The sequence below is a fragment of the Phocoena phocoena genome, chromosome 4 (assembly GCF_963924675.1).
Source record: "Phocoena phocoena chromosome 4, mPhoPho1.1, whole genome shotgun sequence".
Lineage (NCBI taxonomy): Eukaryota > Metazoa > Chordata > Mammalia > Artiodactyla > Phocoenidae > Phocoena > Phocoena phocoena.
In genome coordinates, this window is record NC_089222.1 from 106,421,484 (window position 1) to 106,493,572 (window position 72,089).

Below are 72,089 nucleotides of genomic sequence, written 5' to 3' on the forward strand. Positions count from 1 at the left end.
AATTCACCTGCTTAAAGCATACATTAGCTGGGGGCAGTGATTCTTTAGTTTGCAAAAGGCAGGGCAAAATGTACATACCTATATACACACCTAAAAGTACATATATGCATGCCTTTGAACCTTTCAAATAGACGCAAATGTAATGCAATATAAATCTAGAATAGTTTTTGCAGTTAAAATCCAGACATTTTGCACTTAAAATATGAAACTGCTGGGAATGTTTTATCTGACATTATATAGCAAAAAACCAGCATGTATACATGCTTAGTCATCATTACAGATGTATGTTTAGATCATATTATCAGACATTCATTTTAAAGGTCATTCTTTGCAACTTTAGATACAATTAACATTGGAAACCAATTTTTCTCCCTAAAAATATTTTGAATCAATACTTAATATTGAAATAGCAATTCCTTAGTTATTTAGCTATTCATTGGTTGTAAATGCACTGGTATTTGCTATTAACTCATTTGTATAAATGAGTTTTGAGACTGTATTTTCTAACTATATTGATAGAATTTTAACAGATGCTGGCCTTTTTAAAAAATAGAAAATGGTTAATGTTATTTAGAATCCTAAACTGCAATTAAACAAATGACAAATGTGATTTGCTGTGCAGTATCTACATGTTCATACATTTGGGAATAAACGTCGAAAGCTGACTTTAGCCACACAGGCTTTCCATCTCATGTTTTTGTGAGCTCTTCTGTGGTAAATCTTCAGGAATTCAGTAGAGTTCCACTAAAATGGAAAGATCTGTCACTTAGCTATTGGTATACTCAATTTTACCCTGTAGAGGTGGTTGAGAAACTCATTCATGTAATTTACCTTTCCATATCTAATGGTGGAAGTATTTATTTGTTAAAGGAAACACTTTCAGTGTTTGGGGACAGAGGTGTTTGTGTGTGTGTGTGTGTGTGTGTGTGTGTGTGTGTGCGTGCACACGTGTGTGTGCGTGTAGTGCGTTTTCAGGCTCTTAGGAGGATGGCTTGTGGTGGAGGAGGAAGCGTATGTGCTGTTCCAATTGCAGGGTACCTCAAATCAGACTTCAGGATCCTCAGGCTTCAATACAATTGACTCTTGAAGGAACTAAGTTACAGGAATGGTCTTAAATACCTTTATGAGACTCAGCTTCTACAGAAAGGAAATTGGAAAAGATCTCTTTTTTTGTAGCTGCAAAACCCTATTCATGCAGAGTAATGGCATCAAAGGAGAAAGTCATCACAGGTCTCTTTTCAGATCTGCACATACACTATTTTTACATGGGAGTGTCTGAAATAGGGGTACATGTTTAAATTGGGCCCACTGGGATCAGGCTAGAAGTGTCGCTACTGGGCTAGTAAGGAATGCACATGTGGCCAAGGGGCAAGGGCAGGCTTCTCCTAAAGGCATTCATTACAAAGAATAAAATACACATCACTGTGCAGGTCAAATAACATAAAGCTCACAGGCTACTAGATTCCCCACTCTGGTCTACAAGGTCACTTATGTTTTTAAAAAAATTTTTTAATTTATTTTATTGAAGTATAGTTGATTTTCAATATTGTGTTAATTTCCTGAGCCCATTTCCACTATCCCTGCCATGACCAGGTGCTCCTCTCAGAGCACAGAGTACAGTCTGTGCAACACAGTCATGTGACAGATGGTCATTTTATGTTTTCTAAGTTCCGTATTTTTGTACCACATTCTAGTTCTCTGAGACTCAGCAATCTCCTTCATCCATGACTTTTACATCCAGTAATAGAATATGACATTGGGCTGCATCCCTTTCAGTAACAGAGAAATTGCTATACTCCTCTGCTCTCTTTCTACTGGCAAACTTTTGTTTGACTACAGCTGTTAAAGAAATCCTTTTGCCAAAAGTAGGAAATCAGGGAAATCAAGTTTAGAAAAAAAAAATCAGTATTTTCATTAAACTCAGTGTGTAAGAATCCTTGTTTCCTAATCTTAAGGGTCTAAAAGGAAATTTTATTTTTAGCAAAGGATAGTGTAACATTACAAATGTATAGGGACTGTTTGTGAAAACTGCCACTAGAGCATTTTATAAATGTAGCCAAGTCAGAATGACTCTACTTTTTCCTTTGGGTCCCAAAGCCTTCTGTGGCATCCATTTTTGACTGAAATTTAAAAAATAAGCTCTAAGACCTATCTGTTTAAAAATGGTTATCCCCTGGAAGTTCTAGGAAAGAAACTGTCAGATAAATGTCATGTAAAACCACCAATTCTTAGACTTACTCCATTCACAAACATCAGTCTTGTATCGGCTGCTAATTCTTAAAAAGACAATTTTTGCTAAAATGTAAGTAGCAGCGTTATCTAATTTTTCCTTCCAAGAAAGTAATAAAAATCAGTCTTTTGAAAAATTACCAGATATGCATACAACTTTTAACTTTAGCAGAAACCAAAAATAGAGTTAAAGGAAAAAAAAAGCATAACAGCAATAAACCTTTATTGGGATTTTTTTTTAACAAAATAATTTTAAAAACAAAACCCCCCACATGTAAACAAGAAAGTAAACAAGAAAGTTAGTTAGCATTATTATGTACATCCAAGAATCAAAACAAGTTCTGGGTTAACACTCCATAATGCAGTAAAATGTTTTGACCCATCAATGTTCAGGGTAACTGCATTTAATGTTATCAATAACGGAATCTTACCTTTGAACACTATAAAATGGTTTATGAATTATAAACTGTAAAGTTTAGGTTTTTGTTTTTCCCACCAATCCATATGCCACATGTCTACTAGTCCTAAAATGTATTGATGTTGTCCATATTAGTCCAAAATATCCATTATCCGAAATTAACCAGGTTACAGCTCTCTGATGTCCTCCAGAAGAGTTTTTATGGTGGGATGTGCTAGAACCCATATATGACAACATCATTTTTCAAAGCTAACCTAATTCTAAATTCTAACTAATCTGCCACTTCTTCACTTATTCTCACTTTCTATCCATACATTAAATACCATAGCAACTTTACCTTAAAAAATGCAGCTAATACATTAATACACATTCAGGCAGTAATTTCTGACAAAGTTGTAGTTTATTTACCAAGAAAAAATGCTAATTTTTAAAATTTAGGTTGAGTACTGTCATAGTAGTGTTATTTAACTGAGAATGATGGCTTCAATTTAGAGGGTTCAGTGTACACATTAATACAGTTCAAAACTAAGGAGATTAAATTATAACTCATATGGAGAAAATCTCAGTTCTTGGAAGAAAGATCAAAATATACTGTTTTATTACTAAAAAATGTTATTAATTCAGTGTCTCTTTTTGCTAATTATATTTAATTCACTTTTATGAGCTTTACAAAAAAGAGCCTGGATAATTTTTGTAAAAGGCTTCAATTTGAGTTTAAAATGTAATTCTTTTCTGTCAGTTAAAATGATTTAAAGATGTGCACAATATGTTTGTGCTATTTAAGGCAGGTGCCAAGCACATTTTGAAAGGTAAGAAACTTACCAACTAGAATGTTCTCCCAAAGGAAAAAAAAAAAGAAAAGAAAAGCTCGTAACAGTTTTTGTTTAAGACAGATGTTTAAATAGCACTCTTCTTTTAGGTAATTTAAAAATAATTTGGCAGCCGAACCGCCTATGGTCATAACATATCGCTTACAAAGGACAAGTTAACAGATACAGAATTAATGATATACTTTTAATATTTTTACAGGTCTCTTTAAGCTGGTGCCTAGTGGCTTTAACAAGATTTGTATTCAGTGAAAAAGATTTAGAACATAAACTACGCTAAGTAATGAATAAAATTTCTCTATGCCATGCAGAAGTCAACATTTACACATCATCACTCCTAAACAGTTTTAATTAAAATCCAAACTGTTCCCATTTTTGCATCATTGTCATTCTTTGGCAAAAGATTCAAAACAGCCATGGGTTAGGAAACAACTGTTTACTCATGGTCTTCATTTTTGCAAAATAAATGTGTTTTGTAAAAGGAATCTGCACTGTGCCTGGTTTATACTAAATAATTATAATAGGCAAAATATAATGGCTTTTTTGATTAATCTACTCCTAAAGCTTTGAGTTGCCGTTCAATCTCTTCATCAGAGATTGTAGCCTTTGAAGTAGAGGCAGATGGTAAGCTTCGGGCTGCTGATGGAGCTTTGGCCATCTATATTAAAGAGAGAAAAAGAGAAAAAATGTGTATTATCAAACTTTTGGGATAGGACATAAAGGATGTGCTGCAAACAGGTGTAATTTACTTTTCAAACAAATATTAAAAACATACAACCTAACATAAAGGAAAACCTAAAACAATTAAGTGACACAAATGGTAGAGAAAATATTTCCAACTGAGAGAATAAGACATTCATACCTTTCCAGAGATTTCAATTCCAATTTCATCAAGAACTTGATTCACAATATCTTGGCTTTCTTCTTCATCATCAGAGCCATCAAAGATGTCATCAAGTGTGTCATTGACTTGAGAGGAGGGGAGGAAACAAAGCAGTTACTTTCAAACAGATTTCAGGTTAGGTTTATATTTTTAGAAAAAGGCCCAACTATGTAATTTACACAGTACAAATAAAATTTATGAATAGATGGAGAAAAGTAAAGATCTCAGGTAGTTTACACTTAAGTAGAACAGAAAAACAAAATAAACAGTTTGTGATAAATGGAAAGGTAAATGATTATAAAGCTTCAAAGGGAAGAGAGTATATCCACCTGGGGGGAAGTAAAATGTGAGATGGTCCTTGAAGAACACATAGGACTTAACCAAACAGAGATAGCGTAGTGTGAGCAAAGACAATAGGGAATATATATAAGAAAGAGTAAGTTCCTCTGTTTATTTAAGATGTATAAATGGAAAATGGTTGAGAAGGAAAGAATTAAAGCAACTGGCCTGTGATCATTACTAACATGATCACCGGGGAATGCCCCCAGAGAAAGGAAGACAAGTAACCTAGTCTGATCTCTCTGTAAGCACGCTGCGAATTGGGCTCCTGGTAAACAGACTAATATCTGCTAGCAAGAGAGTCCTTGTTTATGGAATGCTCCTAGCAGGCTGTTTTTGCTTTGGTATTGCTATAGCTACTATCTATGGGTTTATATCCATGACTCCCTAGAAAATAACGTAAAAGGTAGGTGACCATCTGAGGTATAAATTTAATATATTTCCTAAAATGCTCTTTTCAACATGAGATGATAAGCAAACCTATCGGACACATCATCTCTTATGCTAGGTCAAAGAGCTTATGTCTGATATGGAAAGAAAAGATTTGGAGAGTCATTTGGGATGTCCACCACTCTCCTTGTTTTGCATGTGCATCTTAATAGCTTGTATCCTTGACATTGCTACTAAAGCTTGATGTTGGTTAAGATCTCTGATTTGTATGAGCACGGTCTGATAATTTAATTTTTTGTGTTAGTTTAAGAGTATGAAGTCAATTGGAAAAGGCTAAGCAGCTAAAGGCCAAACAAGTGGAATCTCATCTCCGAAGAAGCAAAGTGAATGTTAAGACTTTAATTACAATCTCAATTCTTCCACTTCGTACCTGTGCAACTTTGGGGGAAGTCACTTTACCTCTCTGGGCCTCAGTATTCGCATTGACAAAATAAAGGGGCTTGACCTGAAAATTGTTTCTGATTTATAATGTAGGATTTTATTTTGTAGTCAGAAAGAAGCCACTGTGGGAATATGATCAGCACGCTCAGAGGTAAGCTTCTAGAAAAATAATTTAGCAGTGATACTCAGATTATAGTGAAGTAACAAGGGAGGTGGGGAGTCCAGGTCAGAGTTTATAAGGGCCTGAATGCAAAACGACTTGCAGAAAAAATGAAAGAAAAGGATGGAGGAGAAACACCAGAATGGTGGAACCAGGATGTAATAAAAATTTCCCAAAGATCTTTTTTCCAAAATCTAAATGTGAACAAGCGTTGGAGCAACACTGTACAATATAAATTCTAATTGGACAAAGACATGTCCATTTAAACCTTGAATTTATCTTTGGGTGAAAATACTAATGTTAAAATACCTTACTGAAAAAACAAGTAACCACCAATAACTACTATTCTTTCAGACTCACTTTCAAATTACTAAAACACAAACAAGAACTGTGACAGATACAAGTTTTAAGTACGAGCTTACTGATTCTCTTCATTATAGCTTAATGGAATAGTTAATCCCTCTGTTAAGATCTGCTCACACCTGTGCCACCACTGGAATCCACATAAACATATTAGATACCGTGATCATTATATAAATGACAATTCCCTCAGTCATTAAAAATTCACTAATGATGTCTTCGAAAAATTATATTTTTAAAAGTAAAGGTTCAAAGTAAAAACTAAAGTAAACAATTTTTGGAACTATCAAAGATACATGTACAGTATCATTAAACCTTAGAAGGAAAATAGATACTCTGAAATAGAATACTAGAACAAAGGTAAATTTAGTAATCCTAGTAATTTAATTAGATACTATTTTATGCAATAAATGCCATTAACTTAAAATGCTAGCAGACAAGCAGAACTGGCATATCCCGACATAGTTGTAAAACAATTAGAAAATATCTTTGCGAAATAATGATGCCAGCTTTGACATATCATACAAATAATGATTCAATGTTGACCAGGGTGTTGTGAAGGGTCACTCATTTATTATCGGTGAAATAAAGATGGGTATAGTCCTTCTGGAAAAAGTCTGGCAGTATGAATCAAAAGCTTTATAAAAGTTAATACTCTAAGAACATTGAAGAAATTCAGACAAAGAAACATATTTATCAAAGGATTATCGAATACATTGAACATTTTAAAACAATCTTATTGACCAATGTAAGAATGGTTCAATAAATTAGGGTATATTGATGTTACATAATATTAAAGCCATTAAAAAAAATAGACGAGAGAAAATTCAAGGTAATGAGTACATGTTTATGTTATACTACTGTTTTTTAAAGGCAAGGCAAGATTCAAAATTGTCCAGGTTATATTATCTCATTTTATAAGATATGGAAAAATATAGGAAAGACATATACAATGTTAATCCTAACTATATCTGGGTGGTGTGATAATTTTTTTTTATAGCTTTGTTCATTTTATTCCTCATATTTCCACCACAGCCTGTAGTTTATACTCAAAAAGAAGAAAATTAAATATTAAATTTAGACTCTGGAAAGGGAAAAAGAAAAAAGAAAGAACTCCGTTATCTCTACCTCCAATATAAATAGATTTTCTATAGCATGAAATATATACATTAAATTTATATATAGATAGATATACATTAGATATTCTATAGTACGAAAAAATAAAAATATATCTTCTATATGTATTTATAGATCTTCTATAGTATGAAAGAATCAACACAACTCTTAAACTATCTAACTTATACCAGGAAGAGTTATTTTATTCACAAGTTGGTTTTGGTCCTCTAATCAACAAAGTAAGACTGCTGAGGCCAATATGGCATAGAAATATGGCATCACATATTTTATATTTTTCCTTCAGTTAAATGTTAATAGAATTTTGAGCCTTATATAAAAATACAATGAAATTACAATATAGTCATCTATCTAGAAGGGAGCTGTATCATTTCTTTTCTCATCATTTGTGCCTTCGTGGATGAGAATATGAGGTTGCTAGTAAATAAACTTGCTAATTCAAAGAGAAAAACCTGTAAATTTCATTACAAGTTATTAAACTTACTCATTTCTTCAGTCATTTCCATTTTCATGTTTTCCTTCTGGAAATTCTGCATTGTTTGTAATGTCTTTTGTGGATCCATCTTCTTGTTAACTGCCTGCATTGTCTAAATATATGAAAAGATTCACGTTAGCTATATAATTATGAAAATTTTACTATGGAGTAAGTCCAAAGGGAGCACATCAATAAAAGGCAGGTTTCTTAAAGATATTCTACCATAATCAAATATAATAGTGTTAGTATTCTAGAAAAAAAATGAAATGCTCATTTGGAAACCATCTGCTTAACATCTATATAATAAAGACAACTGCGAAAAACCTCATCTGAACAGTAGGCAAAAAATTATATCATAAAAAACACTGGGGCTTCCCTGGTGGCGCAGTGGTTGAGAGTCCGCTTGCCGATGCAGGGGACACGGGTTCGTGCCCCGGTCCGGGAAGATCCCACATGCCGCGGAGTGGCTAGGCCCGTGAGCCATGGCCGCTGAGCCTGCGCGTCCGGAGGCTGTGCTCCGCAACGGGAGAGGCCCGCGTACCACAAAAAAAAAAAAAAAAAAAAACACTGACAACATAAAATCCACTGCTACTCAAATGGGAAAACTACATTTGCCTATAATGTGGCAAGCAGGTAATGTCTAAATTAAAAAGAATTGTTTAATTTTTCCAAAAATTTTCAAAAGTTTTAATGTCTAAATTAAAGGATATACTAGCATACATATTTAACCTATTAATTCATTTTAAACCATGATTTCAAGAAATGTTCAAAACACTGAGTTTTGCAAAAATCCGTGAAAAGAATTCTCTTACATTTTATATTCACAACTACTTTTGTTAAAAGAAATTAATGCCACCTAGTAAGGCCAAAATATTTTATATATTATTATTATATATGTGTCTGTGTATATATTATATGTGTGTATTATATGAAATATGTCAGTTTCAAAGATACAAAGCAAACACGGTCTTTTATGCATGCTGCAGCCAAAGTAATCTTTGCAAGTATGACACTGTACCCCCGCAACCCCCACCAGCCCACACATACCTAACTCTCCAGTGGCTTTGCATTGCTTTTAGTATTAAAAGCCAAATTCCATAATTGACCTGTGATACCAAGCACCATCTGAACTCTGCTTAACAAGCCAGTCTCATTCTACACCACTGTCCTCTAGACACACTGATCTTACATTTCCTTAAATGTGCCATGTTTCCTCCTGCCACAGGACCTTTGCATATACTGTCCCTCACCTGGAATGCTCTTCTTTATTTGTTTTCACTATCAATACTTCAGATTTCAGTTTATATACAACTTCCTTAGGGAAGTAGTCCCTGACACCCTAGGTTCGAACAGATACCCCTGTTAAATCCTACTCACTATAGATAAAATTTTATTTATTGGTGTAAATTATATTACTTTACTCGCAAATTACATTACTGTTACAAAAATAGACTAAAAACAACAAGGATGCTGACAGTGATAATAGAGCAGCTAATGCCTATATATATTAGCTTTCTGTGTGCCAGGCACTGTTCTAAGCACTTTACATACAATATTTAAAGTTAATTGACATTTAAACCTAACAAGTCTTTATGTGCTAGGTATTACCATTTCCCCTCCATTACAAATGGAGAATGAAGGTATAGGAAGGTGAGATAGCTTGCTAAGGTCACATAGCTACCAAGTGAGATCTGAACCCAAGTAATCTGACTCCAAAGCTTATGTTTTTAATCACTGCACTAAACTATATCTCAAATGGGCTGCCTTTTAAATAGACTTTAACCTATTACAGGTTAAGCCCTTGCCTGGTTTTGCTTTCCATTTCATCTCCATCACTTATTATAATTCCTACTTAGGGGACCTAAACAAATATTTCCTGAATTAATAAATTTCTGAGAAATTTTAGTGAAAACTAATTCATACATTGCTATATGGCAGGACCACATTAGGTACCTTTTCCTCCCCTGTCACCTGCAGAAAATTGCAAAATGAGTAGTCTTCCTCCTCAACATTATTGAAACGTTATCCAGTCCAGGTGTGTGATCTTCAGATATGACCTTTCCCTCAAATTAGACAGATATTTAGTTCTGTCAATTTGGTAAAACCAAAAAAGGAAAACAAAGTTTTTGCCTTTAACTGTGTTTTTCACTGTAAGATGACTAAGATTCCTAGAGAGTAAAAACTAACAGAATGAAGGTATATTGAAATATTCTGTTTTTTTAAGGAACAAATGTGCCACTGTACATAAGATGGGCACATTCTATTTTCATGTGTTCTGCAGTCTAAAAGGCAATTATACTTGATCCTCATTATTTCTGGATTCCTTAGTTTTGAATTTGCCTACTCACTAAAATATATTTGTAACAAGTCAACACTTGCAGTACTTTTGTGCTCACTTGTGGACATGCGCAGAGCTGCAAAACATCTGAGTCACCCAACACACATTTCCAGCTTTGTTCAAGCAAGGTGACACTCTGCCATCTTGACTCAGCACTAATACTGTTAATTAGTGTTTTCTTTGCGGTTTATTTTGTGCCTTTGGTTGGTTGAGGGTTAAAATGTACTGAAGTGTGGTCTAGCGTTTCTAAGTGCAAGAAGCCTGTGACGTGCCTTGGATCAAATGTGGAAAAATTGGAAAAAATACAAATGTGGAAAAAATACATTTGTTAGATAAGCTTTTTTCAGGCATGAGTTACAGTGCTACTGACCATGAGTTCAATGTTAATGATCAACTATGATAAGTAAGGTGTCTTTCAACAGAAACATATAAAACAGGGTTAGGTATAGACTGGTTGACAAAAATTGTGATCAAAGGCTCACAGGAACGAACCTAAGCCTGCATTTCCCCTAGGAGCAATGGTTTGATATTCCCTAATTCAGTATTCCTGACTTTATAGAACATAACTACTGCAAATAATGAGAATCAACTGTTATGTACTATTTTCCTAATATAAACCTGTACTTTCTCTCCTCTGTAGCTTTCCTTCCTTTTGCTCTTCACATTCATATTCTTTCTTCCCTTTATTTAAAGCCTATTGCTATTTAAGACATAGGTCTTCTGCAAAGTCTTTCAGATCAAGTATAATTGCCTTTTAAACTGCAGAACACATGGAAATAGAATGTGTCCATCTTATGTACAGTAAGTACTATTCAGGGATCTGTGCAGTTTACTGAAACCTAGCATAGACTGATGTATAGTGAGTTTCCTTGTCAGACACATCTTAACCTCCTCACATCCCCGACTGAACCATATAAGATCTGTGAGGGCAGAGCCTTTGTCTGGAATTTCTGATTTCTCACAATTCTTAATATACATCAAAGAGCTCATTACTTATTAAATGTCTGAAAGGCTCACAGTCCTTTAAGGTCTATAGTAAAAACACTAATTTTTTAAATGTAAAGACTGTAAGTTAAACTTAAGTTCCTGATAAAAATTAACTGATAAATTCTTCTCACGATACTCATGTGTCCTTCTGACACATTCATGAAAATGAATCAAGAGAAAATTATTATTCAAATTATTATACCAAAACTTACGACATAATAAATAGGGCCAAAAATCTTAAAATGATGTTTTAAGTCAATTTTAAAAATTTAGAAGCTACATATAATCTTGGAACAGTGGAACTGCCCTGGAACAAAAATTTTTATATTAAAACATATCAATAAAAAAATCTAGAAATATTTATCTGGATTATGTAGTATTATAACTCATTTTATTAAAAATTAGAAAGATTCTGTACCACATATATATCAGAGGGTGCTTTAAATTTAATTTGAATCTAATCTGAATACTGACATTTAAATATCTCAGATAAAATCATAAAGCTATGGATATAAAGGTTCCCACTTACTTTTGCTGTAGTAGACATTGCTCCTGCCATCTTCATCTGGGAGTTCATCACTTTTGTTTGTGTGGACATAGACGTGACTTTTGAACTTACAGCAAAAGTTCTTGTTTTCTGTTTCCTTAGATGTACAAGCTGTTTGGCTAAAACTCTGCAAGCTTCTTTATTACCAATCTTGGCCATTTTCTTAATTTCTAATTCCTAAGAGAGGAAATAAAAAGAGGGGAACAAAATCATTAAGGGGAAGTCCTCAATGATTTAAGAAGAATAGACTGAACATATACAATATATGTATATTGTACATACATTTCAGGGTGAAAATACAATTTCACCCTGATTATGAAAAAAGAAAGAGGCTAGTATAAAGTCACAGAAATAGTAATATGAGAGGGAAATTTATTCTACATGTTTACATGGAAAAGAGAGAACTAGTACCTTCATCCAGAATACAAAACAGTACTCACATAAAGCCCAGAAGAGAATTTAAAAACTCAACCCAAAAGCAGGTAGGAAAAAAAGGAAAAAAAAAAAAAAAATCAAACAAAGAGTTGGTAGGAGATAGCAAAATAGAAGACCACAGTGGTATATTTAAAGCTAGTAATATAGACAATTATGTTAGGTGAAAAGATCCATCTCCATCTCAAATAAAAGGCAGACTGTTATATTAGATAAGAACATAAAGGCAATTATATGCTATCTCAAGAAACCAACTTTAATTACCAAAACAAAGCTAAATAGAGCTAAGTAAAAGGATAGAATAATATATTCTATATAAATACTTATTAAAATCTGGAAATTTGGAGTGGTTACATTAACCAGATCAAAAAAACTTAAGAAAAAGGAGTATTACCAGAATAAAAAGGGGCATTTCAATAATAATAAAGGAATTAACACATAAAGGTGTCAAAACAATCCTAAATGTGTACGCACCTAAAACAGTACTTCCAAATTTATGAAGCAAAAACTGATAGAACTGAAAGGCATAACAGACAAATACATAACTAGGATGAGGGGTATCAACAGCTCCTTTCTTAAGTATATTGCTGTACTTGTTAGGACAAGTGGACAGAAAATCTGTAATGATACAGAAGATTTACAAAAACACTATCACCAACTTGACCTAAGCAACATTTACTAAAAGCTCCATCGCCAACAGCAGAATACTCACTCTTTGCAAGTGTACACTAAAAATAAAAATCACCAAAATATACCATATTCTGTAACAGAAAACAAGGCTCAACAAATATAAAAGGATTGAAATCATATGAGGTATGATCTCTAACTACAGTAAAATTAAACTAGAGAGCAGTAAGAAAAATATGAAAGGAAAAACAGAAGCAGATATCAAACAATGTGGTTTGAAATACGTCATGGGTTAAAGAAAAAAATCAGAGGGGAAATGAGATAATATTTTAAATTAATAAAATGAAAATGCTCCATATCAAAACATGTGAGCTGCAGTTAAAAATAATTCTTAGAAATGTACAGCATTAGAGCTTACATTAAAAAAATGAATATCTCGTTGGCTTCAAAATAGAGAAAGTAGAAAGAAGAGCAAATAAAACATAAAGTAAACAAAAGGAAGGAAATAATATAAACAAGAAATGTATGAACTAGGAAAGAAAAAAATACAGAAAATTAATGAGATCAAAGGCTGTTTTTTTACAGGAAATTGATTAAATTGATAAACCATTAGCCAGTCAGAAGAGGGAAAAAAACCGAGACAGACAGAGAGAACACACAAACGATACATATTGGGAATGTAAAGGGAGACATCACTTTATATCCTAAAGATGTTAAAGAATAATAAAAAATATTATAAACATGATGTCATTACCTTTTAAAATTTAGTAGAAATGGACAAATTACTTGACAGATGCACACTACCAAATCTCATTCAGAAAGGTAGATAGCGTGATCCATTCTATATCTATTTTCTAAAAACTGAAAATTTTAGAATTTAAAAATCTATCCACAAAGATAGATTTTTGTGTAGCTTAAAATCTATCCACAAAGAAAACTTCACTCCCAATGGCTTTACTGATGAAACCTATCAAACATTTAAGAAAGAAATACACAAACCCTTCCAGTAAATGAAACAGTAAGGCACACTTGCCAGTTCACGCTTTAAGGTCAGCAGTACTCTGACGTCAAAACCACATAAAGACACTATACAAAAAGATAACTACAAATTAACAGCTTTTATGAGCAGAGATGCTAATATTCTTATGAAAATTTCAGCAAATTGATATAAAAGTATTTTTAAAAAATTCATCTTTACCAATGAAGTTTATCCCAGTAGCAAAAGCTTGATTCAGCTTTGGAATTCAACTTTGGAATTCATCAATGATGTAATTCACTATACTAACAGACTAAAGAAGAACTATATAATCATCATCTCAATAGATGCAAAAAAAAAAAAAAAAAAAAAGCAGCACCTGACAAAATTAATTCCTGATAAAAACTCTCAACAAACTAGATACAAAAGGAACTTCCTCAACCTGAGAAAGGGCCTCTACAAAAAGCCTACAGTTAATATCATACTTAATGATGAAAGACTGAATGTCTTCCCCTAAAATCAGTAAAAAGAGGTTATAAACCACTTTTAACATTGGAAGTCCTGGCCAGTGTAATAAGGTATAAAAAAAAAAAAGCATTAAGGTTGAAAAGGAAGATGAAAAATTTTATTTACACAGATGACATGACTGTCTGTGTAGAAAGAGATAATAAAATAGAACAGAATCCACAAACAGGTTACTAGAATAAGTGAGTTTAGGAAGGTTACAGGATAAAAGATCAATATACAAAAAAATGAATGTATTTCTAAATACCAGCAACACAAAATCAGAAATCTGATGAAAGAAGCACAGGATCAGTATAATTACAAGTATAAATACTGCTGAGAAAAATTTTAATCTAAATAAATAGAGAGATATAGCATGCTCATGGGTTGACAGATTAACGTTAAGATGCCAAATTGGTTCAATGTAATCCCAATCAAAATCTGATCCTTTTTTGTAGAAATTGACAAGTTTACTTTAAAGTTCATAGGGAAATACAAAGCACCTAAAATAGCCAAAACAATTTTAAAAAGAAGCACAAAACTTAAGGGTTAATGCTATACAACTTTAAGACTTAATTATTAAGTGTTAGTAAAAACAGTGTGGTATTGGCTTAAAAATAGTTATATAGTAAAGCAATTATACTCTAATAAAGATGTTAAAAAAAAAAAGAATAGTCATATAGGTCAATGGAATAGCATAGAGTCAAGAATGAGGCCCACGTGTATTTGGACAAATGATTTTCCGCAAAGATGACAAGATATTTGAATAAGGAAAGATGTCACCAACAAATGATGATGGAGCAACTGAATATCCAAATGCAAAATGGGAACCTCTACCCTTACCTGACAACATAGTAAAATTTAATTCAGTAAGATTCATAGTCCTAAATGTAAGAACTGAAATTATAATACTTCTAGAAGAAAATCTCAGAGAAAATATTAGTGACTTAGGGTTAGGCAAAGATTTCTTAGATAGGACACTAAAAGTACTAAATCACAGAAGAAAAAAAAATAAATTTCACTTGATCAAAATAAAAACCTTCTGTTCCTCAAAAGACACTCTTAGGGAAATAAAGGACCAAGCCAAGAACTGGAAAAAATAACTGCAAAACATATATTCAATAAAGCACTTGCACTCAGAATATATAAAGAACTCTCACAACTAAATAATTAGAAAACTTGATGAAAAAAATAGGTAAAATATTTCAATAGACACTTTGGCAAAGAAAATATTTAAATGGTGAACAGGCACATGAAAAGATGCTGAACATCATTAGTGATTAGGGAAATGCAATTTAAAATGACAATCTACTAAACACCACTAGAATGGCTAAAATATGAAGACTATAAACTCTAACTATTGGCTGGGATGTGAAACAATTTTATTCTCATATATAACTGGTGGGAACAGAAAATATTATAGTTATATATATACTCTCATATATAACTGGTGGGAACAACAACTTTGAAAAATTGTTTAGCATTCTTATACAGTCAAACATACATTTAACCTGTGATCTACCAAGCAATCCTACCCCTAGGAAACATATGTTCAAACAAAGACTTCAACTGAATGTTTATAACAACCTTTATCAAAATAGCTGAAACCTGGAAATAACCCAAATGTCCACTGGCTGGTGAATGGGATAGACAAACTGTGAAATGTCCACACAATGAAATAATATTCATCAATAAAAAGAAGTTAGTATTCATACATGTAACAACACTGATTAATCTCAAAATAATTATGAATGAAAGAAGCCATATAAAAATGAATTCACTTTATGATTCCATCTATATAAAATTCTAGGAAATGTAAACTAATCTACAATGACAGATCAGTGTTGCCTAACTATGGAGGGAAACAGGTAGGGATGGGTAGAAGGGACTACAAAGGGAAAAAGGAAACTTTTGGTGATGATGGATATGTTCATTATCTTGACTGTAGTAATGGTTTCATGAGTTAATACATATGTTAAAATGTATCAAATTGTATGCTTTAAAAATGTACAGTCAACTGCATGTCAAGTATACCTCAAACATGGTTTTAAAAAATATTTTAAGCAACATACATTTAAAAGCATAACATAAAAATACAGAAAGATAGCCAATCTATTAAAAAAGTACATTTATTATCACAGACCCAATAACAGTTAAAATATCAAGTAAGACACCTATGAGTTAACATAATTATTTTCTTGTAACACTCTCTTGTTTTCTAGGACTATTTTATCTTTGCTGTTAACTGACAAGAAGGTGGCTGCTTTAAGCAATATTTCTTCCTAGGCATTCATGTCTTTCACAAACTGAAGAATATAATCAGCAGAATACACAATACACAGAATCCTGATAAAAGTCAGCAGAATGACACAGTAAACAAAGGGAAGCAGAAATTGCAGGAAGACCTTAAACGTCATTTCTTAGTAAAGTAAATCACTTACCACCTGTCGTGTCTTTTTCCTAGTTAGCTAATTATTCCAACACTGATTTCTAAATTTGTTTGAAAAGTTAAACTGAAATTTAATGTTTTACTTACCAGCTGTTTTTCTTGTTTCTCTAAAGCTGCTCGATCTCTGATTATAGCCCTCTGTGTACCTCGTAACTCTCGATTCTGTTCCTTTATTACATCTAAGAGAACCACAAAAGAAACCTAAATGTATGAGCTGTAAAATCTTCTTCAATACCATTTAAAATACTGGACTCAGAAACCTCAATTTAAAAAAAAAAAAACCTTAAATTACAAGATGTTAAATTTTTTTTTTCAATTCAATATATTAAAAATTAATCAAATGTTAAAACAAATTATAAATATTGATTATATAAAAAAGTACAGAAGTGCAAATATGCTATAGTTTAGCCAAAAGTATATAAAAATCACAGTAAAATACTCCCTTAGAGAACTGATTATTATACAGTGTTTTATACGGCATATATATATATATGTCATATGCATACACACGTGCACGCACACACACACACACACACACACACACCCTTCTCATCTCTCCTTACTCCAGTATTACATGAAATTCCAAGAAAGAAGACAAGCAATGTGTTTATTAAATCTTTTCTTCTACACTAAGTCATCATAACAGAGTGAACCAGCCGACCTTCCAATGAAGCAGACCTGGATTTGAATCGCACCTCTGCCACTTGATAATTATATGATGATATCTTGCAAAGTTAGTTAACACTCTAAACCTCAGGTTTCTTACAAAATTAGGATTGTTGTTAAGGAGTAAATAACATACACAATGCCCTGATATATTGTAAGTGTCCAGTCATTGTTAATGTCTTTCTCATTTATCTCAATTCATCTGAGTCCACCGGTCTCACCTTTTTTTAAAAAAGATTTTTTTTGATGTGGACCATTTTTAAAGTCTTTATTGAATTTGTTACAATATTGCTTCTGTTTTATGTTTTGGTTTTTTGGCTGTGAGGCATATGGGGTCTTAGCTCCCCGACCAGGTGTCGAACCCACACTCCCTGCATTGGAAGGCGAAGTCTTAACCACTGGACTGCCAGGGAAGTCCTAGTCTTACCTTTTGAAGAATTAAAATATTAGTCTGAGACTGACAGACTATCATGGGTTAACTGTTACTAAACAGTGATTTCTTCAAAGGATCACAGATATGGATAGTAATGCTTGCCAAAACTGTTCCCTCATTGTCAGGAATCTTGCTAAGTGCTTACATACAGTATACAGTATAATGTTCACAATAATGCCATGGAGTTGGTTTTTCTATTATTTTATATATATGAGAAAACTAAGTATTAGTAAGTTTAAATAATGTGCCCAAGGAATCCAAGTGTTGTCTCCTGAATCAGTGATCTTAATCATTTCACTAGAGTACCTTTTTAGTAAAGAGGTAGATTTAAAACCACCACCACCACAACAGAAAGAATAGTCTCTTCATCAAATGGCACTGGGAAAACTAGACATCCACATGACACACACACACAAAACGAAATTGGACCCCTACCTCACACCATATATAAAAATTAACTCATAAAAGATTAATGACCCAAATATAAGAGATAAAATCATAAAACTCAGAAGAAAACACAGGAGTAAATCTACATGATTTGGGATTCGGCAACTGATTCTTAGATATGACACTAAAATTACAAGCAACAAAAGAAAAAATAGATAAACGGGACTTCGTGAAAATTAAAAACTGTGATTAAAGGACATTACCAAGTGAAAAGACAGTGTAGAAAATGGGAGGAAATATGGGCTTCCCTGGTGGTGCAGTGGTTGACAGTCTGCCTGCCAACGCAGGGGACACGGGTTCGTGCCCTGGTCCGGGAAGATCTCACATGCCGCGGAGCGGCTGGGCCCGTGAGCCATGGCCGCTGAGGCTGTGCGTCTGGAGCCTGTGCTCCGCAACGGGAGAGGCCACAGCAGTTAGAGGCCCACGTACCGCAAAAAAAAGAAAATGGGAGGAAATATACGTAAATTATATATGAGTCTAGTATCCAGAATATATAAAAAACTCTGACAGCTCAAAAACAAAAGACAAACAACTCAATAAATGAGTGAAGGCCTTGAATAGACATTTCTCCAAAGATACACAAATGACCAATAAACACTTGGAAAAGATGCAAAATATCATTAGTCATTAGGAAAACCAGATACCACTTCACATCTGCCAAAATTGCTATAATCAGAAAAAGGAAAATAAGTGTTGATTTGCCAGTAGGAATGTAGATTATTTCAGCCACTGTGGATAACAGTTGGGTGGTTCCTCAAAAAGTTAAACATAAAATTACCAAATCACCTCACAATTCCCCTCCTAGGTATTCACCCAAAAGAACTGAAACAAGTACCTAAACAAATACTCTCTACACAAATGCAGCACTATTTACAATAGTCAAAAGGTGGAAACAACTCAAATATCCATGAACTAATGAACTGATAAACAAACTGTGGTGTATACATATAATATAATGGAATATTGTTCAGTTATTTAAAAAAATGAAGTACTGATACATACTGCAACATGGATAAACCTCAAAAGCATGCTAAGTGAAAGAAGCCAGTTACAAATGGTCTTTTATGATTACACTCATATGAAATATCCAGAATAGGTCCACAAAGACAGAAAGCAGATTGATAGTTGCCAGGAGTTGGAGAGAGGGGGGACGGATGAGTCGCTACTTAATGGATATAAGGTTTTATTTTAAAGTGATGAAAATGTTTTGGAACTAGAGAGCGTAGTTATACACCATTGTGAATGCACTAAATGTTACAGACCTGTTCACTCTAAAATGATTAATGTCATGTGACTTTCATCTCAATTAAAACAGCAGCAAAGCCAGCAACCGTTATCCTTTTTAGTGATGGAGCATCACAACTTATATACTACACATTTCTGTTTTAATGAAACTTTACTCAGAATACAAATAACTAATTACACTGAGTAATAGGCACTATACTAAGTGCTTCACAACAACCCCCAAAGGTAGGTACTATTATCTCACTTGTTTCAGAGGGGGGAATTGATATTTGGTGAGGTAATCTGCCCAAGGGAGAAAAAGTGGTAGGATTCACATATAGCCATTCTGATTCCAAGGCCTCTGATTTCAAATATGCTATTACACTGTGAAGCTTTTAGGAAAACAAAAAGTAAAGTTATCAGAGACACAATCCTTATAAATATAGATCCATATCAATAAAAATACTGTTAAAACAGAATGAAAAACATTTCATGTTATTATATAGAATATAACTAATCAACTACAATGACTTTCTGAATAAAAGTTAAAATAAGATGCCAGAGCTCCTATATCCTACATACAAGACATCTATTTCTCCTCCTTTTCTTACTCTGTTTCTCAATGAAGTTATATTGGTGGACATCTCATGCTCAGGATTTACTAAGAACACATTCTATATGTTCCTTAAATATAAGAATATGAAACCATAAAATATCTATATGGGAGGTGAAAAGAGAGGGAGCTCTCTCCCTCCACCAACTTTCTTCTGGATGGGAAACATGTTTCATTTAAAAAAGAGGGAAGGAGATATTCTATAGACAAATGTATTTGGGAAATGTTCAAGTTGGAAAAAAAAATAAACCGATTTCTTTGCTTCAAGGCTTCTAAGAACATTTAACATAAGAATATACATTGTCAATCTTTAAGGGGAGAATATGTGATAGATTGTTTCCCAAATTTATTAAGCCAAGGATCCCTTTTGAGAAATCTCTATTAAAATTTCTCAGATACAAATGTTTCATGGAGCATTGGTTGGGATCCTATTCTAAAATAACATGACTTATTAGTTTGCTAGGGCTATCATAACAAACACCACAGACTGAGTGCTTACACAACAGAAATTTATTTTCTCCTAGTTCTGGAGGCTGTAAATCCAAGATTAAGGTGCTGGTAGGGTTGGTTTTTCCTGAGCCCTCTCTCCTTGGCATGCAGATGTCCACCTTCTTGCTGTGTCCTCACATGGCCTTTTATCTGTGTGTGCCCATCCCTGGTATCTCTTCCTCTTCTTACAGGGACACCAGTCCTATTGGATTAGGGCTCCACCCTCATGATCTCATTTAACCTTAATAATCTCCCTAAAGACCCTATCTCCAAATACAGTCACATTAGGAGTTGGGGCTTCAACATACCAATTTTAAGGGGACATAATTAGGTCCACAACACATGATATTTTTCCTCTGACATCTACAGATTCATACTAAACAAAATAACAAAGAAAGCTCTCATTTCCCCTTTCAAAACAGTCGTCAGCCTTTTCATCCTCAACATTTAAACCCTCTAAATTTTTATCTTTTGGTCTTAGTTCCCTATTTTGCCCAAGGCAATGGATTGGTATGAAAACATTCACCACTTATCCTACTATTTCAATAGAAAATATGCCCTAAATTTAAAACTATGAAATTACAAATGAACTTTTAGAGTACAGCCCCTTTATACTAAAAACTCCCTGAACTCAACTAGGATAAGATGAAATATTAAAATAATGATGACCGTCTCCTAAAGTTACAAAAGTACTGGGCTGAAAGAGAAGTCACTGTATTGATAAGTTGAATTGTGACCAGGTAATTGACACAGTGCAAAGCACTGTGAAACACTACTGAAAGCCTTGACTGCTAAGATCTAGAATGTTATCCACATACATTTTTTTCATTACTTGGGTGGCATAATGAAAAATACATTATTTGGTCTTTGGCTTGGGTTCCTGGCACAAAGGTCATAAAACCCTTGGAATTTCCTGAGTGATAGAAACATCTTTTGACTCAGAGAGGGGTACACCTAGATAGCTTCAGGATGGGGCTGGTTACCAGAAAGTCCAAATATTTGATTAGAAGGTGGGAAATTTCAGCCCCATCCCTCAGGAGAGGGGAGTGGGACCAGAGGTTGGGTTATAATAACTCTTGAACAAAGAGATCAGAAGAGCTTCTGGGCTCGTGAACATATTGATGTTCTGGGAAGGTAACAGGTCGCCCCCCTGCATAATAACTTGCTTCCGTTTGGCTGTTCCTGAGTTGCATCCTTACAATAAAATAGTAAGACTAAGTAAAGCACTTTCCTGAGTTATGAGTTGTTCTAGTGAATTACCAAACCTGAAGAGGGAATTGTGGTGACACTAGAATTTATAGCTGGTCGGTCAGAAGTACTGGTGGTAATCTAGGACTGTGACTGGCCTCTTAAGTGAGGACAGTCTTGTGGACAGAGCCCTTAACCTGTGGTGTGGGGTCTGTGCTAACTCTAGACAGTTAGTGTTAGTATTGAACTGAACTGCTGGAGACACCCAGTTGGTGTCAGAGAATCAGAGTAAAGAACAGATATATCCATCTTTCTTGAAAAACAAGTAGGACATGAAATTTTAACAAAACGTAATTTAAATAGTTTGACTTCACTCTTCTTAATTTTATGTAACTATGTGTACCATAACTGTCACTGTATATAAGAGAAGGAAAATAAAGAAAATTAACTACTGCATATTCCACAGCCTATCGTTAATAGACCTATTAATATTTAAACAGTTCTAGGCTATAAACCAAGAGCATCTAATGTTATACTAAAACAGTCATAACACTTTAAAACATATTAAGGTAAGTAGGAAAAGACAGTAAAATATTTTTTCATATGAGATGATAGGTATATCTTATAAAACAAATTACTCTTTAATGTTCTTTAAAAACAATCCCTACACTAAACCCCCAGTTGGTCTTCTAGATAATTCAGAAGGAATAACATGAGAAAGATTCTGAGACAATTTTAATGTTTTTAAGGCCAAGTTTATTCCCAATCATATTTATTTCTTAGTAGGTCTGATTGATTCCTAAGATTACAAGCTCTTTAAGAGCAAGGAACACATTTTATTTTATTTACCTATCTGTATTCCCATTTTACTTTGTGTCAACAACTATACCAATATATTAGTTAACGGTAATCTAAGGCAGCACAAACATATATCAAAATGTAAAAGGATTTGCCTTATAGTCATAATTTAACACATTTCTTTAAAAATGTATAATAAAATCTATTGGTTATCAAGAAAGATGGCTGATAATTTAACAAATTATCATAGTAAGATCTGAACTACGATAGATACCTTTCTACAATGGAAAAATGTAACACTGAAATAATCAGATGTTTCTCTTACAATTTTTTGCTGTCCCGTTTTTCATTCTGAGTTATGACCATAACAGAAATATGTGCAAGTACTGCTGACCTAGGAGAGATGGAGCGCTTGGCTCTGCCTATCCTGTGCTTCCCTGTCCATCCCGTTTCCCCCTCTAGTCAAGATCACTCCCTGAACTCTCATACGCCAGCACTTCTTCTACCTCGTGGGGCACTGTGAAGTGTTTCGTAGCAGGTGGCTATAGGAAACTTGCACAATGTGAAAATACATGGGAGTGCCTGTGGCGTGCTCTCTCTGTTACCATTTGGTGAGGTCCAAAGGGTCTGGGAACTCCCCCATCCACCACCCTCTCCTCACCCACCACCCTCTCCTCACCCACACCCAGCACAACACTGAGAAAAAGCCACTCAGGCCTGCTCCACTCTGGGAGCTAAAGCCTGTCTCAAGCCTTTCAGGCTCTTTTTAACTGAACAAAAGAAGGCATGTATACATTAGAGTGATAAGATCACTGATGTAAATTTTGGACTTAAGAAGATACAGACAGAAAAGCTCATTCTGTACTCTTTGGTTCTGAGCCAATAAGGCCTATCTGCTTACAGAAAAAAGAAAGAAAAAAGCCAAAAAATAAAAAATAAAATCTAAAAGAGCCTCTCATGTGGTCTAGCTCACTAGAATTCTCTACTGGGATTTGAGGCCAAGCCCCAACTTGGACTATGGCTGTCCTTCTAGACCCTGCTCATCTACATGCTATTTGCACATCTGAGGCTTAAAGCAAAAAGTGGTTACCAACTGCAAATACAGACATTCATTAATTTGCGAGTAATATCCTCTAAAGTGCCTATCGTTTGAGAAAAGAGAGGGGGCCTGTCTCAAGCTTTCCGGAAAGTTCAGGATTACTGCCCCATGAGCGCTAAGGCACAACTCACCGACTGTACCACTCAGCTGGATTCAAGCTGGTCTCTTAGACAGCATCCGCGTACCATGTACTGGGTTTGCCACTTTACTATAAGGTCATGATGGACTTTTTAATCTAATATATTTTTTCTGCTTTTAAATATATTTCTTCAGAGAAAAATCATTTTGATTTATGCAACTTTATTGCCTACCAATTATCCTGAATCTAATGATCACATGGGTTGAGAAAGGAGCACAAAATGCTCCCACATCCTGCTTTACCATCTCCATTAACTGGGTTTTGGAAATCAAGATCCAAGAGGAAAGTGAGCTTCCTCTTCAGATTTCATGTGCAAGCTCTGCAAGCTAGTATCAATGGAAATAGTGGGTACTCTGGCACTGGTATAGTGGGACAATGGATATTAGATAAACCCTGATCGTGGCTATGAACAGAAGAGCTGGGAGTGTGAGTTCAGCTAAAGCAGTCATGGTGGAGCTCACCAGTGAACAATAAAGGGGGATGGGGGTCCTGGCCATTTGGGGCTATACCATTTTCTTAGGTTGATGAGGAGAAAAAAACTGCAAAAATGCTCCAAACTCAAAGGTTAAGGGGTAAGAAACAAATACTAAAGGCCAGTAACCCAAAAATACCAGCTCTAAAAGCCAAATTTACTCAGAGGCAGAAGGACAATGACAATGAGAGAGTGGGTGAGGAGAAATCAGAATTTGATATGCAAAGCAAACTTGTTTCTCAGGCTTTGGACATGATATATGAGAAATCAGGGAGAAAAGGTATCAGCTTAATTAACCAGTTTTAAACACATGAAAAAGAAAAAATAAAAACAAAAATAAATAAACTATAGGAAACAGAAAGGACGGTAGAGAATCATGCCAACAGCTTTACTCTATACATAGATCCACTTAAGAACAAGGTTGAAGTTGAAAACCTCAGCAGGACTCACTTGGGAGGAAGAGGTAGAACACTAAGAAGAGAATAGGAGTCTAGCCCTAAGGTAGGATAAAAGGAAGCAATAAGGAATGTTTTTCCCCCACCAGTAAAGTCTCAAAAGTCACTCAAGCCCTGAGGAATTCATTGAAATGAATTTGTTCATTATTATTAAAATATCAGTGTTTTCAAGAGCTGAAGGAAGGTTTTGAGATGTCAGCTGTTGGCACATCTTTGGGTCTTATGTGGTTCTCAAAGACACAGCCTTTGGCATCATCATCAATAACAGCTTCAGAAAACTGTCAAAGGGCAGTTTTCAGCTTAGATAAGTAAGGGAATGAGGGAATGACCCTTTGAAAGAACAGTCTCACAGATATATGGATGGACTTGAAGGTAGAAAATGGTAGCATGAAAAGAAATACCAGTCTTTGGTATCATGCTTGGGATGGAGAAATACAGAGGAAAGATATTTTCCTACAGAAATATCTGTTCCTAGGCTTCTGAAAGGGCCTCCTGCCTTGCTGTTCTCTATGCCTAGGAGGTTCACGTACCAGATTATCACATGACTATTTCTTCTCAACATTCTGTTTTTCCCTCAAATGCCACATAAGTCGGGAAATCTTTTTTCATCACTCAGGTAACCACTCTCCCACACACACAAACAACAACAACAAAAACAGCAATAATGGATTTGGGGGGGGCAATAGAGGAAATTTTGAATTTCATTCCATATTAAATAATGTTATTGTATACTATTAAATTTTTTGAGAGTCATCATGGCATGTGGTTATACAGGTGAACATCCTATTCTTGGGAAATATTTGGTGGACTATTCAGAGATAGTTTCATTATGTCTATAACTTACCCTAAATAGTTCAACAAGAACCCACATGTGTGTATATAAGTACATATAAAGATATACAAACATAGAGGAGGGAGAGAGAGAGCAAATGTGGCATAATGTTAATAACTGGTGCATTTAGGCAATGCGAAAATGGGTGTTCATTGAATACTGTCACTTCAACTTTTCTGTAGATTTGAAATTGTTCAAAATAAAAAGAGAATAGTCTACATTCCTAAAAATTAAACAAATAAATAAATAAAAGTATGAAAAATTTTTGCTCAGAAAAATGCTCAGAAGAGAGAATGGTGCTCCTGAATTCCTTATTCAATTATTTTTCTTTGGTGTGCCAAGAATTTAGGGACCAAACAGAAAGTAATTTGAGTTTTTAAATATTCAGAATAATAATCACTCTGGGAACACACAACACGCTAGGAAAGATCTGGGTACTTACTGTAGGTAGCACCATAAGAATTTTGTATTTTACTTGGAAGAAAGCAGAATGTTTCTGAAGGGGATCTAATATATAGAGATGGTAAATTTTATTCCTTCTTGAGCTATAAAAAATGTGGCATCACAACTGACTCTTGACAGATTTATCCAACTTAGTCAAAACTTCACAGGTTCTGAACTCTGGAAAACTAGCATACATGGATACCACTCCAATGAGGCAAAACCCAAGAAGCTTTGTTCCTCTACTGTCAGTAACATTACTCAAATTATCTCTAAACTTGTACTAAGGTTCGAGGTGAACGGCGATAATATGGATGTAGACTATAGTAAGCTCTGGATACTGGGAACACAACTTTTGGTTAGTAAATGCTACTATTTTGGAATTTACTCTCTAAATTCTAAACTGCTGCAGCTATTTTCATTTATGCTGAAGACTCTCTGCAACCTTGCAAATGTGGAATGAAGGAAAAACTTAGAAAAAGCATAATCCAACTTTGGAAGTGCGTGAGGATCTACTTTGATTCTGGCGAATGCAAATCGGGAAGCAGATGGGAATTCTATGCAAAAAGTCATCATAATTTAAAATATGTCAGCGTGAGAGAGAGTATGGTATATGCAGATGAATATGAGAAGTGTTCTTGGAGAGTAAAATGACATGGCTAGAAAGGAAGACAAGGACCAGATCAAGCAGGGCCATACATACCTTATTAAAGAGCATTCACTTGATCCTTTCAGTGCTAGAGACTCAATAAATGGATATATACTTAGGAGTAGCATAGTAAGATTTGGATTTCATATATATCAATCACACAGGCAACTCTGTATTGAGTTGGCCAAAAAGTGTCTTTGGTTTTTCAGTAAAAATAAAAGACACATTTTTCATTTTCACCGAGAACTTTACTGAACAACGTATTCACCATTTTGTTCCACTACCTTCTGCCATTTTTCAGGCAACTTCATAATTCCATCTTCCCAAAACTTTTTATTTTTTTGAGAAAAGAACTGTTCCAGGTGCCTTTTACAGTCTTCCAGGGAATTGAAATGTTTTCCATTAAGAGAATTTTGTAAAGACCGAAATACATGGAAATCCGAAGGTGAAATGTCCGGTGACGGCAGATGAATCAGAACTTCCCAGCCAAGCTGTAACAGTTTTTGCCTGGTCATCAAAGTAACATGCAGTCTAGCATTATCTTGATAGAAGATTATGCGTTTTCTGTTGGCTAATTCTGGATGCTTTTTGTCGAGTGCTGCTTTCAGTTAAGTCTAATTGGGAGTAGCACTTGTGGGAATTAATCATTTGGTTTTCTGGAAGGAGCTCATAACAGAGGACTCCCTTCCAATCCCACCATATACACATCACCTTCTTTGGATGAAGACCGACCTTTGGTGTGGTTGGTGGTGGTTCATTTTGCTTGCCCCATGATCTCTTCCATTCCAGTAGCCAATCACATGCAGAAATACAGTCAAGTTTTTTTTCATTAAACTTATGTGGAACCCAAACATCAAAGTGATTCACATAACCAAGCTGGGGCAATGGATTTTCAACGCTTGATTTGGATTTTTTGAGTATGTTGGCTATCTCACAAGTGGTATAACATTGATTGTTCTCAATTAATGTCTCGATTTGATCCCTATTTGATCCCTATCAACTTCCAACGGTCTACCGGACCATGGAGCACCATCCAGCAAGAAATCTCCAGCAGGAAACTTCGCAAACCACTTTTGACACGTTCGATCAGTCACAGCACCTTCTCTACACGCTGCACGAATCATTTTTTGCATTTCAGTTGCGTTTTTACCTTTCTTGAAATTATAAAACATAATATGCCGAAAATGTTTTTCTTCCATCTTCAATATTAAAATGGCTACACAAAAATTCACCAGCTTTGATAAGTCTTTTTTTTAAATGCACGCTGATATGACAGCCATTACACACAATCTAACAAAATTGTTTCGAATGAAGTTAAAGACAACTAAGTGCTACTAGAGCCATCTTACAGAAAAACACAAACAAACATTTTGGCCAACCCAATAGATGAATGATTTAAAGGCTATGAAGTTACAGGAAAGAAACACAGAAAAGTGATGTAGTAAAGTGTAAGATAAATGGGATCCGAATAAGAGCAAGGAAGATCAAATGTGCCAAACATTTAAGAGGCAAAAGGGATAGGACTTGGTAATTAATTGAAGGTAGAGGGCAAAATCAAGAAGTGCCAAACACTAGAATAGGAGAACCCAGTAAAGGAACTGACTTGAAGGAGATGGTGATGAATTCTGTTTGGGATCTGTTTTAATTTGAGGTATCTGGGACATCAAGGCGGAGATGCTTAGCAACTATTGGATATATTGGTCTGAAACTCAGAAAAATATATCTAGAAATACACAATTGGGATCCGTCAGCACTTGGGTTATATCTAAAATAATAAGAGTTTAGATAAGATCATGTAGGGAGAGAATGTACAATTAGAATAGTGGTAGTTCAAGATGGAACCAAGAAAAATACTAACATTTAAAGGGCAGGTTCAAATAAGAAAGGAAGAAAGGAGGACAGAAAAGGAAGAAAGGAAAAAAGGAGGGAGGAAAGAAGGAAGGAAGAAAGAAAGGAAAAATGAAAGAAAAACATAAGAAGAAAAAGAGTAGTCAGAAAAATTTGAGGAAAATTAAGACAGTCTTATGTCATGCGAGCTGAAAGAAAATTTCAAGGAAGAAATTATTGTCAAAATCAAATGCAAAACATAAGCCTAAAAAATGACCACTGGATTTGGTGATCTAGAAGTCATTGATGATCTTAGCAAGATCTCATTCATTACATGAGATGTAAAACAAACTGCTGTACAATGGGGGGCATCAGAGAAGTAAAGAAGTGAAGATAGGAGACATCACCACTCCTTCGAGAGGTTTCGGTGAAGAGCAAAAAGAGACTGGAAAATACTCCCTAAGAAAATGCTGGGTTAAGGGAGAGTCAGGAAAAGGAGGGTTGTTTCCAGTTCTACCACCATTAGAAATTAAAGTTCTAATACTAATTCTGAGAGAAAAGAGTCTGGCTCACAGACAAAAGGTAGGTGTACATGGTACCTACCAAAAGCTGAGAATTCCATGTACTTAGCAAGAACAGCAAAATTAAACTGTGCCACAGGCCCTCCAATAAGAAGAAATAACAATGATAATACCCAAAGAGATGAGGTCCTGGCTCTGCTGTAGGCCCGTACCCAAGTTAATTTAGTAGCTGTGTGATCTTGGGCAAGTTACTTAGTCCTTTGCCTCTCAGTTTCCTCATCTATAAAGTGGGGATAATAATAGTACTTATAGGTTTTGTAAGAATTAAATAAGATACTGATACAAAATGCTAACAGTGCTGGCTTGGAGTAATACCTCAAATTTGTCTTTGGTGAGGATAACAGACAAAAAGTATATAGTGCCTAAAGAACTTCACTTTTTAAGAGGCATATTTAGTTGTGCATTCATGACAAGTCCTCATGGCATCCTGATTCACAGGTTCATAATTAGCTTAATAAATAGGTCACCATTAGTCCACTTAGGAAAAAAACAAAAGAAAAACAAAAAACAAAAAAACACTGTAGATAAACACATTGCCATATATATGCCTTATATATATGTGTGTGTGTGTGTATAACTTATAAATCAGTAAAAGTACTCAACTGTAATTTCAAATTCAAAAGAATCTCTTCTTTAGCACTGAGGTACAATTCTCATTAATTTTTGTAACAAAGTATACACTGCAGAGACTTGTTCATCTTTATGTCAAAAATGAATTAAACATAACTCTGAATAGTAATAAGTGCTCTAATGTTGTCTCCCTTTTTAATTTACATGTGCAGTATTCTTTAATGATATAGTACTCAACTCTTCTAGCCAATCCAAAGAGACAAAAAGATTCAATTATTCTCCAGCTCTATAGGCAGTTACATATTTTCTTTTATATCAGAATTCATTATTGCTGAAACAGATAAAAAGACAGCATACAGTAAAAGATCTTGTGATCAATAATCAACGAGTCTAAGGATCTGGGAGAAATGCATAAGAATACATTTAATTTCATAGTATATAGCCTCATTATTGCTAAGAAGAATGCTGTCACCTTTTAAACAAAACACCTGATTTTTGATAAAACAAAGAATAAAAACATCAGTAAATCTCTAGATCAAAATAATGAAAGTACAGGTCGACAGTTAAGATGTCATTAAGTGATCTGAATTGACATGATAATTTAAGAAAACGTCAAGTATGCAGTTTGGTAGTTATAGTAAATGTACACAGTGGCCAAATTTATATTCAGAAATTTCATACACAGATCTTTAAGACAGTAGTATAGTTCCTGCCAAAAGTCCTTAGAATCTTTTTCTCGCAAATAAGTGTATTTAGCAAAAACATTATTTCTTGGATGAATTAACCTAACTTCAAATAAATATACAGTTAAACACCCTCACTGCACATCCTCATTGTCTTTTTTTTTTCTGCTCTATACTTCAAGTACAATAATCCCTAGATTGCCAAAAGCACCAGGAAGCACAGCACTAAAAATATAGAACTGATATTCATGTCTTTGTAAATATTTTACAGATATCAAGCAATTAAAGCCAGGATGTTTGGCTTATAATGTTAATTTTTAAAATTCAATTTGTAACATCACAGTAAGAAAGATGCAACCCTTTTCCTCTGTTTAGTAAATTCTCACTCTATAAAACTGAAACAAAAAAAATGAACCTTTTTTTCCCCTGGAGTACTATACAATGACTGAAAATCATATTACTGGTACTGAAACACTGAAAAACTAAAGTGCCATGTTAAAGATTAAATAGGATTCTCAGGTAAAACACACGTAAAACTCATTTCACATAATTGTATTACTTCCTATCCCAATTTGGTAGTTATTTCAGGTGTTGTAAGTGGTATTTCTCAGTTAATAAAAGGTCAATTTCACCCACTCAGAATAAGCAAAAATATTATTATGCTCTGTGATAAATTAGGGGTAAAATGACATTATGTGTTGAAGTAAAGGGTAGGGTGGCAGGGTAAAGATGATGTTTTTGTCATCCTCCACAAAATAATTGTGCTGGCATTGGAAAAGTCACTACAAAGGAATGAAGGAGTTACCCCAGGTCTGGACTGAGCACCCTGTTTGTACCAATCACTGTCTAGCTACCACTGCTCCTTTTGTGGCAGAGTTAGACCCCTTACAAAGAAGTGATTCTTCGACTGAACCAACAACAACCTAGATTCAACATGTAATGAGAAACACGATTTTTAAATAACTTGAATGAATTTGATTCCTAGTAGAGTCAATGAAACTATCAAGACTAATTAAACAGTTATATAAACACATATCACAGTCATTCCTTATAAATACCCATTTGTATATTCCTGTACATTCATTTCTTTCCCCCTTAACATGACATTGAGCTAAATGTCTGAAGCAATGCAAGTATCTTAAAATGTAAACTTCTATGCAGATAATGCATACCATATCTCTTTAGATAGCAAAAGATAATCATAAGGGAGAAAAATCTACTGTGAAAACTAAGTCCAGGCACTTCCCCTGGATTTCTTTAATTTTTCTACCGGTGTCAGTCAAGAAGCATTTTTTTCACGTCTCTATTGATGGGGTGTTCCTAGGGCAAGACCGGCCCGTACCCAAGTTCATTTTGTAACAGTAGCCTAGTACACCCTCCCCCACCTCAACACAGGTTTCCGGTTTGGATGCCCAGAAGTAGTACGGCTCCAAACTGAAGGAGCAGTAAACCAAGCAGGGGAAACCAATAAGAAATTCATCAAATCACCAAATCTAATGACACTCAAGGGTCAGCCGCATCCTGCCTCCTTGTATGCTCAGGATCCCGCTAAAGGAGAAACCTGGGGGCGAGGCTGTTAAGGACTATGTTATCAGAGAGAGGAAGCCAGACTGCCCAGGTGAGGTTGAGGTGGGGTGAGTCAGAAGAGATAGGGTAACAGAAAAGTGACGCACGAGGTAGGTCAAGTGGTTACCTGTGGGGCCACTTGATCCAGCCCCGCCCCCAGGAACAGCAACAAGAATCGCGGCCGGAAGCCCGCAAAATACGCCGGGGAAAGACAGAGCTGGGCCCCTTCGGCCCGGCCTGGAACTCACCATCCACGGTTTTCTTCTTGAAGAGGGACGCCATGGTCAGGGACCGCGCCCGGGCAGCCCGGCTCGGCCCGGTCCGGCCCGCGACTGGGAAAGAACCGGAGGGAAAGGACAGGCCTTTGGAGGGCTCGGGATGGCGGAGCGGATGGGCAAGAGAAGAGGGTGGGGTCTCTAGACAGGACCCGCGGAGGGCGGGTATCCACGAACCCTACCGCAGCGGAGTTGCCCTCAGCTCAGGTGACCGTGAACTAAGACACTTTTTGGAGAAGTCACTTGCAGGCAGCGCCTGCGCGATCTGCGCGCGCGCCTGCGTACTGCGGCGCCTGAAGCTGCAGCCGCTGCCCTCAGTTCAGCTGCTGCCCGCTCTCCTGCTTGCAGCGTCCCAGTGTGATGAATCTTGCGAGGCTAGAGGTGGTAGCAGTGCGCAGGAGACTGCGGGCTGTGTCAGGTAGCTTCTAGGTGCGGATTCCGTGCTGAATGCTGACAGAGATGAGCCTTACTTAGCGCTCTTCTTGCCCCGGAGAAGCTGGAAGTAAGGGGGTCCCCAGAATCCTAGGACAAGCGTGGGTCGTCCTGGAACCAGTTGATTTACGACTATCCCCTTGCTGTCTGTATCAAGGCATTCATAAGTGCAGGGGCTGGTGTTAATGCTGAGGTCCGATCCCCGGTGGTGTTTGTCTCGGGAGTTCACGTTCTTTGGGGCCCTGACTTGCTCAGCGGTCTCTCCGACGCCACCCACGCAGCCCCCTGCCGGACCCGAGGCGCTCACTGCAGCCCTGAGCCCGAGGCTCTGACCACCAGGTGTGGGTCTCCGGGGATCAGGTTTCTAGGCTTGGGAGTGGCGGGGGAGGAAGGGAATGGGGAGCAGCTTCCTTAAGGCAACATTTTTTATTTAATGTTCTTGGCTGGAAACATGAAAAAAATCCATACACATTTGTTGTATACCGGTTTAAATGTCTCCAACTCTATTTCTTTAATATCTCAACTTCTTGTAATTGCTCAAGGAAAATTTATGGCTACACTGTGAACCTATTAGAATGCTACATACCTGTACATTGGTATTCACTGTGGAAAAAAGCTCCATATTATGTAAAAGGAAAAGCATAATGAATTATTTCAAGAATCCTGTGTATAAGTGTAAATATGGGAAACACTGTCTTTGGATCAAGACCTTGAGTTCATCGTTCATTTTGTGAGTGTGTGTGTCTCTCTTTCTCTGTTTAATATATTATTTTGCTATTTGGAATCTTAATTTTGCTTTGAACTTTTTTCTCCCAACCTATTAGTGCTTTAAGCAGCACTGCCTTCCACAGGATGAAAATCATAGTACCTTTTTTACAAAGATGTGATTTATGATAGGAAGACACCTCAATAATAGTATCAGTATTATTAGTCACCTCTGGCTTTAAGAATCATGTCTCAAGGATTTTTAAGTATTTGGGGTAGTCAGACTTTCCTTCCCCATTTTTCCGCCTCTTGAGACATCAAAGCCCTCAGAGCCACTGATCATCCCGCTGTTGCTGCTAAGATTTAGCTAAGAGCCTGCTCATGAAAACTTTCTCAGAATAACATAGTAGTATGCAAGGTATAATCATCTTACTCCTTCTCAAGTTATTTGAGATATTGTGGGAAGGTGAAGAAGTAAGGAAACAGGAAAAAAAAAAAAAAAACATAAGCAGTAAACAGCCTCTGCCCCCAAGTCCCGGCCTTTCTTGGGGTAAGCTCTATAGCAAAAAGGCAGTTTGCCCTGGCTGCCTGTTGTAATGAATAGCATTGAGCTGTGCTTGAGTGCCTGAGAGGCAATAAACTGTGATGTGTCTAGTGATCGTATTCCTCCCTGATGCAGTCACCCTTGTTTTATTACTCCCACACAATCCCCCCCACTGACCCAATTGTAACAGTTGGGAAAACGCCAGAATACTTAGCAACCATATGGAAGACCCTCCAAAAGTGCACAGCAGGAGCTAAAGGCAGGGCTTCCTCATTACAATAAAGACAAAATAGAAATATGCAGTATTTAAGCTCAGCACTCAAATAGTTTAATTCTCTGGTTTGAAGCAGGCTGAAATGCAGCTGATAAGCAAACTGGCATCCATTCTGATTAGTTGCTGGCCAAACTACTGGTTTATATTTTGTAGATCACTCGTTATGGAAGGGCAGGTACACTTAAATATAACTGAGACTTAGGACACCAAGGTGCCATAAATTAGAATACAATGGTATTTTTCATTTGTTCAAAACCACCATCATCGCATACAAACTCACTGAATCAACAAGACATATATATAAGCATAGTGGATAGAGAAGATGTTTTAATGTTATTCTTTTTAAACCTCATTAAGAAATAATGAACTAATATTCTATGGTCATTATGACCCAATAATAGTCTTCCAAACTGCTCAGGCAGTGAAAAATATATTTGTTTTATACCTAATGACACATACCATGTTTTGCGTGAAGAAACAAATACAGTTCCTCCATCATTTTCTCTTACCCGCTTTCCTACCAGGTTTTTCATCTTTTATCATTTACTTGTTACTCTCTGACACGAATTCTGACATGTGGGATTTTTTTCCCCACACGAAGCCATTCTCCAACACCAGCTGGGTGTCCTACGACTCAACTCAATTCCGACACCATCTACTCAGATATATAGCATCAGATCCACATCATAAGGGCTCAGTCCCAAAAGATCATCCTCACTTCAGGTGCCAGTCGCAAGTCCAGGTTGTTACCTGTGCTTCTGACCAAGCGTCCATAAATCAGAGGTTCCTATGACCCCCCTCCTTGGGTTTAATTAATTTGTTAGATCGTCTCACAGAACTCAGGAAACCAGTTTATTCACTAGACTACCAGTTTATTACAAAGGATATTAAAGGAATCCACAGCCAGATGAAGAGATACATAGGGTCAGGTCCTGAATGCAGGTTCTTTTGTCTCCATGGAGTTTGGGACCCAGGCACAGTGGCATGTGGATGTGTTCTGGTTCACCAACCTGGAAGCGCCCTAAACCCAGACCTTTTGGGTTTTTATGGAGCCTTCCTTACATAGGCATGGTTGATTAAATCATTGACCCATGGTGACTGAACTCAATCTCTAGCCCCTTTCTCCCCTCCAGAGGTTGGAGGAAGGAGACTGGAAGTTCCAACCCTTTATTCACATGGTTGTTTCCCTTCATGACCAGCCCCCATCCTTAGAGGCTTTCCAAAATCACCTTATTAACATAAACTCAGGTGTGTTTGAAAGGTGTCTGTTATGAATGTCAACATACATTTATTGCTCTTATCATTTATGAATTCCCAAGAGTTTTAGAAGCTTTGTGTGAGAAATGAGGAGGAAGACCAAATATATATTTCTTTTTTATAAATCATAATAGCACACTTGTCCATCACAGAGGAACAGACGTTAGCTCGGTATAAGAAAAAGAGCTTTTAAAAGCAGAACTTCTCTAAAATAGGATGGGTGCCGTGTGAGATAGTGAGTTCCTTGTCACAGAAGTGTTCAAGCGGGAGCAGGTTTTTGTAGAAAGAATTCCTTTGAAGAATCAAAGGTTTGATTAGAAGGTTTCTAAGTTTCCTTTAAATTTTGGAATTTTATTATGAATAAAATATAGCTCAGGACAAATATCTTGGCGTATGGTGTCCCATATCCTACAGGTAATACCATCAAATCTTATTGGCTTCACTTTTAAAGATATGGGAAGCCAAAAAAATATAGCATTTTATGCTGGAGAGGGTGTGAAGAAAAGGGAACCCTCCTGCACTGTTGGTGAGAATGTAAATTGATACAGCCACTATGGAGGTTCCTCAAAAGAACTAAAAATAGAATTACCATATGACCCAGCAATCCCACTACTGGACATATACCCTGAGAAAACCATAATTCAAAAAGAGTCATGTACCACAATGTTCACTGCAGCTTTGTTTACAATAGCCAGGACATGGAAGCAACCTGCATGTCCATTGACAGATGAATGGATAAAGAAGATGTGGCACATATATACAATGAAATACTACTCAGCCATTAAAAGAAACGAAATTGAGTTATTTGTAGTGAGGTGGATGGACCTGAGACTGTCATACAGAGTGAAGTAAGTCAGAAAGAGAAAAACAAATACCATATGCTAACACATATATATGGAATCTAAAAAGAAAGAAAAAACGGTTCTGAAGAACCGAGGGGCAGGACAGGAATAAAGACACAGACATAGAGAGTGGACTTGAGGACAAGGGGAGGGGGAAGGGTAAGTTGGGACGAAGTGAGAGAGTGGCATGGACATATATACACTACCAAATGTAAAATAGATAGCTAGTGGGAAGCAGCCGCATAGCACAGGGAGATCAGCTAGGTGTTTTGTGACCACTTAGAGGGGTGGGATAGGGAGGGTGGGAGGGAGACGCAAGAGAGAGGAGATATGGGGATAAATGTATATGTATAGCTGATTCACTTTTTTATACAGCAGAAACTAGCACACCACTGTAAAGCAATTATACTCCAATAAAGTTGTTTAAAAAAAAAATAGCATTGTACCATTCTGAATCATCCCAATCCAGGTAACCTTCATCTTTCTTCTAGATCATTACCATCTATGTCGGGGTTCCCCAACCCCTGGGGTACCAGTCCACGGCCTGTTAGGAACCAGGCCACACAGCAGGAGGTGAGCAGCTGGCGAGCAAGCAAAGCTTCATCTGCCGCTCCCCGATCGCGATCCCGAACCATCCCGCCACCCGCCCCCCTCCATGGAAAAATTTCTTCCACAAAACCGATCCCTGGTGCCAAAAAGGTGGGAGACCGCTGATGTATGTTATTTTTCTGTTTCCATCCTTACCTCGCTCTTTTTTTGTCACAATATAGAGACAGAGTGGTCCTGTTAAAATGTGAATCAGAGCATCCTGATGATGCTTATCTGTTTCTCAGAAAGAGATCAACATAATCTCAATAATTATGTCCGGACCACACATATATATGTGAATGCGTACACACACACACACACACACACGTTTTACAGATTGAACGTCTGTTATTCATTCATTATATGTTCAAAATTTTACCATCCAGGTTGCCCTCCTAGTTATTTCCCTTCATTATGAGTCACTCACATGGAACGTAATTGTTTACAGGCGATCCTAAAATTATGCCATCTATTACCTCCCTTGCTCTGTACATGGAATTTCTGATAGCACTCTCTTCGACTGCATTACCATTTTTGACTGCCATGTTCTTTGAAATCCATCAAACTTTTAGTCAAGTAAAACTTTTAGCATTTTAAAAATATATAAATTCCTACTCAGTCCACTCATCCTATTCTTGATTATGGATAATATTAACCCAAATACAAAAGTTTTCATGCATCACTAGAGACATCCATTCATCTTTGTATCGATTCATTTATAAGTACTTTTGAGGTATTGTAGCTACCTATGAATCTATTTATACAAAATCATCAAGATTTTATTTAATTTTCATTTTTAAGATCATTTTGAAGATTTTTGTAATCTTTATTAAGACAGAAAAACTTCTGCTGATATCAAGGTACAATATACCTGTTATATCACATTTTATCAGTTATAACAACCATAAAGATAAAAAAGATGAGTTGAGTTTGGCGTAATTTATTCCAGAGGAAACGACATTCACTCCACATGATAATTTGTTTTTCGAGTATTAATAAAACATAATTTAATAATCTATTTAAGAGTGTTTTCTGAAGTATTTTATAACATAGTTTCCTCTTTGAGAACCAGAATATTTGCCATTCTCCAGTCTTTTGCTGTCATAGGCTATAATTTTAATGGACACCCTCTTTTACTCGTTTGGCTGTTATACAACATCATGGTTGAGAGTGCTGACTTTGGACATAGACTGCCCAGGTCTATAACCAGCTCAGCCACTTTCTAGCTATCAGACATGGGGCAAGTCATTGAACCTCTCCATGTCCATTTCATCACATGTAAAATAGGGATAATATTAGTACTACCTTCAAATGGCTGTTGAAAGAATTAAATGAGTTAATATATGTAAATACTCAGAGTAGTGCCTAACACATATTAAGCACTATAAGATATTAGGTCTCTGTGTTAATATTCCTAGATCTTACCTTTCCATGTTTGCTCAAAAGTAATCACTTCACTCTGAAATTCACTAATCTGTAATAGAGAAAATATAAATCTTCGATTTGTGTTTTCTAATTCTGATCCTGGTTACCTTCACTCTGTCAGTCACCACACCTTACTTATCCCCCAGTTAGCCAATTTCCTTCTCCTTAATTAAAAAAAAATCTGTTTTTCTTGTCCTTGATTCTATTATATTTATAGAAGTTGACTTGTTATAGGAATATGTGTCTAACATTGGTATTTATTATATTGGGAGGATCCATTACAGGTTTGTTTGTGTTCGTCTTTTCTCCCCAGCATCCCATCCTAAGCTCCTTGGATTCAGAGAGACTATCCTGTCATATGCTTCAATCATTTCCTGTTGGAATATAAATATATCAAAATTTAGTCAAAACTTAATAATGCAGTAACATCTTTTATTACCTGTGTTTCTGTATTTTTAATGCCAAAGGGACATAATGTGTATTTAGTGCATTTGTATTAACTTGACATACTCAGTTTTGAGGCTTTATATATATCTGAAAGCAGCCAACGTTATCCATTCCCATAAACAACATAGATCTAGACAGCCTGGTTCTGAGTCAATAAATAACCCAAGAATTAATGTGGATAACCCCTTTTTTGTTTCCTGTTTCACTTAGGTTCAAATTTGAGCAGACCATAAGCTGTTTTGCTATTTTACTAACTACCTTACACAATACATTCTGCCTTATATTTAATAATGCTACAGTACAGAATATACACACTATATTCTTACACACTATATCTTGCCTTATATTTAATAATGTTATGGTAAAATAATGTCAACTTACGTAGCATTAAAAATTAGTTTAGAGACAGAAACTTAGGACAGAAAGAGTCATTGGCAAAATTTTAAAATCTCTTATTTCTTAAGAGATATAAACAGTTGAGAGAAATAAAAAGGCTTTTCAAAGTCATATAGCTAACAAGGTTTTGAGTCAGAAAACGTGAGGACAGACTCCTTTGGTGAGTTCATACTTCATAGTCAATGATGCTGACTCTGTCAGTTACCATGTGACTGTGACTGAGTAGGTTGTGTGTGCTCAGGGGGCAGGACATCAAAGAGTGTGGACTGTCTAAGGTTGCTACTTCCCACATTTGCTCACAGAGAAATACAAGGTTTGATTTCAGGGCAAGGAAAGTTAGAGAAGGACCTCCTGTTTTACCTTTACTTCCTGGTTCCAATCTCTTGTCAGGGCTCAACATCTACACGTGGATCCCCCTCTATCAACTTCTCCAAATTCAGCGCAGAAGAGGCAGCACTTACTCCATCTGACTAAACAAAGGACAACATTCAAATGAGATTATCTCAAACACATAGATAATTTTTGTCCATTTCAAACCAAATAATGTATGCAACATTTTCCCATATTTTAGCATGTTCACCATGTTTTGGCATTAAAATCTCAAATTTTTCCTATAATTTCTGCCTCCATGCCTTTATGGTTCTAGAAATTTACCTCATTTTTCTCTTTGTCAAATCTTGCTTTTAAAAATATCTGCCATAGAGAATGAGTCAAACAAGTCAGACATTCAGTCAATGAAAAGCTAAATGAGTAGCCTAAATGTGTATGGCTGCACATCATTGGTTTTACAGTCAAAAAGAGTTTGTGCGTTATTTAGAATATGTAAAAACATGATCCTTTTTGAAAAATAAACTAAACTTTGCCCTGAATTTCTCACAGTGTTAATGGAGTTGCACATGAGTAAATCAAGACAGGATTTGTGCCCCCTAGCACAACACAGCATATGTATATATTGGTGGGAGTATTCTTGGTGCTTTCTCACATCAACTGTAGCAGATTTCTAGGAAAGGGAGTAAAAGACATTTGGACAAATCCTGACATGGGATTTTTCATTGGAACAGACTTGGTTTAATACTTTGTTCCAAATTCTTCTTTATGGATATAGTGCATATGTATTTAATCAAATTTTATTTAATTGATATTTAATTTTGGTCTCAAGCTGCATTTATAGTGTTGACAATCAACGTATTTACATATTTAAATGACTGACTGCCTTTTCCTTTCATCTTCCACATATGTCTGGCAAAAAAGGTTTCAATAAACATGTATTACATCAAGTCAACAATATTCAATCAACATTTAGCATATAATTTAAATACATTTCAAAAATGCATATTGGAGTAATGCCACTCAATTTTATTGTAAGAAAGACAAATTAGGTAGAACTAGACCAGAATGCTCAATAATTTATTCAGTCATTTATTTCTTCATTTGTTCATTCACTTATGCTAGAATTTTAGAGGTGAGAGGGATCTTAAAAGTCATCCATTACAAGCTCTTCATTTTACAAATAGATATCAGGACCCCATAACGAGGAACTGCTGAAGCTCACTGTTAGTCAGTGGGAGTTCTTCAAGGAACCCCAATGACTCAGGTCTCAAGTCAATGCTTGTCCTGTCCTATAGATCTGTCTTAATAAAGAAGCAGTAAGGGCTTACCTGGTAGCGCAGTGGTTGAGAGTCCGCCTGCGGATGCAGGAGACAGGGATTTGGGGTCCCAGTCCAGGAAAATCCCACATGCCGCGGAGCGGCCGGGCCCGTGAGCCATGGCCGCTGGGCCTGCGCGTCCGGAGCCTGTGCTCCGCAACGCGAGAGGCCAAAAAAGAAGCAGTAAATAAAGAAGAATAAAGAGACAATCTGGAAGGCAGTCTCTGAGAAATCTGTAGGCATTGTTGATACATTTACACATTTTGGCTTATGAAGAAATAACAGAATGTTCCCACCACTTTCAGTGCCCATGATATAATTCATGTAGCTCACTGAAACAGGTTGTGTAAATATGAGAGACCAGCCCTTTGGATAAACTCCCCATTCTCTTAGGTACATTTGAGCTAAGAATTTTCTCTTTCAGCAAATTATTTCTGCCATTCAAAACTGAGATTCAGGAGAGCACTCGTAAATATTTTTATAAGTACATTCTGATTTTAATGAAGACAGAAAAGTATTTTAGATCAGAAGCATAAATGTCAAATTTGAGAGCGATCAGTCCCTGAAAGGAATGATGCCAAAATGGGATTGTGATTATGGAAATGGGATTTTCTGAAGCCCTATCTACAATCTGCTAAAGAAATTAGAAAGTGATGTAGGCAATTCCCATGAACAAGTCAGGATGTACACAGGTACCCAGCTCATCTTTTAATTTCTAAGACATCAGAAACAGTTCTTAAGTCTCACAGTTCCCTCAAACCCAATGTAAGGTTATCCAGGTTAGGGTGGTGAAATAGAGATTGGGAGAAAGTACTAGTATTTCTGTGGGATACATTCTTCATAGAAGAAGCAAAAGGCACAAAAATAAAAAGGCTTTAATTTATTTATTAAATTAAATAATTTTATTTAATTAAATTATTTAATTTAATAAAAATTTTTAATTTTACCTCAATTAAAATTACGAAGGTTCTTCCAGAATATGGTTTAAAATTACGAAGCTTCTTCCAGAATATGGTTTGACATAAAACAAAAAGTTTTCTGTCAAAAGAATGCCAAATGACAAGGAAGACTTTTCCAAAATCAAGTCAGAAATGTTGGCAGATAACTTATATGAATGCGAATATAAATTATGCTTAATCTTCGTCATTTTAGTAATATCTGACATTACAAGAGAGGGCAGTTTCTTTTTCTGCATTTTGCTCATAACCTATTACGTAGTAAAGCAGATCTAAGCACAGGGTTGTGTTACCAAGGGAGGTTGGGGACCCTCCCTTTGAGGGTCATAAATATAGTTTTCCATCTGCTGGAAACTGTTTAGGGGAAGCACGCCTGAAGTCAGGGGGCTGGATCAGATGATCTCTGGGGGTCTGTTCCAGCCTTTTGAGTCTTTGAGAGAAATTTCTAATCAGCATGCTAATGAGTACTTTAAATTTGTATTCTGGTTTCCTTGAAGATAATTACCAGAAACACTAAGCAGAGAATAGCATTTCTAAATGCCTGTTTCAAAGAAGCAGAGAAAGAAGAAAGAAAAAAAGGATTCTGTTTCAAAAGAAAAAATAGAGGTAATAAAATGTGACCCACTTGATGTCAGAGAAGGCAATTACCTGAGAAGATAGTATGGTTCAGTGGTCTTGTTAACGTCTGAGAAAGTCCAAGGTTGCTGGATCTTTTCCTTGTTCTTATGATGTCTTGCTGTGTGACCCAGGGCAAGTCACTTGACCTTAGTTTCCTCATCTGAAAAAGCAAGACCCCAGGAGTTGTGCTTGATTACCTGACTAATATCAAGCTACAGGAATTAAATGAAGAATGGAATTTCATTTTGGGCTTCATCACTGCTGCAGAGATGACAGATGGGAATCATACGAATTAGGTTAGCCCCTGAGCTTCATTAACTGACAGAAAAAAAAGTCTGAATGACATGGATGGTAAACTACACTTTGAAAACCCTTTAAGAAATCTTAATTTGGATATTATATAGATGATAAGTACAGCAAAGATGTATTTTGATTTCTACCTTATGGAAAATCAACTGTAATATTATTCTATATGTTCTAATTTAGTTACTCCAAAATTGGCCCCAGAAAAAAAGGAATGGGAAAAATACATACATTAGGCCAATATCTTTTCTTCCCATACCTAGTTTCTAGAGGGGAAAAACCTTTTTTATTAATATTAATGTATAGCTGCTTTATAAATAAGACCAAAAATGTATCAGTCCAAATTATTTTCCTCCTTATGTACTCCTTTTCTTTACCAGTAGTAAAATAAGTTTAATCTGAATTTTCATATGTTTCTGCACAAAACATTGTTTGCCTTGGGTGACTAAGCTGGCAGGTTTCCAAACCTGGTACATAGGGTTAAATGCTTAGCTCCATGTTATTTCCAACAACACATTTCTCCCACCAGAGATCACTGCTTGTTTTAACGAACATGCTCCAAACAAGAAATCAAATGAGGAAAGAATTAAGCTTATGCCTAACACAGAAGATAATGATTTCCAAAATCAGCTAAAACTTATCTCTGAGTACTACTGATAACCATTATCTACATTTTAATAAACAATATATTCCCATCACAGTGAAAGAACCAAACCCATTCTGAAAAAAGTAGCTGGCATTTATAAAGATTACAATTATATGCAGCCTTTTGTTCACAAACAATAAAGAGAGGGCAGGGATATCATAGGAAATACTGCTCTACATGAGGTTTGGGGAATCATAAATTCTGGTTCTGACTCTGCTATTCAGGGTTTAGATGGCATTATACCTTAGTCCCACCATCTGTATGGTATGAATAATCATATTTCTCTAACTCACAGGTGTGTTGTAAAGAATAGACAATAAAAAGTAACTCTGAACATACAACCATTCTCAGAGCCCAGATGATAAGGAAAATAAATGGTTAAGAGATACAAAGCAAGTGAGTTGAACTTTCTAATAAAACTCTGAGAGTCACATTTAACCCGATAACAAATATATATTCTAACAGTGTTTACCTACCAAAATTTTTATATGGCTCAATTTTATCTACAAAATGTGCATGATTTGGACTTTGGCATTTTATTCCAAAGTTTGTGAGGAACAACAAAAGAGAAAAACACAGCCCAACCCTACATTGTTTTGCTATCTCTTACACGAGGGATCAGCTAATGGTGCATTCTCCCTGTAAGTCTATGCAGTATTTAATATCGAACTACATCTTTAATTGAAAGATTGAACTACTTTAGTTGAAGAACAGGGACTAGGGCAACTGTTAGGAGTTGAAGAAATGCCTTTTTATTCCAGGTATTGACGCTTATTATCATGACACAGGCAAAATGCCCAACAAAACTTTGTGTTTCTTTCTTCTAAATTTTGAATTCCAAGGATACCAAATCTATATTCCAATTTAGAACAGATATTTACCCCTAGATATTCAGAGACACTCAGAATAGAAAGATTAGAGTATACATATGACCATTAAGCACGATTTTTGCTTATTAGTGGATTATTTGCAAATACAGGAAAAAATCATTGTGAACCAAGGAATCACCCCCGGTGCTGACTTCTAAAAGCATGCTACTAAATGTATATTACTAAATGTTATTAAAAGCAAATTAGCATCCTTTGGTATATGGGAGAAAGGTAACATGCTGACTTTCTTCTCTTCATGCTGGAAAGAACATTTCCTATCTCTGCTGCCTGATAAACACTTTTTTGTCTTAACTCCTTTACCCTCCATGGAAGAAAACAGAGCTTAGAAATGTGGAGGTGGAAGTTGTGTGTCTCCAATTCCTTTCTTTGTATAACTTTCTGGGAAGATTTTGCTCTCAACAAACCTTTTTTTTTTACCCTTCTCCCTCAGCTTCTTCCTGTTGTGAAATTTGAGCTTCATCCAAGAAAAATGAAATAAACGACACAAATAAATAAGTTGAGGATCTGTGGTTTAGTGTTAGGAAAGTCAGAAGGAAAGAGAATTTCACGGATGGGTAGTCAAATCTGTGAAAATCACATACAGTAGATGGAAAGTATGGGGCAGAGAAAAAGGCCATTTGATTTTGTGATCATCATTGGTGACCTTCAGAAGTGCAGTTTCATTAGTTTAAGAACTAAAGGTCAAAATGCTTAGAGATAAAGAGCAAATGATTGTGAGAAAAAAAGTGGAGTCATTGAATAAAGAATACACTTCAAACTTTTGAGAGCTAAATAAAAGGAAGTAGGTTGTTTTCAAGATACTTGAAATATAACCTCACAACATCTGGTGGGGTGTGTGTGTAGGTCCGGGAAAACTCTTTTAGTTGGGGGACCCAAGCATATTTATGGAAAAAGTGAGAAATGCCTCCATGTTTTGTACATGGCTCTCTGTAGTCCTAGCTCTATCAACCTTGAATAGGTGCCCATGAGTACTTTCACTTTTTTTTTCATCATTCATAACTTAACTTTTTCATCCTTCTCATCTCCTTACCTTCCAAGGACCAAGGTCAAGAATGTATCTTGAAGTCAGGGCAACTAATTTGGTTTTGGGGTTTCATCCTGTCCTGAGTTTGGAATAGTTTAGAGCATCTGGATTCTTCTCAGTGTAACATCTAAGAGGTAAACATTTCTTTACTAATATTGACAATCTTAAAGGAAGGAAGTGCACAAAAGGAACAGGAAACTTCTATTCCCCAATGAGTGTATTTATAACAACACGAGAGCTCCTTGTGGAGACAGAGATGAAAGATGGTGGCAACATTGTTTATCAAACTGAGCTGAAGACTACCTGCATCACAATCATCTGTGGTGTTTATCTATGTCACTGATTTGCTAGACAAAGATCAAAGGAATGTTTATCTTTAGAAAGGAAAAGGAGTATCTTTGCCTCTGAGATTTAAGAAAAAAAAAAAATAGAGGCTGGATGAGCTTTAAGGAAAAGTGAACAAGTGAGCACATACACAGCTTACTTATAGCATCTTGATTCTCTAAGTGATGAGGAAGTAAAGTCCTCTACTGAGAAAGAAGTAAATGGGTGGAATTGTGAGTAGAGAAAAAAATAGAGAAGTTTTGGAATGGTCACCTTGCTGAACTCCCTAGGAATCAACAACATTTTGTTGTTTATAAGGCATAATTTTTCTAACATTTTAACGATTGATGGCAACTTAAAATCAGTGCTGGCTAAGTCTTAATGTAATTCCTATTTCCAGCACATATGAGAATTCTATCATGGCTACCCATATTGTCACTTAAATTGAGTTATGTGCATTGCTGAAAATGTCATCAAGATGATTACTCTGTGTTTCAGCATTGAAACAATAAGTTATTTTGTACTTAGAAAGACATGGAAACAGAGCAGTGGGACATGAATTTGATATTAATGAAGCAAATATTCTTCAGAGGAGGAATGAACACAATTCTATAATTTCTTGCAAAGAACAACCAAAAGTTTTAATGAGATCCAAGAACATAAGACATTCATATGTTTATTACTGAGATGTTTGTAAAAAGATTGGCAATTACACACCAGACAATGTAACTGAAGGAAAGAGAAATTTCCACGTACCTCAGCGTAGATGAATGAACTTTCAAATCAATGAGAAGTTAGTGTGACCAATGCAACTGTAACACAGGATTATTTTTACAACATATGATTCAGTTGAGTCAAACAGGATAAACTGGTGAATCCTGCAGCTCTTTGACATGTCCCCAAATTAGACAATAAATACCAAAGCACTAAGAAGATGAAGAGCATGAGCCTGGATGAAGAAAGGCGATGTAGCACCGTGAAGCTCTGAATAATTGCCAACGGCCAAATGTTCCCTCCATGTTACATTTTAACCTCAAAATATTTCTGAAAACTATCTCCTCAAAAATGTTACTCTATATTTTCACGCACATACATAAATGCATGTGCACATGCATGGGCACACACACACAGATGGTTGGAAAATGACAGCTATTAGACTGGACATATGTTTTCTGGAAGAGACACCTAGGAACCTTTCCTAGTGAGTATCAATATGTTACTTCTTGATTTTAGTTAGTGGACATGCACTGAAACAGTTTAAACACAAACTTACCCCAAACTATAATGACTCAGTTGTTATTGCTACCAGTATGAGTGGACAACTGCAACCTCATGATTTTTCAATCAATTAACTATTTAAGGGCTATTTTAAAAAGGGCATGAGCCCTTGTTTCTGAAAGAAAACTATCTTTTAACACCTGCTAGCAAGATTACTGAAGTGTCAGATATCAGAAACTGCCGAATGAGAGTCAAGAACTTAGATGAAAATCTTGAAGAAAATAGTGAAGATGTAAGACATAACCATGCATCAAAAACACAGTTAGCAGGACAGGAGATGATAATTAATATGAAAACATTAATGAAGGAGTCAAAAAAGCTATTCAAAAGAGTAGGCTCTGAAAGTAAACATTTCAGGAATTCCATACCAATTGAAATTGAGACTTAGAAAATTATGTGCCCTCCCCAAAGTGATATAGTTTATTATACTTTTCTTTAAGTGTATGCATAAAATTATATTTAAAAAAATTTTACATCTAAATAAGTCTAAAAGAGCTCTTTCAACATGTGTAAAATAAAAAAAATTACATAAGTTTCAGGAAAGCATGTCATATTTTAATTGACAGAATCTTTTCCTTCTCAGTCACACATAAAAAATGGTACTTCTGAGAACTGATGGCATCTTAGATTAAATAAAGTGTTATAATAGGGATTTTTACAATGTTATTTGTCACTTTTTCTACGTATTCTCACTCATTCATCCATTTGTGCAACCCATAATAAGTAGCAATTTTGTTCTAAGAATTCTACAAAAACTAGGGATAAAAAGTCTTGTGATTAAAGTGTTCATAGTCTAGTTGGGGAGAAAAGTAGAAGTAAATAACTGTAATATAATGCTATAAACACTGTATTAAAGTATGTACCAAAAATGCTATTATTGGAGTAACTATGAAGAAGTCACTGGCTCTGCCTTGGAGATTCTGAGAAAACAGAAGAGAGACTAGGGATTAAATCATGAGTAAGTTTTATTCGACAACAAAAGGAACACGTTTTGGGTAGAGGGAACAATATATGCAAAGATCCATTGGTAGTGAAGTGTCTGAGAACATTCAACAAATAGTGTGAAGATCAGAGTGACAGAAACAACAGTATCAGAGGAACTTAGAGGGATAAATCGGAACAGATTTTGAAGTATTTTGTTTGCAATGAGAAGATTGTAGTAGTTGGAATCACTGAAGACTTTTTTTCCCAGCATTTGATTTTTTTTTCTAAGATTTATTTATTATTTATTTATTTGGTTTTTTTGTTTTGGGGTTTTTTTTTTTTTTTTGGCTGCGTCGGGTCTTCGTTGCAGCAGACGGGATCTTTTCATTGAGGCGAGGCCTCTTCGTTATGGCGCCCGGATTTCTCTCTAGTTGTGGAGTGCGAATTTTCTCTCTCTAGTTATGGTGCGGGGTCCGGAGCGCGTGGGCTCTGTAGTTCGTGGCACGCGGGCTCTAGTTGAGGCGCGAGAGTTCAGTAGTTGTGGCGCGGGCTTAGTTGCCCCGCAGCATGTGGGATCTTAGTTCCCGGACCCGGGATCGAACCCGCATCCCCTGCATTGGAAGGCGGATTCTTTACCACTGGACCACCAGGGAAGTGCCGATGCATTTGATTTTCAAATTTATTTTGGTAAAGTATACATGACATAAAATTTACCATTTTAACTATTTTAAGTGTACAGTTCCATAGTATTAAGTACATTCACATTGTAGTGCTAACATTGGATTTTTGAGAAGGTAATTTTGTGGCAGGTAAACTGGAGTGCAAAGCCACTAGATAAAGAATGAATTGAGGGGCGTCCCTGGTGGCGCAGTGGTTGAGGGTCCGCCTGCCGATGCAGGGGACACGGGTTCGTGCCCCGGTCCGGGAAGATCCCACATGCCGCGGAGCGGCTGGGCGTGTGAGCCATGGCTGCTGAGCCTGTGCGTCCGGAGCCTGTGCTCCACAACGGGAGAGGCCACAGCAGTGAGAGGCCCGCGTACCACACACACACAAAAAAAAGATACATACAATAACATCAAGCAAGGAAAGTATTTCAAGTGACAAGAGCATCTAACGGTATCAAATATTAATACTCATACAGGATAAATCTTTTAAAATAGTTCATTGGATCTGACAATTAGGAGGTCATTGGTGAGTCTAGAAAGGGCAGTTCTATAGGATAACTGGGGATGAGGTCATGGGCAAAAGTGGATTATAGTGAGTTGAAGAACAATAGTAGGAATAATAAGACTATGAACGAGTAAGTGTAATGACAGATAATATTTATGGAGCACTTACAAAGTGCTGGGTACTGTGCAAGTCTTATGTAACATTATGACATGTAATTGCCCTACCAAATTTTCACAGTAGGTATTAAAATTTTATAGACTTAAAAAAGTTACATAACTCACAAGGACATATAGCTTTCTATAGCCTTCTATAAAGGCAAAAGCAGGTTTATACTACTTTATATACCATTGACAAGGAGTAAATAGAAACTTAGGATGTTTACAAAAGTAAGTACAAAGTATTGTTTCAAGACTTTTGACCACAAAAGAAAGGAAGGAAGAAGATGAAGGAGGTAGTAATATTGAGGAAAGTTTTTTTTTTTTTTTGAGGGGTTTGGGGTGAGAGGCAGAGTTGTTTTTAGATTGAAGAAGACTTGAGTTATTTTAATTAGTTAAGAAAAACAGAGTTTCAGTAATGCAAAAGGGAAAGAGGTTAATTAGAGGAATGAGAGCCCAGAGAAGGAAAGAATAAAATTTCTAGTTCATGGGTCATTTCCGTGTGATTCATCATTACCAATGTGTAAGGCATTGATAATAGAAGAGAATTGAAGGTGGTTCTTGTATTGATCCATAGATAGTGACTTGTTACTGAGGATGCAGCAGAAAGATGAGAAAGGGAGAGAATTCAGGAAAGCGGTGAAAGTACCACTAGGGTGAAATCAGCACAGAGCTGCTAAGCAGGGTGTGGTTAATTATAGAATTGCTAGTTGGTGTCAAAACAGAAATGCAGTGTAGACAAACAGTGAGAAATATGAAATAATAGGTGGTTGTGAGAAGAACACCAGAATTTCAGAGTTTAAGCTTTCAGGATCACCCCTGAGAGTTGACTAGTCCTAGTGTTCCATCTTGAAAGAATTTTGCTGAAGTAGGAGGAATGAGAAATCCCCAAGTTAAAATCATGTCTGGTAAAGTAAATAGAGTTTAAAGAATTTGAATTTTACTCCTGGTTGCGTAATTCTTCCAGCATATCTTTCACTAGCAGCTTTTTTTTTTTTAACATCTTTATTGGAGTATAATTGCTTTACAATGGTGTGTTAGTTTCTGCTTTATAACAAAGTGAATCAGCTATACATATACATATGTTCCCATATCTCTTCTCGCTTGTGTCTCCCTCCCTCCCACACTCCCTATCCCACCCCTCTAGGTGGTCACAAAGCACTGAGCTGATCTCCCTGTGCTATGCCGCTGCTTCCCACTAGCTATCTATTTTACATTTGGTAGTATATATAAGTCCATGCCTCTCTCTCGCTTTGTCACAGCTCACCCTTCCCCCTCCCCATATCCTCAAGTCCATTCTCTAGTAGGTCTGTGTCTTTATTCCTGTCTTACCCCTAGGTTCTTCATGACATTTTTTTCCCCTTAAATTCCATATATATGTGTTAGCATACGGTATTTGTCTTGACAGAGAAAAGTAATTCTCACGAATACAGCTCTAACAAAAACACACAGATTCCTATGCCTAACTTTTGATTTCCTGAAAAGCGATCCTTTTTCCTCTCATCACTCTCTAAAACAGACCTTCTACTAGTACACAGGACTGAGAGTAATACCCATTGGACCCCAAATTCTGGTTAATCTGGCTACTGCTGTTAATCTACTTCTAGAAGCCTGCATTTTCCTCAAGGTTAAAGCTTGGATCTATGAGAACAATAACCATTGCTCTTCTTCAAAGGTTAATCTTCGTATTCATGATCAGTCACTGAAGATTGGCAATCATTTTTGAAGAAATGTGCTCATGGTTGCCTACCTCTTTATTCTTAAGACCAAGCTTAAGCATTTGCGTAGTATAAATTTGCATAATGTACTCCATCAGCATTTATGTGATATTTTATTATTTTATCTTTTCTATTGTTTTCTCACCCTTTGCTTGTAACTGTTACATTTTTTTAAAAAGCTTATTTCAATGACAAAATCATCCAAAGATGGAGGATAAACAAATATCCATGTCTACTATTTTAATATTTTACTATTTAGATAAAGTTCTGGGTAATAAGGCAAGAGATTTCTTACTTAGTTGCATCTGATTCACATTTTTTGTCTCAACCAAAAGTATAGAAACTATCAGAACACTGAAATCCTTATCCCATTAGCTAACCTCTATTTATACATTTTCTTCAAAATTAACTTACTTTATATGTAAGCAAGATGGGCTCTTATCATGCATCCCGACCAATTCAAAGACTACTTATCACAAAATCTTTCCTGATTTCCCCAAGCAGAGTTAATTACCTCCTGATCTCAAACAACTCTGCTCATGTATGTCATTTATCATTTATCACATTGTATTGCTCAATCTGTTTATAGGTCTGAATCTTTCTTTAGACTTTGATCCAGTTGAGGATTGAGGCTGTCTTACTTATCTTTGAATCCAGAAAAGCAATAAATGTGTGACTCAGATTCTATGTAGTTCAAAACAAGTCTTTAAACATTTGAGTAACAGTATAAATTATAAAGGAAAATTGTACAAATCCTAAGTGTACAACTTGAAATGACACTCCAGAATCTTTCTCAGTCACCTCTCACTCAGGGGGACCCTGCAGAACTACCCTCATGACCCCTCAGTCTAAAACCTTCCCCTTGTCCAGTAGTAACCACATTCAAACTTTTAACATTATAGATTAGTTTTGTAGTAAATAGTAAGAAACTATTTTATATAGTTTTTGTGATCTTATGTAATTTTGAGGTAAATAAATTTGTACCTTCTTTATTTTTCCCATATATATATATATATATATATATATATATATAAAACACAAACTGATGACAAGCTCAAGACCAAGAATAATTCAAATTTAACTATGCCAATAGAAGTGTCAAGTAGTGTTAATAATGCTTATCTAATTTGAACACTCAGTTTGTATGAGATACTAAAAAGTAGCTGGCAAGCATTTATCTTCCAGGAACAGAGAAACAGATACCCCCCAGTATGATGGTGTTTGGAGGTGAGGCCTTTGCAAGGTAACTAGGTTTAGTGAGGACTTGAGTATTGGGTCCTTGTGATGGGATTAGTGCCCATGTGAGAAGAGACACCAGAGAGCTTGCTCTCTCTGGCTCTCTCTCTCTCACCTTGTACACACAAAGAAGAGGTCATGTGAGCACCCAGTGAGAATGCAGCCATCTGCAAGCCAGGAGAAGATCTCTCACAAGAACCAGATCATGCTGGCACCCTGCTCTCAGACTTCCAACCTCCAGGACTATGGGAAATACATCTCTGTTGTTTAAGCCACCCAGTCTATGGTATTTTGTTATGGCAGCCAGAGAAAACTAAGACAACGGTATTTACAAATGTTCATGGTATTTGGACCTTAAGCTTCTTGTGTATGCATAATGGTATTTCAGTTTCCCAGAATGTGTACAGGAAATGTACATGAAGCCAAGCTTTGTCTTGCCACAGCTGGTATGTGTATCATTTTCAAATTTTGCAACTGAGAGTTCAGCAATAGTTCCTTTTTCCAATGTTAATGATGCAATTAAACACTATCAATTTAGGTTAGGTCTTGCACTTAGAGCAGGAGTTCTCACTGAGGGTGATTTTGCCCCTCAGGAGACACTCTTGGTTGTCACAACTCATGGTGTAGTGTGGAGGGTGCTAATGAAATCTAATGGCTGGAATCCAGAGATGCTGGTAAACATACTATGGTACATGGACTGGTCTCCCACGACAAAGAATTATGTATCTCTAAATGTCAATGGTGCCAAGGCTGAAAACATCTGCCTTAAAAGAAATTTCCATAGAAATAATTTGACTTTATGCTAGCTTGTTATTTGTTGGATTTTTGTGATGCCTAAGCTTTTTTTTTTTTTGTGGTAAGCGGGCCTCTCACTCTTGTGGCCTCTCTCGTTGCAGAGCACAGGCTCCAGACGCGCAGGCTCAGCGGCCATGGCTCACAGGCCCAGCCGCTCCGCGGCACGTGGGATCCTCCAGGATCGGGGCACGAACCCGTGTCCCCCGCATCTGCAGGCGGACCCTCAACCACTGCGCCACCAGGGAAGCCCCTTGCTTTCCATTTTTAATTTCAAGGGAGGATAATATAAATTTAGGGAAACAGGGAAATTAAACTAGAAATACCTGAAGAAATTTAGGAGCTAAAAATGTGCAAACATCAGTTCTCATACATTCTATCTTGTAAGTTTCAAGAAAGGGGCTGCCTTGATTTAAATGTGCTTTGGACCATACTCAGTTCCAGGTAGATGATATTATTTACAATAGTAATTATGGATATACTGAGGCATCAAGAAACATTTTTCACCTCTTATTTACACTACTGCATTTTATTTCATGAACTATGATACTGCATTCTAAACAACTATTTTCTTGAACTTCGATTTAACTATATTTTCATTCTCTGTCTGTGAAAATTAACAATATTTGAAAACAACTTTTCTAGTGGAAAGGTTACCAGATATAGCCTACTCTTTAGAGCATGAGTCGTAGAATATTCCTATACTTGAATGTTGTATTTGGCTTTAAAAAAAAATGGTTACATATAAGCAGTGACTCTTTATATGGCTTTGCTGAAGGTAAAACTCCAACCAGTGGTGTCACTTTGGTAGAAAAATGCTGCTGTTTACTGCTTATTATGCTTTACAATAAGGCATGTATATTAGTAAAGAATGAGAGGAGGAGAGAGGCAAAGAAAGAGCAGCAGAAGAGACAGATTACATGGGGCTGTGTATATTATCACCCTGAAGTCAGTAGGGATGGCTGCTAAATGCTCTTACAACTGTAATAGCGTATCTCATGTTAATTCTAGCCTGAAGCTTCCTGATACTTCTTGTTCAGAGATAATGGAGACAAAACTACTCTTTTTTTTTTTTTTTTTTCTTTTCTGGTTGAACAGCAGATTTTTTTTGGTCAAGGACATCAAATAAATTAAGCAGTCTTTGCAAACAGCAATACAAAAGTCTTTTGCTTTGTAGGAATTCCCAGTAATAACATGCAAGAGTTATTACCCTTGATACTTAGTAGATTTTTTAATGCCTAGCAATAATCGTTTTGATTGAATATTGGCTTATAGTAGGCTTGTAAAGGAATTCAAGCACCCTTAGCTGCTTTCAACTTTAGCTTCATGTGCCTCAGGAAAATCCTTGAAACAATAGATCTTGGAGTCATTAACATGGAAATATTTTATAAAAATGAAAGTTAATACCTATTAACCTCAAAAGTGAAGCCAATTAAAATGGACTCCTTATATTAATTTTTAATACTTTAATATATTAGTGATCCTTTTCTTTGAAAGAGGAAATTATTTTATGGCAAGTTGCAGTTTAATTTTCTTGGACATTCAACTTTTTTTTAGCAAAGAAATTTCATAATTTTCATAATTCCTGGTTTACAAATCAGCTGGGAATTTATAGGCTTAATGTCTCTCTAAATATTCCAGATTCCTTCAACCGTTTGGGAAAAAAATTGGGATGTTTATTCAGTGAAAATATATTGTTTGAAATATTGGAAAGCAAGGTTGTTTTAATATTTTGTTTCATATTTATGTCTCCTCAGAGAGGATGCTTATAGGCCATACTTTGTTTTACTAGACTTTGAGAGTAAGAAAGAAATACTCCAGAGGCTAATCTACTGAAAAATATGTGAAGTGATTCTACTGTGAGGCTGTAGAATCCACTAAAACTCAGCTTCCACAGCATGAAGGACTGCAAGAGAAGCAGGTGTGAGGCTAGATTGGACTCTGAAGAATTATGAAAAATGATTTCTTACTTGTTGTTTTATCACTTCCTAGCTATCAGGGCAGGATAGTATCAGTCATGAGAAAACACACTAGTTGAGACCCTGGAGTGTTTCTGCCCAAAGGATACCACAGCATAAGCTGGGGGGAAGATGGCTGCAAATTGAAAGGTCTGCACCTGCTATTCTTGGCTTCCTTTGAAGGTAAAAAATGACAGAAGTTCTTATATCGCCAAGGAATTTCCATTATTATCAGTTTTTTTAAGACACTAAAGAAAGCACTCTGAACTACTCTTGCTACTTTCCCATGTAGATTTTAATATTTCTTTAGTTTTCACTGGTTAATGATTTTGATTCTATTCTATATGTGGAGTATTGAAATGCTTACTTTGTCTTTACAATATGGAAAGAGTTCATTGCCTTCTGGAACACACAGACTCGTACCATTATATAAGCATTATTAGGTCAGGAAACCATATAATAGGCTTTTACCTAATAGTTCCTGAATTAGTGAAGAGATGCTCACATATTCTTGCACATTTAAACAGACCACTTGATTAAAACAATGTTGAAAAACAAAATAATTAAAGACCAATTGGTCATGATTTTACGGTATACATTCTGACTTATATGTACAAAATTAATGGCAATGACCCATAATCAATATAATACGTAATTTAAGTGATTTTCCAGTGCTGGTGTTGGGTTATTCCAGTTCCTTTATTGATCACAAGGGCACATTTGTGATATTGACTTCTGGGCTGATGGTAGGGTCTGTCATCTTAACATATAAACAACGGGGTAGGGGAAATTAACTGCTCATGGTGTAAATCAAACCTAGGTCTTTAGACCAATTAGTATCATATTCCAAGTAGGCATTTAAACATAATATTAAATTCCAGATTATCCACAACTTTCATATAAACGAGTGATCACCTGTCCTAATGCTTTTCCCTTTCCAGGCTTAGATCACCCACCCTTCCTTATTGTCTTTTCCCTGCCACTCTATAACTGTCTTGGGACTACTAGCCTCCTTTCTCTCCACCATACACCCCTCACAATGATGTCTCAAGCTAGACTCTTCGCTGACACCTGCACTAATAGCAGAGTAGATTATCTACTCTTCTTAATTATCTCTCATTAGCTTGGAAAATTGACTGTAGGTATAACATTCATAAGCAGAACATGTGCTATAGAAAAAAAAATTAAGGGAGAGAAAAAAATGAATGTTTAGTTTATAAGAGATTAGCTGTGTGTGGTGTCATATATATGGTATCTGGAGTTTTGTGGGGAGCATCTGCTTTTATTTTGCTGGGAAAGTCGTTAAGAATTTGGAATGAGATTTTTCAAAGGATAGGAGGAAGTGTTGCATAAATTTTTCATTGAGAGGGCATTCAAGAGAGAGAGTTTCAGTGAGGGAAAATTGTTGCACTCTCATAGTGAGAAGACGGGAGGCAGCAAATGATGAGAACTGAAGAACAGAAAGACTGGCCATAAGTTACAGAGATGCCGAGGAGGCCTAGATAGGGTGAGGGGGTGAATTCAGTGGAAACTGGTCATCAGCAGAGCAATTATGGAAGAAGAAAAAGATTTTTCTTATATTCTTGCAGTCAGTCCTATAGATTACCCCTGCAATTTTTGTTCCTATGTAATACGTAGTTATCCCTATTATACGACTGACAAATTCAAGTATTAAATAGATTTAGTGATTTCCCCATGTTGACAAATAATGAGACTGGAATTTAAACCCGTAGAGTATGATGCTTGAGGATGTACTGTGATTCAGTAGGCTATTTGAAACATTTGGACTGTTTCTAAAAATCATAGCTCAAAGTTGCATTGCTTTAAAAGCAAACAAATAAGAACAGCAAATACAAATAATATGAAATGATTACTACAAGTCTGTATTACCTTAAATACATAAACAGTGAGTATAATATATAGGACAGTGAAAATGAAAATAAATTCGTGATTTAGTTGTCAGAGCACTTTAAAAGCGAAAAAAATCTCAGGAATGCTTAAATTGAAAACAGGGTTAGAGAATTGTTCAGCTGTAAATAATAATCCAACACTTTATCTTTCTTTGTGTTAGATTAAATAACAGTTCAAACGTCTATAATTTTGCATATTTTCAAATTAATTCTCATAATAAAGATAAAGGTCAGTTATATACTTACCTGTCATGAGCCCCTTAGATGACCTAAGACTTCCTGGTATATTATTTTTGAGGTTTTAGAAAAAAAGGTGGAATTTTGCTCTCATACTTCTTTTGGGTTGACCTCACAAAAATGAGTATTCAAAAAAGAAAGGACATGTTGAAGTGATTTATTAATTGATCTGGTGTGAGGTATAGTGGTCTAAAGTTTTTTTGAAAATTCAGATTTCGTCTTGCTCTGTTTGTTCTCATGTGTTTAAAGCCGGCAGGCTTTCATTTGTGTTTCTGCTGACTTGCACATTTCACACAATAGGCCTTGTTATTAAGGGCCTGATCATGGTCAGTGCAATTTGCAGTGTTAGCTAATTTTTGAAACTAGCAGTGAATTTGAAATTAATTACAGACTATTTTGGGTTTATTAGTGTCCATGAAGGGTTTTATGCCTGTTTGTTTGTTTTTAATTGAGTAGAGGGGACCAAAATAACAAAGGCTGCTTTCTCTTAAATGCAGAAATAAAGTGGTGCAATCTTCAACTGAACCAGTGATAATAGCAGTGGCAAAGACAATATAAACCAAATGATTTGGCAATGAAAGAGCATATGCATCTATCCTGTTTGCTATTTGTACATCCCAAAGCATGGAATAAGAGGGGCAATGTTAAATTAATTAAGTGACCAAATCCAAAAAAATAATACAAGTTTTGCAATTTCATGCATATTTACCAAAAGGGGTCAAAGTTCTAAACATTCCATATAAGCAAATAATTTATTAGGTTTGTAAGGTTAACTGCTTACAGCTAAACAACTTGTAGCTTAATTGGTTCTCATACTAGAGTAGAGTTAGAAATGTCTTTCTGCACCCTATCCCCAAAGCAGGAAAACCCAGCCTCAGGCACTCAAAGTGCTATACAGGAAACAGTAGGTAGCATAAGTCAGCCATGTCAAATTAATGTTGCTATCCTGGGAACATAGATAGCATAATGAAGGAAAAATAAGGACATTCAGGAGAGAGAGTCCTTCAGTAGGACATCCCTTCTGTTTTTTATTTATGTGCAGAAAATAATGATTTATGTCCCATTAAAAATAATAATATTAGGAGTTTTGGATTAACATATACACACTACTATATATAAAACAGATAATCAACAAGGACCTACTATATAGCACAGGGGACTCTACTCAATATTCTGTAGTAACATATATGGGAAAAGAATCTGAAAAAGAATGGATATATATGTATAACTGAATCACTTTGCTGTACACCTGAAACAAACACAACATGGTAAATCAACTATACTCCAATACAAAATAAAAATTAGATTAAAAAATAATATCCTGAAAATTAATTTTGAGAGACTAGGTATACATTTTAGATTCATTCGTTCATTCTTCTTCTACTTTTTTTAATATTTGGTTAATTCTCTGTAGTAGCTCTCTAAGTTTCCAAAAAGGGTAAAGGGCATGGAGCATTGTGGAAAACTTGAGCAAGGAAATATTGTATTGAATCTGGTTTTTGTGTGTAGAGTTCAATGTATAAATCTCCTTGTAAGGCAAGTCCATGGCTGCTCTTTGCTCCTGTGGTTTAAAACCACCCTTGCTCTTGTTAGATGATAGATTATCAGCAGAGAGGAACAGCAGGTTTGAATTCACAATGATAGATAATGTGCTGAATAAAAGTGTGCTCTTGAACTTGGTTGAACAGCCAGCCTCATCACTTGAGACATTTAAAAATACACTGGATAAAGAGAAAGAAAATGCCCTTCAGGGAAAATCATTTCTTATACGCATAGATAATCTGTCTTTTCAAGATTTTGTTTTGTATGAAAAGTGGAACTAATGATATACCAACAGGAGTCTGAGAAATCCTTAAACTCACAGAAAAGAGCTGACAAATGTGGTGTGAGTGAGAAGGAGAAAGGCGGTCTGTCCTCTAACATGGGGCACGGAGTGACAAGTCCAGGATGGGCTCAGCTCTACCCATTGTTTATCATTTAGCTGAGAATCCAGTGGCATGCTCTAGGCCATCTTTTAAGTACCATTTCTGTAATTCACAGAGAAAAAAAAGGAGCTAGAGGTAATTCATGCAAATGATTACGAAATGATCTAAGATAGTGAATAGAGGGGATGTCACTTTTCCATGACTCAAGAAGTGATATTTTGACACACTCTAATGACCTGTGTGGAAATGTTCTCTTTGAAATACTCAACAAAATACATAAAGTACTGATAAGTAAGAGTTTCTAAATCACCACTAAGAAAAATACTCAAAAGAACATTTCTCAAACTAAGTATCATATGATTAATACAATTTAGAAAATTATGTTTATTCAAGTACTAAAGTATTAGTCTATTTTCAAAACAATCTTGGACACAAGCACAATGGTGATTAAAAAAAAAAAGAAAGAGATGGAAAGCCATCTTACTCCATTATTTGTTTTAATCAGCAATAGCAAATGAGATATGAACTGTTCCAGATATTTGGATTTCTTAATGTGTTGTAATAAATAGATTGTTGCTCATTTTATAATAGATTGGACTCATTGCCTGGGGAGGGGGACGGCATTATAATTAAAATATTGCCAGCGGGTTATCAGAGAATATTTCCCCAGGTTCTTTTTTTTTTTTGCAGTACATGGGCCTCTCACTGTTGTGGCCTCTCCCGTTGCAGAGCACAGGCTCCGGATGCACAGGCTCAGCGGCCATGGCTCACGGGCCCAGCCGCTCCGCGGCATGTGGGATACTCCCAGACCGGGGTACGAACCTGTGTTCCTTGCATCGGCAGGCGGACTTTCTACCACTGCGCCACCAGGGAAGCCCCTCCCCAGCTTCTTAAATTCCTTTAACCAGAGAGTTCATTAAGTTTTATGAACATTTATTTGTTACCATTGAGGAAACTTTTGAGGTTTTGACGTTTTATTTCCCTTTCTGAGAGACACATTAAGGCATTTTATATTATCTGTTCAAATACATAGTGTATCTGTGGCTAAGAAGAGGTTAGTTCTATAAAGAAGAAACCAAATGCTGCAAAGGTATGTCATCAAATTTTTGTATGTCTTTGGATATTGTATATAAATACATTCTGTAGAAAAGTTTAAAGTCAGTTCCTGGGGAAGAAAGTTTGCATAAGGGAAAATTGTTGCGTTATCTTTACCTGATCCCCAAATCCGCCTCTATCTCCCATTCCCACTTTTCACAATACCAACTCCAGTTTCTTTGCCAAGGGTAAGGAGAGTTTGTCCAGAGTAAGGATCACCTTGCTCTGTCTCATAAGGATCACCTTGCTTATCTAGGGCAAAGATCACCTTGTTTTCCTGATTCATCCCTGGGCTACTCTGGCCCACTGCAGGGTTAATGACTAGAATTGGGAAGGTATAAGAAATAGAAAAGAGCGTACTGACAGGCACAGGTGTCATCTAGTGACGATGCCTGGGAATGTTTGCTCATACTGATACTCCCTGATTATCCCTGGGTTCCTCAGGTACATGCCTTGCTGGCCTTTAATGTGGGAAATGCTGGCCTCGAACAGTCCATTCTACTTACGATTGCTCCTTCAGGACCCTGGACACGCAGAGGGCCATCCCTCTGTTGGGGTCCCTGATCCACCAGGCAGTCATCTATGTAACATTTAAAAGGGCTTCAGCCTGAACACAGAGCACCTCTTGACCACAAGTCAAGGAGGAACAGATACCTTTCTTCTGCCTTTAATTAAGTTTGCTCCCATCGTAGCCTCTTTATGGTGCCGTCCAGTCCATGCTCTCTGGACTTTTTCAGATATGGTTCTGGTACCGGCTTCTGTACCTAGCAAATTTCAGTGGCCAAGTGTTTCTCTTAAAGACTCTGCCACTCAGCTTAGGTCAAGAGGAAAGAATCACCTTTCCCTCACCCAGTGCTTGGGAGTGCACGTGCGTATGTGTGTGTGTGTGTCTGAGTGTGGAGGGAGGTGTCTGTTAAACCACTTTAAAATTTCCCTGCAACTTCAGCAGAGAAGTGGGTGATAGCTGGAGGGTTGTAAATCAGATTTTGCCACTCTCTCAATCACTCCATCTAGAAAGTGCACCACCTCCTTTTTGGAATGTGGCAGCGCGTAGTACCTGTTGCCTTGTTTTAGACCTTGTAGTAAGAACTCAGTTAAATACAGAAGGAGTTGTGCTTTAAAATCTTTTTCCATGCATATGTGGGTTTGGCTTTTATCCTTAAGGCCATGAATTGTCACTGTATGACTTTAGGTAGGTGTATGACATAAATAGAATTATGTTTAGGGAGTTCACTTCAGCAGCAGAGCAGGCAATGTGTTGGAGGAAAGGAGACTGATTTTAAGGAGATGTGTCAGGACACAGTTGCAGGAACCTAAGTAAGGCTCAGTGAGGCTTGAAGTTACACAGTCGCTGTGAAGAATGGTGAGATGGAGTCAGATGGCAGAGGTATCAAGGAATTCGAATCTGTATGACTTGGTTATTCATTATAGACAGGGAATAAATGAGAGGAGATGTCAAGAAGGATTTCCATTTCTGGCTTAAGTAACAAAACAGAAAGTAGTGCCATTAATTGAGATGGGACGTATGGGAGGGGGAAAAACACAGGTGAGAGACGGTGTCAAAGATCCTGTCAGTTATGCAGCAAAGACAGATACATGTTTATGCACGTGTGCGTGTAATCTGTGCTAACGTTACATATATCATGTAAATTCTTCTTAACTAATCATTTCTGCCGCCTTTAGCAGGGTCCAGGTTGGAAGACTTTTTCACAAAGAAACAGGGATCAGGTGGCCTCCATTGCAAACCCCAGGCAGGACTGTGGTGCTTGGAACAGAAAAACACAAACTTCAGATTGTTACAGATACGTTTTCAGTTAACAATATCTTAGGTGCATAGCTGAAATACTAACTTTATATTACACTATTATGCTGAAGTTAGGGAGGCCAATTCAACTGGGGTTTGATAGAATAAGTATTTTTAAATGAATACAACTTTGTTCACCATTGTAATGGCTACTCCCATTCAGCTAATTTAAAGTAAAGAAAGGGTAGGAATTTGACTTGTTGACATGAAATCAAGAAGCTTTAGCCTGGAAATGTTTTCTTGTGAATCAACCATCAAATAGTTTAGTTGAACCATGGCTAAAATATTCAGGGCTTTCTGAGGCCAAATGGACTAGCTGTTTTTTTCATGCTTCTCATCTCCTTGTTAATATTATATAGAGACCTCCTCAGAGGCAAAAAGAAAAAAAAAAAAATTGGAAACAAACTTCAGTTCGTTAATTACAGGGCTCACAATGTGAACATTGTACTTAGATCAGGCCTCAGCTCAGTTAAAGAAAAAAATATGATTTATTACTAAATTACCCCGAGTGTCTGTGGTAAATTGCAGAAATGACCATAGTTCTTTGCAGCTACTCCCTTTAAGAGATGGAGTTATTCCTCCATTCCTTGAATCTGGGCTGAACTTGTAACTTGCTGTGGCCAACAGAATTTGGCAGAGTGATGTACTGGTTCTGAATCCAAGCTTCAAGAGACCTTGTGTACTTCTTCCCTTTCTCACTCTTTACTGTCATGTGAACAAGCCTAGGCTAAACTGCTATGTGATGAGAGAATGGTCCAGTTATCCTTGTTGTCCCCAGATGTCACCTGATCAACATCCAGACATGTATGCTAGGCTAGTCCAGACGGCCAGTACCCAGCCATTAAGATCAGTCAAGTCTGACCCAGATCAGCTGGACCACCCAGCCAACCTGTAGACTCGTGAAAAATGATAAATGGTGGGTGTTTTAAACCATTACCTTTTATGGGTGGTTTGTAACATAGCAAAAGCTAACTGGGACAGGAGCTATTCTTAATAAATTATTGAGAAGCTTAATTTGCTCAACTCTCCCACTTTTTGAGAAATTTACTAAGGTTTGACTGCAGGTATTTAAATGACAGTTATACGAGCCAACAAAACAGCTAGACTTTGTCTACAACTATAGAATTTTATTTGTGTTTTATTTATATTTATTATAAATTATACAGATATAACATAGATTAAATAGGGTATGATTTTCTAACTTTATGATATTAGAAAGATTATTTGAATATTAAGGAATATTAATGATATTAAGCTTTTAAAAGCAGGAAAGGAAACAAAAGATAGTTTCCTTCACTGTTTGCCTTATATTTTAGAACTTATACCAAAAATAGGAGAGAGTTGAGCAATTTTTTATCCATGTCGCATTACTATTTTACTGCTAATTACAACTATGTGGTAAAATCGTCCATCCTAAAATTAAAGATATTCAGACCAAGATATAAAAAAAAATATTTTTAAACATTCTTAAAAGGACTATATCAGCAAATAAAGAGTAATAGGACCACTATTTACTCTCATATTATAGTGTCGATCATTAGGGGTTTAGATTCAGCTAATTTCTATTGGGATCAGCAAAGAGCAAACTGTGACTAATTATCTAATCTATACCTCCAGGGTTTTAGTTATGGTCTCTTGTTCAATTAAAAATATTCACATGCGATACAAGACTTTTTGAGATTTAAAAAAATGTAGGGATACATTGACTAATTAAGCACAGTTCGTTATTATACTAATTAACATGTCTCACCTGGAACACTGCCAAAGAGCAATGGTCAGTATGAAAATAGATATCCTATGTTTCAAGTGAAAACATTATATTTTATTCATGATAAAATGTGGATAGAAGTCAACTGAATCCATTCTGTCATGATATTAACATTTACTAAAATAATTTTTAAGAGAATAATATGAGAGCAATAAGAATTTCGTGATTGATTAGCACAAGCAAATCTTTGGGCGTCTTTCACAGTTTCAGGGCTAAAATGAGCAAAGTTAAGGTAAGCATAGTGTGTTTATTTCTTTTTATTCATTTAACAGCCACTTACATGATTTACTCTATGGCAGTTACTGTTATAAGTGTCTATGAATATTAGCTCCTTTAATCTTCATAACAACCCTACATATACAATTATTATGTTCATTTTACAAATCTAAACATTGAGCCAAAGAGAAAAATTAAGACAAAGAGAGGTAAAGAAACTTGACCAAGTTCAAATGGTTAGTAAGCAGCAGAGTATGGATTTTAAGCCAGGAAGTCTGATTCTTATCATCCATATTTTAATGACTATTCTATAACAAAATTTTGCTTTCTGAGTTTATCACATTGATGTGATTAAATGTTTGGTCTCATATCCCAGAAAAGAGACAATATTTCTTTTCTTAAGCCATTGAGATCATTTCCCTGGTATGGGCTATTTTCAGCTATTCTATGTAATCTTTTGTATGATCTTGCTTTCACAATGCCCAGAGTTGATTTTGCCATCCTTAAAGATCGAAAGGAATGCTAGATATACAGATGAAGGCTGGAAATGTCTTTCAGATATCTGACATGTAACCTATCCAATGCCAGATATAGAAAAGTTCTTGAGTACTTGAGTCAATATTATTACTTATTTACTGAATTATATAATATATATGCATTAAAACTAAATTTCACAGCACTGAAAAACACTCCTAATACTCAGTATTCTAGTTGCCTAAAACTCAAAGTGAAGCAACAGATGGAGGGGAGGATACATAGAGTCGCCAGGTGTGCTTGCTAATTATCATGTACTACTGTAGGCACAAGCACTGTGTGTAAATTGTCAGTTGTATATTATATTTATCACCAATGTCATCCTTTATCTGCAGGCTATTTTCAGAAGCTAAGTACTCTGCCCAAACTATTAACCACTTCATTTAGTCCAAAGTGGAAAGGGGGCTTTTATGAGTAGAAACGCATGGAGGTGGCAGTCGAGTTCATAATTTAGCAATGCATCATGAATCCTTAACTTTCCCACTTAAATATTCTACTTTGTGGGCAAATATAGATTCTCTTTCAAATTATAGCCATAAACTATTATCTCCAGGAAATAAAAAATTATTCTAATGTGGCATAGCACCAAGATATTACTTCTCAGTCAACTTTTAGCTATATTTTTCCTTAGGGCAATATTTAATGCTGCCATTATAAGATATTTTGAGGACATAATTTCTGTAAACCTAAATGCTGCAAGGGATTTTTTTGAGATAAACTCAACCATATTGTGGAAAAATTAAATTAACTTTTTTAAACATGGGAAGTTATGTTCAACAGAAGGACATATGATTAATATTCAGACAAGACAATTTCAGCTGAAACAATATTATTTCTGCAATATTCTATTAAAATGAATCCAAATTTTATATGTTAAAGCAGAATATGTAGACAGATGATAGTTAGAAATATTAGTGTAGGCATCATTTAGAAATTAATTATTTTTAAAGTCAAGAATAAAATTAAATAGCAAAAGAGTTGGTTTTAAAGAATATCAGGTATTCTGTCAACAAGTGTTTGAAGACCCATATGGGTGAAGCAGTAAGAAGCAAATTTGGTGGCACAATAGCAGTGGGTGAAGCTGTGAGTGTCTTTTCTGTTTCTTTTCCTATGACTTTTCTCCTGTCTGAACAGAATGAGGAGGAAAAAGTGAGAAGTTTACTGTTGGGTAAATTTTAAGGGAGATTATGTATAACAAACATGGAGAAGTTAAACAGGTTATTGATGTTTCAAGACAGAGGTCTCTTTTTTCTGGAAGGGTCTGTAGGGCACACACAGATCAGCTGCAGCCTGTATGAAGTCAGGGGGACTTATTCAAGTCAGGGGGACTTATTCTGAGGACTTACGAGCTTAAGGTCTGCCAGAACAGTCAACCACAAGTAAGATAAATTTGCTTCAGCGAGCTAGAAAGAAAATGAAAACCTAATTTGAGTTATTGTCTACATTTCAAGGGAAAATGTAAAGAGATTTTGAATTGGACAATTCCGATTCAAAGTGAAAGTGAAAGTGAAAAACAAAGAAAGAAATCAACATGAGGAGGGAAGATCATAAAAGGTGAGGCGCGAATAACAATGATCCAAGTAAATGCAGGTTAATACAAGGATGATATTGTTCTTTGCCCATCAAAATGAAAAGATTTTTAAAATGGTAAATTAAAATACTAAGTATGATATAGTGCCGTGGTTATCAAAAAGTGATCCACGGACCCCTAGGAATCCCCAAGAACTTACAAAAACCACATGGTCAAAGTATTTTCATAATAACACCATGACATCACTTGCCCTTTCACGCTCATTCTCTCACAAGTGTACTGGAGAGTTTTCTACAGGTTACTTAGTGTGTGATGAGTCATCACTCTGATAACTAATGGAATGTGTGCTTTGTTGTTTACAATTTTTTCTAGTTTTAATTTTTAATATGGTAAATATAGATAGCTCTGACTCACATAAGTGAAAGCTCTCTGGGGTCCTCAATAAGTTTTAAGAATCTAAAAGGATATGGTGACTAAAAAGATTGAGGGCTACTTGTATTGTAATGAGCACATCAACAATCTTTCTGAGTGTAAAGTACTTAAAAATAATCATTTCCTTGATCTAGTACTTCCACTGATAACAATCAAAGCTCAAGTAATATTCAGAAAGCAGACTAAATATTAATTACAATGATAAAAATCACAATATTAAAGTAGTAAAATATTGGAATTACCCAACAAATGGAAATTTTTTTTTAAAAGCTACTAAATCCAGGGAATCAAACATTCAGGGATTTAAGAAATGATTTACAAACAATAGCAGTGTTAAAATAATAAACCCTAATAAAATGACTGTGGTTTATCTGCCTGTCAAGGGGGCAGGCTTGTGTAATGGTTAGAAGCAAGCCCTGCCACAGCTTAAACTGTTGGCTATTATGTGACATTTTACAGGCAACTTAATCTGTTTAAAACACAGACTCTACATTTACCATTTGAGCACTATACTGGTTCCTACGAAATAGGGTTGTTGTATTAAATGAGGCGTTGTATGTAGCATTTAGAATGAAGGTTGGTACATTGATCAATAAATGTTAGTTATTGTAAATATCTATGCAAAATATTAAAAATTAAGCTAAAAATTATTCATTATTCAACAAACGTTTGTTAAACTTGGGTCAGATCTGAGAACAAAAAAGTCCCCAAGGTAACATTGTGGAACACACATTAGAGATGGTTCTTTTTGGATGGTAGTGTTGTAAGTAATTTTTTTCCTGTAGATATTAGCATATTTTCCAAATTTTCTACCATGGGCAATATTGATTTTAGCAGAAACATATATTAAACATAGAAGAGACAAATAACTTTGTTTTTGATCAATTTTTCCATTTTTTAATTTAGAAAAATCTAAATTTATAAAGGAATTATGTGGTTCATATTAGGAAAAAGAAAATACATTTTCTAAGGAACTATGATTAGCAATTATACAGTATCTAGCTACTCTTTTTAAAACTTAAAACCAGTAGAATCAAAATAATTGTATAATATCTGGAAAATACAATTTGGGGATAGGTTAAATACACTAAATAAAAGTCATATGGTTAATGGTTAATTAAATAAGTAACATGATGTTTCAAGTTTTCTGAAATACAATTTTCAATATCCATAAAATATTGGAAATGTTTATACCATCTGACAAAATAATTCCACCTTTTGGAATCTATGACAAGTAAATTATTAGAAGAATCTAAAAACAGGTGAAAAAGTATTTATCAAGGCACTAACTTCTAAATGAAAAAAAAAGATAAAGAAACAACCTAAATATCAAAAAAGAGGGAAAGATTAAATTAATTGTAAGACACTTATAAAGCAGAATTTAATATAGTTTTTTAATATCATTAAAAAACACGTTAATGATGCTGAGGAATAATTTCTAATGATGGTGTTATGGACTTAATGCTGTGTCTCCCAAAATTCATAGGCTAAAATCCTAAACCTCAAATTGATGATATTAAGAGGTGGGAGACTTTAGGAGACGATTAGGTTATGAGGGTGGAGCCCTCTTCAATGGGATTAGTGCCATTATACAAGAAACCCCCGTGAGTTCCCTCATCCCATCCACCACGTGAGGACAGAAGGAGATGGTGGCTGTCTATGAACCAGGAAGCAAGCTCTTACTAGACAGATTATGCAGACACCTTGACCTCAGACTCCCCAGCCTCCAAAACTGGGAGAAATAAATGTTTGTTATTTAAGCCACCCACTCTATGGTATTTTTGTTATAGTAGCCCAAACAGACTAAGACAGATAGGGAAATGTTCATGATAGAGTATTAAATAGAAATGCAGGCTGCACATGGTATAAAAACTGGATGTCCACCACACACAGTCATAAATGTGCACCCTCACTCACTGCCCCTCTCCATATGCTTAGAAAAGAAGCCTGAAAGGAAATATTCTCAAATATTATAGCAATTATATTTTTAAAATATTTTAATGTAAGCTTGTTTTATTTTTATAATCTGAACAAACAGGCATAAGAATGAAAATACCACAAATATGTTATTTATCCTGAAGACTGTGCAGTTTTCTCACTTTTGTATTGGGACTATGCAATGGTATCAGATCTTTTTGGAAGAAAAACACTCTATTAGGGTCCCAGTTCCCATGACAAAGCTGTTATCTTTAACCCCTCCTTCATTCTAGGCATCTGCAGCCAACATGTCACCAAGTCCTGTCGTAACCTTCTAAATATCTTTAAACAGCTCCCAACTTTGTCCTCTCTCCACCTTCTCTTCTGTTTAGCATAAATCTAAATCCTCAGGTTTTCTCACAACTTGTTGTGTTGCCTCTAACTGTGATTGCTGCCACATTCTCACACTCTCCCATTCTCATTTTCACAGAGTTCCCAGGAGGCTTTTCTAAAAAACCTGTCTTCTTATGTCACTACCCTGCTTAAAATCTTTCAAAAATTATTTTGCTCATATCACAAGGCTCTTCTAATCTGATCCCTGATTACTGTTCTAGCTCCGTGACTTACCCTACCTGCAGTCTACCAAATCATTTGCTTTCCCAAGCAACCAATGCATCGTTTCAAAGTTCCATGCTTTTGTCCTGTTTATTACCACTCCTGGAATGTGTGTCACCACCTATGAACTTAATTAACAGCAGCTCAATTTTCAAGATTCAGGTAAAAATGCCTTTCTCCCTTATCCTTCTCTGACAGCTCCTAAGAGGACTTTGAGTGTTCTTTCTCCATGCTCCCAGAACACCACTATCCTAACTTTGCACTGTGGTACTGTGATTGTTTGCTTAGCAATCTCTCTCTGGCCCTTTTAAGCTTCCTTATCCCCAGAACTTGGAAAATCATCTGACACTTGAAAGTTTTCATAAAATATCTGGCCTTCATAAACACTTCCCTTCTCTGAGCTCCATTTCTCTTCTAAGTTTTTCCCTTGGCAGAAGTTTCCTCTATCAGAGTACCGTAAGACTGCAGGTTAATGGTTTAACAAGGGAGCTCCCTCTAAATATGCAGTACCAGTGAGAAGGGCTTTTGTAACCCAATCTCCTGATTGCTATTTCCATAAAGAACTGTTATACAAATGGTTAATCTGATATTATTTAAAGTAGTCCATGAATCTCTAGGCTCACAGGGAAAAAAAAAAAGACATTCTGTAGTGAAATGCGCATAGACAATACTGAATATTGTATTATCTTCTTGGAGAATAATGGTGCCTATACGTTTGTAAAAAGTGTTGAAAATTCCCACAGGAAAGAAACATTTCGTTTTAATTCAGGATTTTTCCAAATCACTTACCAGGGACTCTGCTGTTAACTCAGAAATAAATAAATAAATAAATAAATAAATAAATAGTACCTATGAACATTCCAGGGGACTACAGTTTTGATGGAGAGCAAAAATTTCCCTTAGACCCCAAGCATAGACAATGACTTATAGATTTATTTTTTAACATCTTTATTGGAGTATAATTGCTTTACAATGGTGTGTTAGTTTCTGCTTTATAACAAAGTGAATCAGCTGTACATATAAATATATCCCCATATCTCCTCCCTCTTGTGTTTCCCTCCCACCCCTCTAGGTGGTCACAAAGCACTGAGCTGATCTCCAGGTGCTATACGGCTACTTCCCACCAGCTATCTATTTTACATTTGGTAGTGTATATATGTCCATGCCACGTTCTCACTTCATCCCAGCTTACCCTTCCCCCTCCCCGTGTCCTCAAATCCATTCTCTACATCTGCGTCTTTATTCCTGTCCTACCCCTATGTTCTTCAGAACCTTCTTTTTTTTTTTAGATTCCATATATATGTGTTAGCATATGTTATTTGTTTTTCTCTTTCTGACTTACTTCACTCTGTATGACAGTCTCTAGGTCCATCCACCTCACTACAAATAACTCATTTTCATGTCTTTTTATGGCTGAGCAATATTCCATTGTAGATATGTGCCACATCTTCTATATCCATTCATCTGTCAATGGACACTTAGGTTGCTTCCATGTCCTGGCTACTGTAAATAGAGCTGCAATGAACATTGTGGTACATGACTCTTTTTGACTTTCTCTGGGTATATAACCAGTAGTGGGATTGCTGGGTCGTATGTAAGTGATATTTTTAGTTTTTTAAGGAACCTCCATACTGTTCTCCATAGTGGCTGTAACAATTTACATTCCCACCAACAGTGCAAGAGGGTTCCCTTTTTCCACACCCTCTCCAGCATTTATTGTTTGTAGATATTTTGATGATGGCCATTCTGACAGGTGTGAGGTGATACCTCACTGTAGTTTTGATTTGCATTTCTCTAATGATTAGTGATGCTGAGCATTCTTTCATGTGATTGTTAGCAATCTGTATATCTCCTTTGGAGAAATGTCTATTTAGGTCTTCTGACCATTTTTGGATTGGGTTGTTTGTTTTTTTTTTGATATTGACCTGCATGAGCTGCTTGTAAATTTTGGAGATTAATCCTTTGTCAGTTGCTTCGTTTGCAAATAATTTCTCTCATTCTGAGGGTTGTCTTTTCGTCTTGTTTATGGTTTCCTTTGCTGTGCAAAAGCTTTTAAGTTTCATTAGGTCCCATTTGTTTATTTTTGTTTTTATTTCCATTTCTGTAGGGGGAGGGTCTGAAAGGATCTTGCTATGATTTATGTCATAGAGTGTTCTGCCTATATTTCCCTCTAAGAGTTTTATAGTGTCTGGCCTTATATTTAGGTCTTTGATCCATTTTGAGTTTATTTTTATGTATGGTGTTAGGGAGCATTCTAATTTCATTCTTTTGCATGTAGCTGTCCAGTTTTCCCAGCACCATTTACTGAGGATGCTATCTTTTCTCCATTGTATATTCTTGCCTCCTTTATCAAAAATAAGGTGACCATATGTGCGTGGGTTTATCTCTGGGCTTTCTAACCTGTTCCATTGATCTGTATTTCTGTTTCTGTGCTAGTACCATATTGTCTTGATTAGTGTAGCTTTGTAGTATAGTCTGAAGTCAGGCAGCCTGATTTCTCCAGCTCTGTTTTTCTTTCTCAAGATTGCTTTGGCTATTTGGGGTCTTTTGTGTTTCCATTCAAATTATGAAATTTTTTGTTCTGGTTCTGTGAAAAATGCCATTGGTAGTTTGATAAGGGTTGCATTGAATTTGTAGATTGCCCTGGGTAGTATAGTCATTTTCATAATGTTGATTTTCCAATCCAAGAACTTGGTATATTTCTCCATCTGTTTGTATCATCTTTCATTTCTTTCATCAGTGTCTTATAGTTTTCTGCATACAGGTCTTTTGTCTCCACAGGTAGGTTTATTCCTAGGTATTTTATTCTTTTTGTTGCAATGGTAAAAGGGAGTGTTTCCTTAATTTCTTTTTCAGATTTTTCATCACTACTGTATAGGAATGCAAGAGATTTCTGTGCATTAATTTTGTGTCTTGCTACTTTACCAAATTCATTGATTAGCTCTAGCAGTTTTCTGGTAGCATCTTTAGGATTCTCTATGTATAGTATCATGTCATCTGCAAACAGTCACAGCTTTACTTCTTCTTTTCTGATTTGGATTCCTTTTATTTCTTTTTCTTCTCTGATTGCTGTGGCTAAAACTTCCAAAACTATGTTGAATAAGAGTGGTGAGAGTGGACAACCTTGTCTTGGTCCTGATCTTTGTGGAAATGGTTTCAGTTTTTCACCATTGAGAACAATGTTGGCTGTGGGTTTGTTATATATGGCCTTTATCATGTTGAGGTAAGTTCCCTCTATGCCTACTTTCTGGAGTGTTTTTATCATAAATTGGTGTTGACTTTTCTCTAAAGCTTTTTCTGCATCTACTGAGATTATCATATGGTTTTTATCCTTTGATTTGTTAATATGGTTCATCACATTGATTGATTTGAGTATATGAAGGATCCTGGCATTGCTGGGATAAACACCACTTGATCATGATGTATGATCATTTTATTGTGCTGTTGGATTCTGTTTGCTAGTATTTTGTTGAGGATTTTTGCATCTAAGTTCATCAGTGATATTGGCCTGTAGATTTCTTTCTTTGTGACATCTTTGTCTGGTTTTGGTATCAGGGTGATGGTGGCCTCATAGAATGAGTTTGGGAGTGTTCC

At 35.9% G+C, this 72,089-nt stretch overlaps 1 protein-coding gene across 1 annotated transcript; it reads right to left on the bottom strand.

Annotated features, from left to right (window-relative positions):
- Nucleotides 1-2,435: 2,435 nt before the first annotated feature.
- On the bottom strand, nucleotides 2,436-32,190 carry CHMP2B (charged multivesicular body protein 2B). The gene is made up of 6 exons (XM_065876504.1): nucleotides 31,937-32,190; nucleotides 16,604-16,695; nucleotides 11,511-11,705; nucleotides 7,666-7,768; nucleotides 4,337-4,443; nucleotides 2,436-4,132 (listed from the first exon to the last, which is right to left on the bottom strand). The coding sequence occupies exons 1-6, from the start codon at nucleotides 31,968-31,970 to the stop codon at nucleotides 4,022-4,024; spliced, it is 642 nt and encodes a 213-aa protein (XP_065732576.1). The 5' UTR covers nucleotides 31,971-32,190; the 3' UTR covers nucleotides 2,436-4,021.
- Between the last annotated feature and the right edge of the window lie 39,899 nt (nucleotides 32,191-72,089).

Bases quoted from the DNA above. Each gene is read 5' to 3' on its own strand.
- CHMP2B (XM_065876504.1), bottom strand. From the start codon at position 31,970: ATGGCGTCCCTCTTCAAGAAGAAAACCGTGGATG. The intron at 16,696-31,936 runs GTGAGTTCCAGG...TGGTTCTCTTAG, and splicing joins CAAGAAGAAAACCGTGGATG to ATGTAATAAAGGAACAGAAT. The intron at 7,769-11,510 runs GTAAGTGGGAAC...TCATATATTTAG, and splicing joins CAATGTCTACTACAGCAAAA to ACAATGCAGGCAGTTAACAA.